Raw genomic sequence first — 71,251 nt, forward strand, 5'->3', positions numbered from 1 at the left:
ATAGCACCTGGTTTAGTATAGACCCAAATACAAGTTTTGGCTGTAATCTGCACAATTTATGTCAAACAAAGAGAGGCTATGAATACTGGAGTTCCACAAACCCAGAAGAATGGCTCAGCCTTGGGAATATTAAGGCAGGAGCCTGTTTCTTGTTAGAAATGATGAATTTTGAACTGATACACAAAAGGAGAGATAGGCAGATTTTAAGATTTGTAGTGGGAGATGTAAACCATTCCCAACCAGGCGCACTGGGTGTATGACCTGGTCTCATGTTGGAAGACAGAGCTGATTCCAGCTGAAGCCCTAATGACGTGATCACTGAATCACAGAATGATTTGGGTGGGAAGGGACATTAAAGACCATCAAGTTCCAGCCCCCTCCCATGGGCAGGGACTCCTTCCACTGGGTCAGGTTTCTCAAAGCCCCATCCAACCTGGCCTTGAACACTTCCAGGGATGGCATATCCATGACCATCACTTTTTCAAAGTCTCAATGATGAAAATGCGGTACTGGGGTCATGCACTTGCATAAGCAAGAGCAAAGAGCTGATCCACAAGGCAAATAGGCAGGGATCATGAATTGTATCTTAAGTTTGGTGCAGCAGCAGATGAAGAAAACGAAAAGAAGGTACCTCAGTAAGAGACAGAAGAGAAAAGAGGCTGGGGATGAAGAGAAGTGTGGTTATCTGTCTTGCACTGTCAAGCTTTAGCACACCCTTCTCCTGTTCCTCCTCCCAGCCATGCCACTGGACCTCCTTCTCCATAGTTGTGATCCTTATGCAAGATGACAGGGATTTATGACTCTGCTGCTTTAGTAGCTCTGCACATATAGCCCTTAACTTCCACCCCCTTCTGATGCTTTACTCTTTCAGAAGACCACCAGAGCTACTCCAGGTCACTCAAAAGCACACCTCAGCTACAACAGAATACGCCCAATGTGTCAAGGGAAGGCAGACAAGCAAGAAAACTATGTTTAAACTAAGTACAACTACTGGTCTTTCAGGTCTTTTCACCTTGTTTTTTCTACTCACACCTTTAACTCTTCAAACTCTTTGAAAACCAGCTGTCCTTTGCCACGTCATTGAGAATACAATACAGTGTTGATAGTTAATAAGGAGATTATTAGAGGCAATAAATTCAGTCGTTACATTAAAAAGCAGCTTGAGCAGCTGACATGCTCTGTTTTATTTTTGTAGTGCACCTTGATTGCATGTCTGGAGAAGAAAGACAAATGAACACAGAGCAAGATGTTATGGATATTTGAGAAAGCATTGCTCCTCATAGGCTGTACAATTATTGTAATTCAGTCTCCTTCCATTCTAGGGCTGTAAGTCAACCAAACAGAGAGGCTTTCTGAACTCCACCGGGTTTTCCTGCTCAAGGGTCAGTTGCTGCCCCAGAATGTAATATGTGCTCGTCCCCATGGAATTCGTGTGCTGATATTAAATGTTCTGATTCTTTAAGGGAAGCTCAGAGGAATCTAACCCACATACACGTGCTTATGGCGGCAGAAGAAGGAGAAGGGAAGCAACGTTTTTAAAGCATCCTAACTTCCCTCTGCTGACCCCATAGAAATTTCACTGACTTTTAATCCATATGCAGGCATGGTAAATGTCAAGTCAGTGATGGCTGCTCATCATACATGTCCTTTGGAATTGCTAATTCACAGACCTTTTATTTACATTTTACATGTACCTGGATGAAGTAATATTATTAGCATTTCTGCTAGGGAAAATGCTGTGATCAGCAGAGAAGATGGGCAGGAGATGGAAGGGAGCAGGTTTACACAAGTCGTCATGCACATTGCCACATATCTTCAAATTTATCATACACATCAGGTGCTTATGGCCTGAAGTGGAGTGCCTCACACCAGCTCCATGGGAGATGTGAGCCTAAACTCTACCAATTTGCCACTGAGAAATATGCCAAGGAACACTGAACACAGATTTTTTTTTTTTTTTGCTCCATAATGGGAGAAATAGACCAATAAAGCCAAACTCATCTTCTGCTAAAGACCGTTGTAACCAATACTGCAGATTCAATGGGCAACATTACTGCTAAAAAACCAATCCATTCAGCTCAAATGCATTTCTGCTCAGCATCTGTGCTTCCTTCTCAACTGAGAATAAAGTGCCATTAGTGTCAGCAGTGCTCTTTGTGCTTACCAGTTGTGTGTGGCACCTACAATGTCTGTTTAGGGTTTATTCATTCCAGTTTTCAAGACATAGGGAATAAGAACAGCAAAAACCTGACAGCTTCTGTCGCAAGGAGAGCTGTTTTTCTGTAATATAGAACAGTACCAGAGAGCTACGTAATAGACCTTGAAAGGTTCAGCTTACAAAGCATTTTAAGCCATTTTTGCAAGCACGGTTACGTAAACCACTGAGCAGGGATTTGGACTGGCAATGCTGAGAGTTGCTTAACTTCAGCAATGCTAGCAGAGAAGTAATGTAGTCAGGCAGAGGCAGGGGAAATGGATGAATGGGATGCTCCTTGGCTGTGCTGGCCAACCAGATGCATGACTGCAGCAGCTAATGTTCAAACCCAAGCAGGATAATTTCCATGTTTGCAGGATGAAGTCAGAAACTCTATGGTGCTTTACCCATGAATCTTTCAAGCAAGACATTAAACACTCTGCTTTTGTTTGGGTTGTGTGGACACTCATCCTTCCTTAGCACTCGCCCTAAGTAAAACATTTACTCATCTGTCTTGAGCTAAAATCTCTTCGCTGCTGTACTGTATTGTATTGTAAATATTCAGCACTTACACTCTTCTACCCTGCAGTGTGACTACGCCATGTAATGAGAAGTGCTTACAGAGTCTTTGAGATGGAAAGTAATATATCAATACACTGTCGTGAACTATAAATTGAAAATACAGTCTCATTTTGGATATAAAGATTATGAGTGCAAAGATGCTCATTCATCACACATTTTGGTACAGCCTAAGGCAGAGCCCTGTCCCAGATGTGGGCCCTCTACGAGCAACGTAGCTCAAACAATAAACAAAAATATAATAGAAAAGTTTTCACATTATTAGCTTCACTCCAAGAGATGCTGTATGAAATTATGTTGCTTCATAAACACTTGGAGGCCTAGATAGTTAGGCTAACCTCCAAAATCAGAATATTGCATTATAGGGAACCAAAATCCACTTTCAGCTCTCTATACAGCTCTACTAAATTTTGTCATAAAGCCTTCTATATATCAGGTGGGGTTTCAGTGGGATGCAAGAATCCGTCTCCTGCTATCAAAATGGCTATTGTACATTATGCTACTGACGTTTTCGTATCTGTTGTACATCATCATATCCATTGCACTTTAGTGATTAGATCTCTGTTGTCAGCCTTGCTCCTGAATTAATTTCTAGGATGATGTGATTATCAGTGCTGAACTACCAGAGCTTATTTCCCTATATCCATAGAGCTCAGTTACCTTCTGTGGAGTAATTCTGGATTTACCCATCCTGAGAGTGAGAGAAAAGCACTAGTCCTGCTCTTTTGAGGAAAGTGGTGAGGAGGGCAATTCTTTTCAGCCCAGTGAGCACAGAGACCTCGTGAAAGTGATTTCTGCACAGCCAGACAATTCCCTGGGCAGAGAAAGCATGAAGGAACGTGTGGGTGGATGGCTGGAATTGCCCCTTGCCTCTTTTCTCCTGATAAAACATTGTCCCCATGTAACTCATTAAACTTTTTAATCTGCTCTTGATGAAATATTTTTTTTTCTTTTTCCCTGAATTGTTAAGTGAAGCTCCACTGCTAGGATCAGGCACCTGTATCCTGCCCCAAGGCAGTGTGTCCTGCCACAGGGTGAGGAGCAGAAAGGTTTGGCATGGCTCGACCAAACCTTCTCTCCCCTTCCCACTTCAGTGCTGCTTCAGACGCATGAAATGGGGGAGGGGGAGGGGGGGGCAACATTGAATTCTGTTGTGGCAAAGGATTGTGTACAGCTTTTGCCATCCCTGAAATGAAGAGACCAAAGAGAGGATACCGGGGGCGGGGGAGGATGATATTAAATCCAACTGCCAGCTTAATCAAAGCAAACCTCAAAAACATGAGGCAATGGCTCAAGACAAAGAGCCCGCCACAAAAAAAAGCCAGCGGAAAAAAAAAAAAAAAAAGCAGCCAGTTTTTCTGCATGTGCAGGATTAGTTGGCAGCCTCTGTGTGGCTTAGGCAGGATGACAGAAAGGATTCAAACAGGAGAACATCGGCAACAGCTGTTCCGGCTGCTGCTTCAATATTGCCTGGCTGCTGTCAATTTGCCATTAATTCCCCTCAGACGGAGGCCGTGTGCCTCACTGCTTTGCTGAGGACGGCTCCTGTGGCATGGCACTGGCCATCGCTCGGCCCGTCAGATGTGTGATGGCTGCACCCATTTGGAGATTGGCAGCGGCAGACATTAATGGAGGCATTACTGGCATTATTAATGAGCGCTCATTTTTCTGCTTCCCCCAACCCATCCTGCTCAGCTTGCAGATCTGTTCGGCTGCTTGCAGTGAAATAACCCAATGCAAAATCGTATAGGAAAGAGAAAACAGCTACAGCATTTCCTGAGTGTGAATTATCTGGCATAATACCATGCTGTATTGCTGTGCATTATATCCTCTTTATACACGTCAAGGAAAGACAATATTCAGTTACTTGCGTATGAAAACAAACACACTTTATATTGCTGGTTCTTCTCTTTAAGGTACAGTACTTGGAAATTGCAGAGAAGGACAATGTTGTGTTGTGCTGGCATGGCTTTCAGGACAGCAATGGGTTCAGCGTTTGGGCCCCATCGCATCCATTCCTATACTGGCTCATGCACGGAGTCTGTTTAAATTTCCTGGGGCAAGTTCATCCCAGGAGTGCCACCAGTCAGCCGACACAGCAAACACAGTGACACCGGGGGGGGATGTGCCTTGCTTTCCTCGCAGCTCTGCTGTGACAGCGCGGCCGGCTGCTGGGACTCACCACACCTTCACTGAGCTGCAGGGCTTCCCGAGTCAGAAAACTCTTCTGCGTGAAGCAAGAACACACATAACATCTTTCAAGCAAAAGGATTCGGTTTATTCTGATTATTATCCATAGTGCTTTATGCTCACATCGTGAATCAGAGCTTATCCTGAAAAAGACCGCACTATATTTAGGAATAGGCTGTGCAGGCAGTTTTGCGAATGCTGGTAGAGTGAGCTTGTGTTGTTTTTTTAGCACAAGTCTTCCAGTAACAGCTCCCGTCTGTGGTGGTTGAGGAGCTTTTAGATCCTCATAGTAACAACAGCTACCAGGAATGGGGTTTGTTTTGCAGCTGCCTTGAATGAGCGTGCACGTTGCCAACAGCACTGATTCCTGCGAACAAAGTCTGCCTTTTTTTTTGTGTTTTGTTTTCACATATTAACGTCCTGCTGTAAGTGCCAACATGCTTCACCTATTGTAACAGAGCTGGGGCCCCTGCAGAGGGACTGGGAAGGAGAGGAGAAGGGAGGTTTGCCAAAGGGAGTGTAACCAGCCTTCTCCTGGAAGTTTGCTTGTCTGGGAACAAAGGACAGGGTGCTCCGAGACGTATAAACCTTCAGCCTCCAACGTCTTATGAAAATGCCTCATCCTGGCAACTTTCCCTTTCTCTCCCATGTTTATTTCCTAGTCTCACCGTTCAATGCATGAAATACTGGTACTGAGGCAGTCTCAAAAACAAAAATGCCCTCTGCTGTAGAGAGTAGTAAAGCTCTGCCCAATGCTCCTAAACTGTTTGTGAAGCTTAAAAGGCCAGTTTTGTGCAAGTGCAATCTCAGCTTAGGCAAATGCTGTAATCAGCACATTGTCAAAGGAGTGGGGAACAGGAACTGCTCCTTACACCTATGCTAAAATCATGCTTTTTTTTTTTTGGCCTGGAGGATCAGGTAATTTGTCCCTGGTTATATCAGGGGCCACAGAAGCTGAGGGTTTCTGTGTGTGCTTCTGGGGCATGCTTCAGCCATGGCCTGTGCAGGATGTTGGTAAGATGCTGCTCTGCCCCTGCTCCTGCTCTTCATCTGCTTTGGGTTTCAGGGAACCAACATGTAGGATAAGGGCCAGCGGGGGACCACGAAGAGTTTCTGGGGGATTCATCCATCCTGATCTGGATGAGCAGGATCCTGGCTGAGCAAGCAGCATGTTCATTGCCCCAGATAGATACCACCTGAATAGCCTCATAGGCTGAGAAAGCTGGAAAAGACATTCCAAGTGAGGTAAGGGACTGGGAGAAATACAAGCTAAAGGCAGCTGAGAGCTACTGTGAAGAAATGCCAGCCCTCCCAGGTCTGGGACCTCAGCTTGTTGCTGAGCTAGTCCCTTAAAACAGGCTTTGCACTCACGGTCACCAACAGGCATAATGAATAATGAAATCTTTTCATTTAAGATTAACATTTACTTTATGTTTCTAAATAAATTTAAAACAATATTTCAGCTCGAAATAAAAAATAGCAACACGGTGATTTTCACATTCAAAATCAACAGCACAGCAAAAACAATGCAAATTTGCTGAAGAATGTTCCTGTTCCAAATCTGCATTTTTCACGGAGAAAAGTGGAATAGACACCCTCTCTCACGTCCATAAAAGCCTGCTCTGACAGGGTTAGGGATTGTTTACTCTCCATTTTCTGATTTCTGCCTAAAAACCCTTCAGTCTGACTGGCAGAAATGCTGAACACTTAAAGCTGCAATTGTAGTCCATGGGAAACAAGCTTTCACCCTAATCTCTTTTTGCCTCACATCCTCATGTGTAAAATTGCTTCTCACTTTTAAGAGTTACTGTCACAGAGTGTTTCGAGATGCCTGTGAAGCAACTTCTTTTCCAGCTGTAACCCCCAGGAAGGCTCATGAAGAAAAGAATTGTGCGTGGTAAATAAGACAGGGGACTGCACACCGAGCAACACCAAGACAGCAATGTGTGGCACAGCTTCTTCCAACGTGGGCACCATCCATCCTCTGCAAGCACCAAGGCAGGGAGAGTGCACAGGGCTGTATGAGATCAGGGAGTGGTGGACTGCCACAAAATGTCACCTTTGAAAGGGATGAATAGAAGCTGTGTAGATTATATTAATTAGGGCATTTCCTAATATGAGTGGTTGACTTTGTAGCCTTAAAAATGTATTTTAATAGAAGGTGCTTGAATACAATAAACACAATTAGGAGTAAGTGAAAATCCTTCCCTTAACAGGCTATTATAGCACACTATCTCTTCTGAAGAAGTAATTTTTGAAAAATAAATGGGTGTGGGGCAAATTGGAGGTCATCTCAAGACATTCTACCTTATCTCCTCATAGGGCCTTTTCCCAATATGGAAGTACTTCCCATTTTTCTCTTTTTGACAAACTAAACCAAAAAGTTAGGACAAGCCACCTTACAAAGCCAATTATTACAAGGTTTTTAGGCTACAGTCATTTGGATACCTTTCAGATACACAGCCAAACTTGTGCATGCTTATCCAAGCCAAACCTCTTATGATGTTTGCTCCCTGCTATTAATCTGGTATCCTATTAGCAGGATTTCTGGTGATTTTTTGGGATGCTGGTGCTGTATTTTCGTTGGGTATGGGTTATGTGCTCTGTAGGACCCAGGGATTAAAAAGTTGACTGGGGAGCCAAGCATGTAATTCATTATCAACGTTTATCTCCTCTAATTCAACAGGGCTTATTTATGCTGTTGATAGTTGATCTCGATTTGTATAAAATGACTTACAGAATAGGAAAACCCCTCTCAAGAATGGGAGGATACTTCCGCCTCTGAAGCCAAGAACTTGTTCAATGAAAAACAAACAAAAAACTAACCAACCAACCAACCAACCACAAAAAAAAATAAATAATAATTACAAAGCCTACTTGGATTTGAGGGATTCCAAAGGTTGCATTGTTATCTGAAGTGTTATGATACACGGCAAACATAAACAAGGGTATTTCCATTGACTCCAGCTGAGTGAAAAAGAAAAGAAAGGAACAATGAGTCATTCTGCCTGGGTGCACTTTAGTGAATATAGTTAATATTAATGAATATAGTTAACTAGTACCCAGAGCTCCAGACAGGTTTGAGATGCATATACCCTTATGCATCAAGATGCATATATACTAACACCACAGCTGGGAAATGACTCAGTACTATTTTCCTCACTTTATGGATGAGGAGCTTAGACACAGAATAAGAGCAGGCAGGGCACAGGACAGAGTCCCCAGATGGGCTACCACTATCTGTGGTGTATTTCCCAGCTTTCTGGTTGCACCACAGTGCCAAGGCCAGAAAGTGGCTCCATGGGATAGGTGTTTCCCTTCTGCCTTCCCCACTCTCCCGCCTCCTGCTACTCTTGTTTTAGCATGTGCAGGAGTGAGGGACTGGTGACAATATATCCTAGGTTTGATATGTTTATTGCCTCTCCAACTCACACCTCATAATCCCTCAGGCAAACTGCTTGAATCTAAACTCTCGCACACTGAGATTTGTCTGGCACCCAAGTGAGGTAGGGTCAGCATGCCACATCAAAACAGCTGGTGCTGAAGAAAGGAGAGTGGGTGGTTAGGAGTAATATGTGAACAGTTTTGTATAAAAGGCATTTCCTTCTTTTGCTCTTCAATATGTGTGTGGGGAGAGAGGGCCACATGTTAAATGATGGCCATTTTCTAGAAGCTTATTCTGTAATGCTCCACAGTGAAAAACAGTAGTGCAATACCCAGGGCTAAATGCTGAGCATGGCCAGAAGAAGGTAGTGAGGACTGGGAGCCACCCCTTGCCCCATGGTGGCTGCCATCAGGTAAAGGTCTGCTCAACATTTGAAGGGGCAGGAGCTGGGGAAAGTCATTAAGAACCTCATTCACGTTGCTACCTTCCTGGAGGTTGCGGGTTATTTTGTTTTGTTTCATCAACTGTGAGACACCAAAAAAATTAACATTTCAAACGTGTGTGTTGGCATGCACGATTATGTCCATAATTCATGAGGGCTTTTAAAGCATTCAAGAGGCACCAACAGTGCTGAAGTCACGGGACAAATCCCTAATCACTCTGAGTTTATCCTCTTATTCTCGTATCCAATCTGCTCAGTGTTAAAGCACCCAAGACGTGGCAACAGAAGAGAGAACCCAAGGTCACAGTGCCATGCAGTCTGGTCTTTATCATTCTCTGATAGACCTTTAAGATGAAAACTCCAAGGGTAATAAAACCCAGCAAAACTTCAATGACTAATGCCAGCTTCCAGAATTCTGTTAAAAATTCAGTAGATTTGTCAGCTCTATGGACAAAGTTTTGCCCAGGTTCCTGTGTGAGTGGAGCCCCATGGACCCCCTCAGGCATAGCATTCGGGCTCTAGGTGTGCTGAAATGCACTGGCTTAGCAGTGCCAAAGGACTCTAATCTCAGTCATATGGCACAAACCTAACACATCAGTTCCTCTGAGTTATTTTTGGAAGGGAAATGCCCATATAAAAAACCTGTGCTAGATGAAAGCTAATTTAATCAAGTGCATTTATATAATTACTTTCATATGAACAACAATTGCTGAGATGATTTATAGAGATGGGGATAAATTAATACTGTAAGATGACATAACACCAGCTCTCAGAAATTTGCAGTCAAGGGGGGAAATATGCCAGATGTTCTGCCGTACTTAAAGCTAATGGGATGCCACATTAATCACTCTTTAAGGCACCCTTTCATGCTTACATATTGGAAACTGTTATCTTCCCTTTCAAGTTGCACTTCCCTGATTTCATCATGTTAAGTCTCAATTTGTGGTCATAGCATCGGCGTCGTGCCTTTATGCATGTCAACTGCCCGTGACCAGTCTGAGATTTTTATGTTCTATGGGACCAGGAGGTTTCCTTGGAGATTTATTGCTAACTCCTGCCAGAAGTACGGAACATGCTCTGACTCCTAAAATGGCACAGTCCAAAGCTCTGCCAGGTATAGAAATTAACTACTAAGAGTAGTGTGCTTAATTATAACCATTACACTCTCTAATCACCTGAAATGGTTATAGCTGGTGCCCGGGGAGGTGCTGAGGTAGTCCAACTAGGAGCTCCCAGTATCAGCATAATTGCTCTTTGTATCAAAATAGATAGACTTGCCATACCGACCCAGGAAAGAGAAACAAACTGGGTATGATAACAGTAATCTTAGTCTGATCTATTCCATGCCTTGCCCCATACTATATCATTAGTCCTGCCAAAACAAGGAACAGAGACTGAAACAGAGTCAGCAGACAAAGTATTTGGACCACCAGTTTGAAGACACCAAAGTATTATACATGCTAAGTAGCAGCCAACCCTATTATTCCTTATCTTTTGAGAAGCAGCATTCATGAGAGATGTTAATCAGGAGCTGTCAGTCCTCAAAAATGACTCCTGGTTCTGCAACTCTTGGGCCTAGACTAACTATTAGGTTAAGTCATCTGAAAGTCCACCAATAGATTTTCTAGGACATTTTCCTGATTTTTTTTTTCTCTGTCTTTCAAACATTGATCAAGCCAAAACTTTCAGGGAAAATGAAAACAGGAGCTAAGATCCAAATGCCAAAGGAGGCAAAGACAGATAGCCAGAGTAAAGGACTGCATGTGGGAGGCTCTTAGGATTGGAAAGGTAGGCAGTTGATATCTATCTGGTAGAGAATAATCCAAGAAAGTCCTGAGGACTGCTGAAGAATTTAACTCTGCAGACCAAGCTGGCAAAAAAACGTGGCTGTAAATCTAATGCTTGCTAAGCTGTATCTATTGAAGTGATGCCATAGTGTGCACAGTGATTGAATTTTAGCACATTAGTATTACAGTCTAGGTTATCTCCCACACTGACCAATTATTTTTATAAGTTTTAGAAGCTTGGCAAATTTTTCTGGAAGGGGAAGGAGCTGTCCTAAGGAGATTTAAAAACTCAAAAGCATTTCCTAGGTCTTTCCATTACCACTCGAAGAATCAGCTATGCATCCTGACAGCAATTAGATTAAACCTAGCAGAAAAAGCAATTGAAAAACTAAATTGAAATCTTCACATAGCTGTATCCAGTGCGCAGAGTGCATGAGCAGAGTAGCCTGTACCAGCTAACCCAGTCAAAAGAGAGAGATAACAGGATGCTCTTGCCAGCTATTTTATGTGAGGGATTTTGAGAGCCTGATTGTTGTAATGAATAAGGGCACAGTACCCCTCTGAACGCTTGCGCTAGTCACGACACTGGCCCACTTGTAGGGAAACGTCATCTGGCAAGGATATTAGCAAGCATCCTCTGCTGCTTCCGATGCTTGCCAGAAATAGTTGTTTGTCAATCGTGGAGAAAAAAGGAATGAAGTGTGTGATGGGGAAGGGAACAAAATGGTACTAGGAGCCCAGGAGTGCAGGAAGATGTTAAAGCAAAGGCAGAACATCTGGGCAAAGATCTGTCCCCTGCTGAAGTCAGTGGCAAAGTGCTTAACTGGCTCTTAGAAGACCAGAATTTCAGCCCTGAAGAAGGAGAGTTTTCAGGAGCAGTATGAAAAGCAAATCTTTGTGGAAGAAGTCACTGGACTGTCTGAAGATCTTTGATAGTTGCAGCTGAGGATCTTTTATCCCACATATGTTTGTAGAAATAGACTGAACATGAGCAAAGACTTGCATTGTTTGAAGCGCTCTATCTGGGTGTGGGGATCCATAGAAAGAGTAGCTACAGCCATCAAAACTCTACAGGATGGACATGTCTCTTAATGGCACATAAAAGTAAGCTGTGGTTAACTCTGCCAGACGTCTCCTTCTTTCCCTCAACACTGTTACCTAGGCAGATTCAAGAGCAATAATTGAGGAAGAAGAAACTTTGTCCCAAAGGGTGGAGCCACAGAGATGAAAATGCCTTCGGAAGGTCTTAACTGGAAGAACAAGCGAGGTTTTGCTTGCACTATATACTGATAAATTAGCAATAGGCAGATGAAAGTCAGACTTCTGAAAGTACCGTAGGAGCAAGATTAATATCAGAGGAGCAGATGTGTAAATGAGAGCAGAATTTGGTGTAAGAGCCTGAAAACACCTCAGTCAAACAGAATCTACTCTAGAGATTACAAGACATGTTGTACCTGAAGCACACATTGTCTCCAGCCTTCTGGTGAAATAGTACTGGAAGGACCAACACCAAACCCTCACGTGTGCCAGGGGCATGAAGCTTCCTTGGGTGTGCGCCCAACAGTTATATCCCTGTCCAACAACAAAAGTGCAATGTAGAAACCAAGTGGGGGATGCAGCCTCTCAGAAATACAAGAAGCTGTTAATCAGGACAGGGGACACCTGGTTTCCATGCAGTGCGCTCCCCATGCACGGCCAGCCCATGCCCCAACAAGTTGTTTTCTAGAGCCTTGGCAATGGGTTCTTTTTCTTCCTCATTTTCTTGGGGTCTGACTGGTCTTCCTGGGCCACTTCTGCAGTTCTGGCTAGGGCTTCCCAAATGCAAAGAAATGGGAAAGAGGAGCATCTTGAAGAGAGCAGACAGGTGATCTTGCAGGCAATGTGATCTTTAGGATGGTAGGGCAGTTGCTCATGGGAGCAAACAAAGGCTTTCTGTGGGAGACTAATATTGGAGATAATAAGATAGTAAGAGAATAAGATAATATTGAAGGAAGTCCTAGAAAACACAATGTAGGGAGTATTCTATTTTAAAGTTGTGAGTTAATTAATGGTTTAGAGAATTTTGAAAATCTTGCTCATTATTTGTCATGACAAACTTTCCTTTTGCTTTGGAAATAGACTTTCCTCTTGGTTACAGCAGTATAAATCAGGAACAAATCTGTTAAAAGCATAACATTATACCAGCACAGAAAGTAAATCAGACCTTCAGACATCGACAGCCTGCTGTGCTTCTCTCAGGTTAGTCAATGATTACTCAGGTCTTGGACTAAATTTTGTTATCAGTTTCAGAGATTTACCTCCCATGTACTTCATCTGTGCAGGAAAAGTAGAAGGAATTTGGCTGGTTTAATTCCGGAAAGGCTAACTCTTCATTGCCCTGACAGTACAAAGGGCATTAAAGCTAGTAATTAATTATACTTCCATGTAATTTAAGTGGCCATGGCTTAAGTGGTAATCCATCTCAGTGTCTGTACTTTCTGGATGGAAAATAGGTCAGGCTCAAGAAATTTCCATTATTTAGAGACTGACAAAAGAATATGTTTGAGAAAGCTAGGAATAACTGCGAAAGATGAAATTACACTAGTGGCTTATGTTAAGAGTCACCTATCTGTGATCACTATCAGAATAACACCATTTAATACAAAGAATCAGAATTAGGACCTACAAGCTTTGATTATCTCTATAGACTTCTTTTGAAAGAAGAGTTGAAGTAAGTTTACAAGAATGATAAACCAACTATGAAATACATTTTTTTTTCCACTCTATATTCATGCCATGTAGTGTATTTTATTTCTGCAGTTGTTAGGACTTAACTTATATTCCTGCAGTTAAAAGGGCAAAATCCTTTGAAGAGGTTATTTTGAACTCCACTGACCACTGATTGCACAAGACATTTGTAAAACCAGTGTGTATAAATCTACCTTTCAGCACCTGAGTCTTTTCAGATGCTGTAAAAACCCTACTGCTTCTATAAAATTTATCCCAGAGGAAGTGGTGTAAAGACTGATGTGATAAAATACATCTGTCTCAGTATGTGCATTCATTAGTCTGTGCAGAAGCAGAAGCACCCCTCATGGATCACTACTGAGGACGTGTTTACGGGCTATCTCAAACATCAGTTTGGACCACTTAGTGATTTTTACAAGCAAGAACACTGCCTATAGAGGAGTGAAGTCAAATGAAAGGTGGGTAGCTTCGCTGAACATCTAATTGACTGATCAGCATTGATGAGCGAAGAGCGCAGAGGAAACAGCAAGAAAGCTTGTCTAGGAAGAAAACAATTATGGGATGACACAGGCTGGGCTGGTGGCATACAAGAGCTGTGCTGCTAGAGAGAAATGGATGAAGCAGGGAGGTACATGGCCAGTTTGTCACCTTGCTGTACACTGCTGGGCTGCTTTGTAAAGGCTTGACTCTATATTTCAAACTACACTTGGGAAAATAAGAGAAGGGAAAAATCTGCCTTAAGAAAATGGGGAGCTATGAGCCTGGGACTCAGATAACCTCTTTTTTTTTTTTTTTTTTTTTTGCCTGAGAATACCTGAGTTTTTTGCTGAGCTGAAGCAGGGACCACACACGATTTTCTGGGGAATGGCCATCAGTTAAGTACTGGCTGTGCTAGTCTAATTTGATGAGAGACAAGAGAAATCAGGTATTTCTTATCCTGAACACAGACTGGGGTGTGCTCTCGGCCTAAGGGACCAGCAGTAAGAACCTTTGGAAATGAGATCAATTATACATTCTGTGGGTTAATTTCTGCTCCTTTGCATCACAGTCTCTTCCAATTAAAACCTGAATGAAGTTGGTCCCTCTTAAATAAAAATTAGGATCCCGTGACATCTGAGCCATAAGCAAGGTCACAGTAATAGTTACTTCTCTTTCAGCTTCTCTTCATCTCTAGAGAAATACTGAGGCTGCAGAAATCCACTGCAGCTGCTCGTGGCCATTGTTCCAAGGCTTTTTGGCACTTTCCTGGATGCAACATTGGCCTTTGGAGGCCCTCTGGGATAGTTTTCGTGCTGTGCTCTGCTAGCTGATTGCAGTTTTGAGCCAACTCTATAAACTTTATTCTAAAATAAAATAGGAATACAAAAATCTTGAGAGAAGGGAAGCAAAAGGGGCTGGACTGAGAAAACCCCAGTACACTTCTCTTTGCTTTGACTTTCATCTGTTACCTGGTAAGTCTCAAAATAAAACAGGGAGGTAGAGAATAATGATCTAGCTGGTTTGACTGGTAAAAAAGGTGTGCAGAACCAGTCCTGTTCCTGACCCCACAGAGGAGGGTTACCCAAGACGTCCCTTCCCAGCTTCCCTCTAAGTGAGGTGAGCAGACACAGTTTGTCCTTCCTTTCTATTCCCCCTCTTGCTCCAGCATCTGTGGGATTGTCATTCAACATGACACTGCATGAAATAGGTGTTCCCAAAGATGATCGTTCTTTAGGAAATTACCTGCGTGCAAGGCATATCTTCATGAAGCCTCATATTCACACTTGAAACCTTGTAGTGGTTCTCTGGTCCTGCAACCCCATTCTCTGATTGTGCAGCTCCATAAGGCTGCCCTGGCCAGGGAATAGCAATCAGGATTTTGAACCAGAGATGGTTATTGGGCTGACACATCTTCCCAGATGCCTTTCCACTTATTTTTAAGGTCTTAGCTCTACGGAGGACCACAAGGAGAACTCGCCTATGAGGAATGGCTGTCCCTAAACACCATTCTCCCACTCTACTCACAAGTGCCTGCAGTGCAGTGCTGCAGCTCATTTAAAGCAGCTTGGTTCTTGCTTTGCTAAGGTAACTTTTCCTTCTGTAGTTACCCTCCACACATTTGTCAAGGACGCATTTGTTGTGAAACTTTAAAAGGTAAGTGGCTTTTCATTTCAGCCTTTTTTTTTGTTGTTTTCATTCCTTTTTTTTTTTCCTTTTTACATAGTAATCTCCAATAAAGGCACCTTTTAAAATTCTCTGTACGTTCCAATGTCATTGCAAATGATTGCTTTTTAGGCTGCAGTTTCTTTCCAAATTGGTAATGCCAGAGCAAGACTCTGACAGAAAAAAAAAAAATAGTATCTGCAAATAACTTTTCTAAACCTGCTATTATCATTATAAAAGAAACCAACAGTTGGGAAATACAGCGAGTGGTGTCTAACACACTTCACTTGTAAAACAGGAAATGCCCAGTATTTTAGAATATCGTTCCACTTACACAGCAGTCCATTAGATGAGCAATGCAGTAACTATACTGGCGAAAGCTGCCTTGACTCTTAGAGCTAGATGGAAGATTTCATTCTGACAAAGTGTTTCAGAGGAAAAAACAAGTTTCCTGAAGACATCCTTTGTAAGGCTCTGAAGGTCGGAGCAAAGAGAAGCAAAGGAAATAACTGAAAGTTTGGGGTTCCAACTTTAGCTACAAGAAGTTTCTAGGGGAGAAGTGTTATTTATGGCAGTAGCTGGTGCAAATTGCATGCAAGATGTATTTCAAATGCCAGGCTTTAAAAATGTGACACAATTTTTTTTTTTTTTCTGTACAGTGAAGCCTGAAGACTGCGCAGTCTTTTTTTCTACTATCAGCTATACGTACCCAAATACACTTGGCTATTGAATTAACTGCCTGGAGGATACACCAATGCCAATCTAGAAAAAACATAGGCATGTCTTTCTCTCATTCTCTCCCTCTCTTTTCTTGTTTAAAATAATCTCTTCTCTTCCTCCCCAGTAAAAGCAATAGAAAGTTTTCCCTGTGGTCACTTGTGGGTGGGCATAATTTAAGTGATTATGCTGCTATACGAGTCTCCTGAGGTAGGGATTAAGCCAGACGAAATGCAGGGAAGGTCAAGAAAAGAAAAATGTAGCACCTGTACCTCAAGTCAAAGTGCATGCTGACCTTCCAGTTGCCTTGTGTAACATGTCAAACACCAGCTGCACTTTTCAAGAACAAACTCTCATCTTCAGTACCATTCAGTAAAGGCCAAGAGTGGGATTTTTTCCAATTACTTTTCACCTCATTGTGCAATACAGTATTTACTCTCCTATAACTTCACAGTCAGCTGTTTTAAAATTCTGTAATTCAAGGTAAGTCAATAAATTGTTGCTGGAGAGGAAAATCATCACAAATTGGTGCTCTGTTTCAACATGTGTACATGGACTGTGGTTTTCAAGAGGAAGGGTGTGAATAATTAAAGCAAACCCACAAATTAATCAAAATTCAGGCACTAGGTTTCAGCTTTCTGTGTTAAAGTGCTCCTTTACACAGGGCTGAAGCAAGATCTCTGCACTCGAACCATCTCAAATTCTTAGAGTCCACACAAATATTTGAGTTTGTCATGACGTTTCTGGTTCCTGCCAAATTAATAAATGTGTTATTAATAAACCATTAATAAACTAGTACTGCCCCTGCATTTCAGTGTAGCTAGAAAGCCAGATCCCCCACAGCCTCACCAGACTCCACAAGTAATTATACGTGCAGCCCTAGGCTGTTCTTTTCTTCTCCCCTCCTTTGCCAAGATGGGAAGATGTTAAAGGAACACTTTTATGGCTAAAATATGGTGTTTAATCATTGAAAATTCTGTTCCCAGTATAATAGTGACTGCTGAGTGACAAACTACTTAATTTCACCAGGACTTACTCTGCAGTGTTTTCCATATTGTACAGAGACTACTTTTGGGGTTAGCGGAAAGTACCCAGATTACTACTTTTTGACTCTGTAGTATTTTATACTTACTTTATACTCATAAATGGCATTTCAAGGTGCTGAATAATGGATATTCAGGACACTGTATGAACACAATGATGTTTTCTTGATCTTGTTCATGTTGAACTGCTTACATGCAAGATGTAACAGGATTTACAGGTCTTCTGTGATTCAATTTTCTCACATCCTCAAATAAAATTAAAAAAAAAATGATCCAGATTGGATCTTACTCCTTTTTCTAGACTTTCTCTTCTTCTTACAGCATAATCCTGTTGTCCTCTCCTCCGAATTAGTACGCAATTAGCTGGATCAATACTGTCAGCCTTCTTAATCTCTACATTTCAGAGTTACTTCCATAGAGAGGTAAATATAGCTGGCTTTAAACACCAGCTATGATTTAAAACCGAAGAGGAATGCAAAAGGATCACCTTGTCATCTGACAAATTGAATTGATTCTTATCTTGCTGGCAAAGGACGCATTGTTTCTGAGAGTGCACGTCTGTATTTCAAAGCAGGTAATTCTGCTTTTTAAGGAGAGAGAGGGAGGATATGCCATTTTCACTTACGGGGCTATTGCCTGTCACTTTACAGCTGGTCTCAGGTGATCTCTGTAAGACCCTCATGCCAAAACACTTTACTCTTTTCTTGACTGTAAGCAGGTTTCACTCCTGTGTTCAGCAGAGCTGGAGACAGATCTAGTCTTTGACATCATTAATGTGTCTGTAGAAAAAAACTTTAATACCCTACAAGGCATTACTGTATGTATATTTTATAAGACGATATCCATAAACATCAGCCCATAAAACTAACTCCATAAAAACATACTTTGAAGGAGAACTATTTTCTAAGACACTAAATCAGGTGAACATGATTTTATGTGGTATGTAAAATAGATCCCTTTCTTGGAAAAGGCCTGAGCCGCGTAGCTCAGATCCAGGTTGGAATCCGAACAGTCCAAAGTGCAAGGCATTTGGTTATGGCCCAAGCCCAAATCCCTCCAAATTTCCAAGGAGCTTGAGTCATTCACTTCTCCCTTTGCCTTGGTGGTTCGGACTTCCATGGACTGACCCCTCCATGGAGCACTTGGTTCTACCTCGTGTTTCGTGCCTGTGCTCACCAGCAGCCGAGCGGTACTTCTTGCTCCATCTGAAATTTGGAAGTAACACCTGCCCTTTTCACCAGTTGCTCTTCAGCTCTGGCAAGCAGGTTGCTCACAATTTTTTTCCCCACCACAGCTTGTTGTAATCAAGTCCCATTACCATCTGCAAACTGGCTGCATAGAGGGCCTGGGCCAGGCTGCTGTTAAACACGCTAGGATTTTCTTTTTTTTGTCCAACCTGTGGAGATCACTGGGACTCGGGAACTAAAGGGTTCAAGTCCCATTCTCTGTCTGTATAACTGATCACCGCTTTCCACAATAGGAACTCCTGTTTCTCGCACCACTGCCCAGAGGTGTTCATATTTCAGTTACTTGGCACGGTAACAAAATGAAGCAGTGTTAGCTGAAATAAAACAATGCCAATCCTTGGCTGAGCATCAGGGAAAGCAAAGCTGCCTTCTAATTCTCTGGGTGATTGACAAGATGGGGTAAAATCTCTCTTCAGCTCATGTGTTACTCTGTGGAGGCTTCACCACCCTGCAAGTACCTGATGGCTGATTTTCCAAGGGTAGACAGAGTTGTCTTGGTGAAGGAACAAGGCACCACCGCATGCTTGCTAGCAGCATTTGAAATGCCCTACCTATCTCACAGATTGGGCATGCACCTCTGGTAGCCTGTGCTTGGCAGCCACTGCCATCCCAAACTGCATGTGAGGGTGAACCCAGTGAATCACTGTAACTCTGGTGCAAGGTGGTGAATGTGGCATTACAGCTGAGCCCCACAGTAGTACATGAGCATCTAAAGGACACTTCCCCTTAGTGTAGAAAGGGATTTGTTTCCTCCCCTTTCACCCACAATTTTGAGTATCCTGCTTGACTCCCAGAGCTCAGTCGATAAAGAATCTCCCCCCATATGCTCTTATGAGCCTCTTCTTATTTTCCCAACCATTTGTTCATGATCCCCTTCACTCAGCAAGGCTTTTAAAGAGGTGGGAACTAGACTTTCCCCTCTGGCATCAACAAGGGCAGAGTCCAGCAATGAGCCACTCTTGCTCTGTCAGCAGTTCACAGAGTATCAGCAATGCAATTAACCTAATGCCAGAAATGATAATATGCCCAGCCCTTGCCTGTTCCACCCGTATTTTGCTCCCAATGAAGTGTCATAGCATTCATTGCTAAGTAGTTTACTGAACTTCATTTAATCCTTGCTCTTAGCTGAGGATTCACCATATGCAGTGGTTTTCCTCTCATCTTCTTGAATCTGCAGTAAAAGTTAATTATATCAACCAGGAGAAGAGGCTGGGATAAATGGCATAATACAGCTGACATGTACACCTTCCTGATACAACTCCTCCATTGTTATCTCAGGTCAAAACTATAATTTCCTTTTTAGAGGTCCATTAGCAAGTTCTCCTTTCCCAGTGTCCTTCTGGCAGCTTTTCTTCTGGGCTATTTCTTTCCACCTCTGAAGAGGGAAACCAAGAAGAGCAGCAGTCCAGGTGTGGGTGCCCAAGGAGTCCAATCTTCCTCCTGCTCCCTCCCTCCTGTCTCTCTTTCTTCTGCCCTGAGGAGCATTTCCAGGTGTTCTCAGTGCTCTGCAGGATTCCCCAGCCAGGGAACGGAAGGTGATGTGTGAGCACTGATTGACTGCATCTTCTTCCCCAGTCCCAGATGCTATAAAAGAAGCATGGGTTCAACACCTTTTTATGAAACAAACAAACAAACAAACAAACATGTTCTGTTTTGCTTTAATCCATGAAAAACTCTAGAGGACCTAGATCAAAGAGTCCATCCAAATCCAGGGGGGTACTTCAACATAAAGTGACTCATACAAGTCGACTAAGCTACTAAGAGGAATATGTGGAGATGCCATTTAAAAGAAAAGTGAACAAGAACGTTTTACAAGTGTTTCAGAAATGTCCTTTTCAGCAGTAACTGTGAGAATTTGAAGTGACAGTGCAGGAGGGAATGAACATCTACAAAACCTAGATGGAAAACTCATCAACCCCGTTTTTTACAAGCAAAAGTTCAGACACTTTTCACTTTTTATTTGGCAGCAATGAGAATATGAGATCACCGCATAGACAAAAATAATTATCAAGCCACTGGAGAAGTTGCAAGTGAATAAACGGACCCACAGCATTGATATGGGAAATCCATACTTAATTTCCACAAGCAGTGCTTTTGTACCGAATGTAGCCAGCAAGTTTCAGCATTCCCCTAGTGCACGTGATGTTAATGGTCACCACTGGAAAGGCTTTCCCTGTGCTTCAACAGGCTGCTTTCCTGCTGACGCAAGAACAGCTCTGTGGAAGGGCAGAAGGATTCTGAGCACACAGCCCCTGTGGGGAAGGATGGATTTGCATTTCATAATTTCAAACAGAGCTGTGAATATAACTGTATTTTCAGATGAATGGTTAGACAAAAAAAAATGTACTTACTTATTTTACCTCTTGGAAAAATTAAGATCAGATAAACTTTAGAACAAAGAAGCATTTCAAAGTGGAAAGTAGGAACATTTTGACACTAGCGAAAATAAGTATGCAGACTTCATTACAAAAATCTCTCCTCCACCACTCCTCCCACCCAAAACCAAAACTAAACAACCCCTCCTCTGCCCTCCCCCCCAAAAAAAAACTACCATCATCATTTAACATGTTTTAGTATCTAGTTTCAGTAAAACTGAATCTAGCCTTTTTTTTTTTTTTTCTGAAAAGGTATGATTTTGTGGTTCTTGGTTTGTTTTTGTAGATTTTTTTTCCCTAGACTCATTTTGAATAAGCTTTATAAAATATTTGATTCTCCTAATCCCTTCTGAGAATAGATATTTTTATCCTTGGTTTTAGAGTGAGAAAGAAAAGGAGACCACAAAACCAGGGTTTAAAGCCAGTATCTCCTTCCTTTGTTCATTCCTCTAAGTAATATTTTCCTATTTCTAGCATGTGGCTCTCCCCTATAACAACATATAATTCTTAATATATACAGCAGGACAAAAATGGGCATTTCTGCTGTATATCTGGAGTCTGGAAATGACCAGAGCAGCTGTCTGCACCCTTGCTTTGCTAAAACTCTCTGACAGTTCGCTCTTGCTATATACTGAACAAAGACAGTCATCCTTGCAAACAGAGATACTTTCCAACTGCATCTGTTTGCCTAGAAGAAAAAAACTATGAATTATTCTGTGTAATCATGCTTCTGTATTACGGCTCCTGTCAGCTTATATTATATGTGAATAACAAACCAATCTCAGTCCCACAAATTTTAAAGGAGAATGAAACCCATGAAGTATATATCACGGTAGCTGAAATAACCCATCTAGCAAGGGGAAAACTGAGCTTGTTCCAGGGAAAAGGATTGTATTCTGCCTGCACAGGAGAGAAAAATTACATCATTTATAATACTGAATAAAAACAGTGCTAGCCCCAGTGCAGAGAGGAAAAACCCAGCACTTTAGAGTATATCTCAAAAGATAAGGAAGTCACTCAAAAAGTCATGTGAATTATGAGTCCCTGCTAACATTTTCCTCTAGTCAACTTTTCTTCTATTTTTCACATGTATTTGATGTTTCTGTGGTTGAGTCTTATACTATACCCTATATATCAGGACTCCTTAAAACACCCTGTGGCAAAACTTGGCACAGAAGTTTGAGACAACGCCACCTCCAGCTGTCTGCCCACCACCTCTGCTTCATGCACCACCCCAGCAGCAGCCACGTCCTCACCGCCAGGTTTCCCTGCCCTGCTGGCTGTATAACTGCATAATTATGTTGCAAGCATGATGATGAGTGCTCTAAGCCATCACAAGCTCGCTCAGCAGCTGAGAGTGGGAAATGGATCTGGCTGAAAATTTTTTCTCCCCAGGTTTGTCTTCACGTGGATCTGCTCTCCAGATGGCCACATAAGCAGTTGTGCTGGCACAAGGGAATGGACGTGCAGAATGGGGATAAGGAGCCAAGCTCTGAGACAGGGAATCTATTTTTAATTACTTCTTCAAAGCCCACAGGGTGGGTTGGTACATATGCACACTTATACCCTCATGAAGACTTTTTCTTCTCTTACATATTTCCTCCTTAGTGGAGTAAATACAATTTGTGGACAGAGGAATGTGGGTTTAAAAGCTTTTCAAGCAGCATTGTCTTGATATTAGACCATCTTTCCTTGCTTCCCGATATTTCAAGAGTTTATCATTAAAATAAAGATCTTAAAAAGTAGCCAAGAGGATGCTCTTTTCCAAATAACCACTCTTGTTTTCAAAGGAAGGGAAAAGTTGAACATAGAATAGCTTAAATGTAACTCATAATTAAGATTCAAGTGCACCAAAAATAAATGTCTTCAAAAACAGATCACCATCATTTCTGGACTCCTCGATCTCTATCCTTGAGAGAGAGTTACTAGTTTTATAATTAAACCATCTCCATCAAGTGCTAAATATGACTTGGAGGCCCAGGAATGAAGAGGTCATTCTTCAGTGACGCTTAAGACTTTCGAACATTACATCTTCACTTAGTATAAAAAAGAGAAGTGATCCAAAACCACGATGATAATCAGCAGTCAACTTCCTATGAAAGTGCTGAAAACCTGAAATCCAAGACCTCATCAAAAGACCTTTTGCTTTCCCCTCTGTTTTGCTAGTTGTCTTTTGCCCCTTCGGCTTGAAGGTACCACCTGTGCCGGTGGCATTTCAGTAGCTGTGTGGAGCAGCGGTTTGGTATGGGAGGGAGATGTGTCAGCGAGTTATGAGAAGCCTACAAGGAGCACATGCAAGACTTCATTCAGTAATTTAGTCAGGGCTTCCCACAGCAGGCCTTCTAATCGGCCCTGAGCAAGACGCATTGATGTCTTCTGACAAGGACGTGGGCTTTTGTTTCTTGGAAAAAGAAAAGGGGAGGGGGAGAGGGCACAGTCATCAGGCCTAAGCTCTTTAACTGGAATTTCTCACTTCCCTGGTTCTTTGCCAGGCTTGTTTTTGCTATCAAACAATCAAGTCTCAGTGGACAACAGAAAGGTTTTTGTTTTTCCACTGAATTTAAGTCTTCTGCGAACTCCAAATAGCTCAGCAATAATCAAGGTTATACAGGATTTTCCACCCTCAAAATGCTGGTGAAGGCTTTCTTTCAAGCTGCAATGCTGCCATTGCAATAATCAAGCTGACTGAAGGCATGTGGATGCTGTGCTATAAAGGGAGAGCTGGCACCCACACTCCATTTATGTTAAATTGATGTTTGATTTACTATTAATAGTCCTTTGAAAAGAAATGAAAACAAATCCTGCATATTGGTCTTGGTGTTGTACGTTTCTCATAGAACGTGCTCAATATTTGTACAGCACACAGAAAAGACAGAGACAAGTCTGCATCTGTATCCTCTTGTCTGCTTCAGCCAGCACAGTACGAGAGTTTTTTAACTTGATTGAAAGCAGAAGTACCTTTTCTCCCCAACCCATTAGAGAGATACAGATGCAAGCTGGTAGAGAATGTGGTCTGTACCTGCTCAAACAGCCCTGCAAATCACATCCTCTTCGGTGGCACTAAGCCGCAGAGCGTGGCTGCGGCTCCTAAAAAAAACCAGTTTGTTTTGCAGTCGTTGCTAAACTCATCCTTCAGCCCCTTGTGTGCATCTGTTCCCGGAGGCTAGAGGACGGCTGCTGCTGCAACGCTATCCAAGCACGGCTGCCAAGGGGGCTCGCCCCCCGCAGTGGACAGGGTTGGAGTTAACAGCTAAGCCTCCTGAAGCGCATTGTGCCTAATCAGTCCCTTAGGACACCCCTGAGCTGTTCCTTAGGCCTTACCAGGCAGTTTCTAAAGAACACGAAGAAAGTAGTGTGAAAGGAGGCAGTGGTTATGTTAGATAAACACAGCGAGAGAAAGTCCACTGCAGGAGGAGAGTCTGCTACTTTTTGGCGTTCTGTACCCCACTTCACATTATACGGCACTGAAGGAGCAGATATGAGTCAGTCTAAAACTGTGCCTGGTTTAAGTCCATCTCCTGAGCTGCCCAGTTCTTTGGTACTTTGGGTGTCCTTTTTGGCATCCACCTGCCCAGCCCACCAGTCCATGCTGGGACCAGTTGGTGGGGTGACTGGGCCATGCAGAGCAACAGCTAGCATGCAGCACCCACTGCACAGCATCTGGGGAAGCATGCAAGGGGAACGGAGCATCTGAAGCACTGGGGAGATGCTGCCTCTCTCAAAATACTCAGAAGGACTCTGTAAGGCAGAGGACGAAGAGCAAGGCCTGCCAGTTGCTGTTCCATGCAGAGACCTGGCCATCAGCGGGGGAGGGAACGGAGGGTGCCTGGCCCTGTGCAGGGGCTGGGCACCCCTCAGCGAGGGCAAGAAGGGCCCGCACAGTACCCCTGCAACAGGCTGGAGGGATCTGCGGTCAGATCAGCCCACAGGGTGCTTGACTGCATCCCAAGCTTGCTTGGCTAGTGGGACAGGAGGGGCCAGTCAAGACATCCCTCTGCTGTGGCTGGGCAGGGCCACTCACACCACAACACCACTGGAGGAGGAGACCACTGATTTTCCCCAGCTAGCCAAGGCAGTATAACTTCCCTGTGAACTCTTTTATTTAGCAGGAGCACGCCACAGGAAGGTGCTGCATGTTGCAAAATCTGCAGATTTTGTTGCAAAAGCAGAACACAAGCCACCTCCCTAGAAAATTACAGCAGGATATAAACAGCACCGTAAGTCACGGTGTCTACAACCATAGCAGCAAACTGAAGTGGGCCAGGGCACAGGTCCAATCACTGGCATGTGAGTGTCTGTGTTGTTTCACTGCTGGTGTGCTTATTGGCACACTTTTGGCCTGTGCCAACTGACCCAGACAATATCAAGGCATGTTTCGGGGCATAGCACAGGCCAGGGACTTTTCACAACAGGCAGTACTGATGAGGTTACTCTGCCCTAGGAGCAAGACAGCCTACCTAAGAGACTGCAAGCTGTGCAACTTGCCCTGAGGACTAGAGGAGCCCTGGTCTGGTTTATTTGCTAGTAGGGATACACTGAGGCCAGAGCTGTCTGCAAAATGTCATAATTACTGTTGTGGATATTTTCACTAAAAAGCCATAGCTATGCTAGTTAGAAGAACAAATATAATGCATTAAAGATAGGTTTGGACATTTATTAAAATCACAGAATTGTAGGGGTTGGAAGGGACCTGAAGGGATCGTTGGGTCCAACCCCCCTGCCAAAGCAGGTTTCCTAGAGTAGGTTGCCCAGGTAGCCATCCAAACGGGAAAAAAATGGTGAAAGAATAAGTCAGATACATTTGAAGCTGCATAGTATTTCTGTTTTATTCTTCATGCTAAAAATACCTGCCAGAGGCTAAATCAGGTAGTTTATAAAAACCCCGATTCTCTGACTTTACATGTTATTTTCTTGCCTGTCAGGCTCTAGAAGGTTGGCTGCTCCCAATCTAGGGCAAGCAACTTTTAACATCGTAGCTATCAGCAGTGATCAAAGCTACTTCAGACGAAAGTTCAGTTTTGCCTGTGATCCTTTCCTCTGAAGGGGTAAGTCCTCAGCAAGACACAGCACCGAAGAAGCCAACCTTGTTTGTTGTTTACAATATCTGCTCTGAGAGAAGGCTCTGCTAGCAGTGGATACGCTGCCAGGGGCAAGATGAATTCCTGAAAATATCAAAGTTATCATTAATTTCACTTCATCAAAGATCGCTGACAGACGAATTGCGGGGAAGCTCGCCCCTTCCTGAGGATCCTTCCTGTCAGGAGACTCTATTCCTCCTTCCCCCACACTGCAGGCCCCTTTCCAGTGGCAGGCCATGAGGTTGCCACAGCTTCACATGACACCTCCGTGACAGCCTCCGCTCTGTGAGCCACCGCGACACATCTCAGAAACATTGAGACTATGTGTTTCTTTCCTCTTCAGGTTGTTCCCTTTGACGAATTCCCTGTGAACATCTACAGAGTTTTAATCCCTCTTAAAAGCCCCCTTTGGTTGTGATGCTTGAAAAAAAAAAACAAACACAACCCCAAACACCACTGCTGTGAAGGTTTGGTGAGTTGAGACAAACACTTGTCACATTGCTCTGACTCCACCAGACATGAAGGCCTTCCAAGAGCCTCCCTCAGGGCACTCTCCTGAGAGTCTGATGTTTGGTTTTCAGAGAAGTACTCATAAAAAATGTCCCCCCTCTCCATTAGCAGAGAGTCTGGCAAGATGGGTTTCACTGGGCGAGAGCTACTCTTGAGGAGTTCTTTCCTTCCCCACTCCACGCCACTTCCACTCAATACAACAGTATTTGAATTCCTCAGCAGGCTGCAAACAGAAATCAACAGGAAGGGCAGACGAGGTTGATCAGCTTTGCACACAGCAGGAGGTGCTACTGCAGTCATCAAGTATTAGCCCATGGGCTTCAGCCCTGGGACAGAGGCAGCAAAGGTGGTACACCACACTTGCAAGTACACAGAAAGATCCATCTCAGCATCACCGAAAACACTCTAACAAGCAAGGCTTGGTTACACGCAGCACAAAGCCTTCAAATCAACCACTCCGTGTTTACACTTGTGCTGCCCTATGCATTCCCTCTTCCAGGGGAAACATTCCAATATTGGATAAATGATTCCTATTAAGAAAAACGGAGATTGATACTAACAGATCACAATCACCTGCAAATCATTTGGAAAAGAGCTCCTTATCGGTTTATGTAAAACCACAAAATAAATTCAACATGCTAATTATTCTCTACAATGATAAACAACTCATGTATTTGTTTGGGGTGTTCTGTGATAACAGAAGCCAATTTTCTCATTTTTACTGACAACATTGCAACCCAGGGAGGCTTTTCATTGACTTGCTTGTTCTCATTTGTCCCAAACAGCCAAATGACAATTGAAAACAATGCAACACAGCAGTGACACAATGGAGTAATTCTGAAGGCAGATTTTACAACACTGATAAAGATTGGGTGGTTTTTCTTCCACATGATGTACAAACCTCTCCGTCAACTGTCTCTAAAGGCAAGCTCTTGGGGCTTGTGTTGGATGTCACAACTGTAAGTTTAGCAAACGTGTGTGGAAATCTGATGTGTTATTTATAAAGGCCTCCTATGTAAATATTGATGAGCCAACTGTTCAGCTAATTTACTCATCATAGATATACTGTATGTGTGAGCCAGAAACATAAAAAGCTTACCAATGATGAAAGTCTCTGGATATGGAAAGACACTCTTTGAGGTCTGCAAAGTCCATAGCTGTAGTACCCTAACAGAAGCAGTACTAAAGTGTCAAGACAGCTAATCTCTGCTCAATTCTTTCTTTCCTACAAGTGTATGTCAAACCTTCCCTTCACAAAGATCATTTGTATTTTTAAAATATAAAATATAGACATATTTGAGTACTCACATTGTTTATTTTCCCCTAGAAATCATCATCTGTTGTCATCCAGGGATGCTCTTTCAAGTCTGAATGCCATTGATCCTTAGGTTCATTTTATAAGTCCACCTGCAAGTGGATCACAGTTCACATGTTTGTACCTCTGTATCCTATCTATAGAAATCAAATAGAAACAAGTCAGACTCAGGATATGCTGTGCAAAGGCCCCTTATTTTAGTCCTAGTTCTTACATCACTGACAAATGAAGGAATGGAGAAAGAAAAGAAAAAAGGGGGGGGGGGAGGGTTGTGGCCTAAGAAGGAAACTGAAGAGCTAAAACATGCATGCTTCCCAAAATGTATAATTGCAACAGGACCCCCAAAAAGGTACTTCAAAACCTGCAAGTTTTACATCTTCTCCACATGTATCTGACAGACCATTAAAATTTGCCTGTATATCTCAGAGACAGAGAAGCCTGGAAGTAGAAAGAAGTTGAAACTCTGAATCAGATCACAGGTTTTTTTTCTTTGTCCATATAAATGAACAGCCCAAAAGGACCAAAACATCTTTAATTGAAGGCAGACTGGATCTGGCTACTCCAGGTTCCTGCTGACTGAAAAGGGAGGCTGTTCAGGCTGTGCTTCACCATGGTTGGCAGCTTGATACTATTTGCAATATTATCATTAGAGTGAAGATGATGGAGTTGTATTTGCAGTCCTGAGAGGGAAAGAGTTGAGATGGAGCATAAGATAACTGAGGGAGAGGTTTTAGTTTAAAACCTAGCTCTAACCAGGGGATGGGGAGTGGGGGAAGCAGAGCTGTTAAAATTTGCTTGTTCTCCAAATCCAGTATGTTCTGCAGAGACAGCTGGATTTTGATGATGTTTTGGCAATACTCAACTATGAGTTCAATGGAAATGTGCCTTTCGTTCAAGTCATCTCACCTGGCTCCTGGCCAGTCCATCTCTTCTACTGTCGTGAAGTCAGAGACCCCAGCATCTGATGTAGCCTCCAACACAAATTTTTTTCTTTTTTGAAGCAACATCCTTTCTTCCTTTGCCTTTTTTTTTTATTATTTTCAAGTGATGCTTCAAATGATATGCTTCCTGCCCGCCCCCCCCTTTTTTTTTAATGAAAATTCAAAAGCAAGACAATTCCTCCTCTCCCTGACTGTGCCACTTACTTTACCTGTTTTTCTCACCATTGTGTTGCAGTAAGGTCAAGTGCTTTGAGGATAAAATGGGCATCTGGCCCTAGTTTCAAAATGGCTTGATGTTAGGATGTAACAAGAACTACTTGAATGCCTCAGACACCTTTTCTTTCTCTTTTCTCTCCACCTTCCCTCCCCAGCTAGCCTAATCCCTGTGATCCCTGCAATAATGTTGTTATGCCTCTTTTACCTTCCACCTGCTAGCCTATTCCTTCCACCTAGGAAGGCTCTGCTGCAAGTTACAATGTTTTATGATTGTTACCTCATTTCATAAACCTTACATCAAAGCAAATATTAACTGCCTACGCACCTCATTGGGCTTGTAACTGATGCTTCACCGGTGGCCGTTCAGTGACACCACACAACACAGCACGACGAGGCAGACCTAGCATCTACCCTGCTTTTTTTCTACATTATCTTCGTCCTTCCTCTCAACTGGTCTGGGGGTTTCAGCTGTCATGTACCGGCTTATTTTCCTTCTTCCTTTCATATGTACATAACAGAATGCTTTTTTTCCTTCTCTGTAGCCTTATGAGCTCAGACCACTGTCTGCCTTAATGCCCACAGTGCCTTTGCATTTTCCCTATGAAGCAACTAACAGCTTCCTATTAGCTTCACCTGAGATAATGAAGACTTACTCAACAAACCAGCTGTTTGGAAACGTGCAGAGGACTTCTACCCTCTAACTGTGCAGCAGTACACTGAGCAATTCCTCACTGTTATTTTAATAAGCCTCTTTAACAAAACTTCACTAAAGCTATTGTGGTAACTTTTGTCCAGAGATTCAGGAAATGCATTTCATTTCCTTTGGTGGAGACTTTGGCTTATCACAGCAAAGTCAAATCCTTTGAGTTTTCCTTGCATTAGTCCTGCTAGTGAGAGCTGAGCATTAAAACCCCAAACAAATAACAGTTTAATACATTACAGAACAGGCAAGCAGGCATTGCCAAGACATAAAAGGCAGAACGTTTGCAACTTTATTATTGAGCAAGACTATCTTTTTCTTCTTTACAACTGAATTCTGAAGATTGCTCCATAAAAATAAAATAGCCAGGTAGACCAAAGGATATCTTTCCTCTGAAATAGAAGATTAAATGTAAAGGCTGAATGGCAGATCCTTAAAACCTGGAGATGAGATTGTCAAAAGACTTAGTCGCTGTTGTGCTCTTTATTTGTTCCAGGCTTGAGAGGGGAAAAGTAACTTATCAGGTAAAGGAACACAAACTTTCCTACTGACCATATGTTTAAATATCAGCTTTGTCTCACTAATAATAAAGACCTTTATTTATTTATTTATTTATTTATTTTCTAGCTGAAAATTTACTTCCCTGCTTGTTCTCACTTGCCAAAATTTTCTGCTGAGAAGTGTGATATACCTTCGTATATTATAGGAAAGGAAGAACATGTATCCAAATAAACGGAGATTTTATGGGTTCAGAAATATGGGTCTTAAAAAACAGCTAAAATGCACTATACTACAGCCGAAATAATAACTTTTAGCAATTGGTATATCCTGAGTATATTCTCACTTAAATGAAGCATTAAAAAAGCTAAGATTGTGTCTTCACTAGAAAAACAGTCTTGGAGGAAATAAATGGTCAGCCATATTTACATCATTTAAAATCCCTATAGGGCATGGGCACCTGTAGATTTTACTTAGGTAGGTAAATAAAGGAAGCATTGTGTCCCAAACAGGTGGGACATGCCAGATACCTAACTGACCTCGGCAAACCAAAGTAAGCTAATCTACAGTAAAATTAACACCTTCCTGCAGTGAAAACACATCCTAAATAGGACACAGTTGTGACAGGGTAACAAATTCTCAGCTTTGCCTGGGGAACCCTTCTGAATTCACCTTGGCTGACATGAGATTGCAAAGAAAGGTGTTTTCCAGTCCCCCTTGAGCTGTTCGGGAGCCAAGTCTCTTCCTGATGTGGTCCATTGCAAGGACCAGGGTAGTTCCTGGCCCCACACCAGAGCAGTGTTTCCACCTGCCTCGTCCAAGGGCAGGGGGCTCACAGCAGCAGCACGTAAATGTCAAATCAAACTGAAGGTATTTATTTTCTAAATAAACGGTGGATAATATCTCAGGAAAGGTGTTAAGTTGCATAGATTTCATTCCTGTCATGGCAAACCAATTCTATGTTGATCTGTAAATATCTGACTTTGGTCTGGAGAAATTAAGCAAGGACGCTGGTTTGGTAGATGGGACAATGCCATGCTTCAGATTATGGCCTCATTTCCTCTCAGGCTTCTCCCAGAGAGGGCACACGCTCAGCCTGTGCATTATTAAGCTACACTTGGCACTCTGGCAAGCAAGCCAGCCAGAGACCAGGAGAAACTGCTACTTTTATTTTGCCTTCTTGAATCGAGACTGCCGCACTGACATAAATAAGCACAAATATTTCCAGAAGGTTGCATTTTCAGGGCTTCCTTGCCTAATGCAAACAGCAGCAAGCTATTATTCAGTTGATGAGCAAACAAGAACACCCACATCCATTTGGTCGAAGCAGCTCCCTGCCACCATCATGCAGCACATGCTTAAAATGATGGCCGGGCTTGGTGACGTTCATGAATAATGGAAAAGGAGAGAGCGGCCAGCCTGCACCTCCCCTCCTGGAGATAAGTCAGGAGGACAAGGGGTATCTCCCTCCTGACGCTCTGCTAATTTGAGCAGCTTTGCTTGCTGGAAGAGTTACAGGGAGGGAGGGTTAGCAAATTCTTCTGAGCCTCCAGTGTGCCAGAAATTTCCCCAGAACACTTTATGTCACAGCATCTGCTTTATAGTGGGTTTAAAAAAGAAGCACCCTACGTAATCAGCACAATCAAATCCATGCACAGTGAAAGTTGATGCACAGAAACTATTCTGCAGATATAAACTAACACACATTCTTCAGTGTGCCGCCTTGCCAAAAAGCTTAAAGTTTTGTGAGAAGGGAGGAAAATTAATTCCAGAAAAAAGAAACTGTTATAGATGGTGATTAGCCAGTGCCAGTCCAGTCTATCCCAATTCCCATTTTTTGGCAGCGCCACTTTCCTTCCTCACAGAAGGACGGGATAACAGAAAACTCGTATTTGGGAAATAAAGAGCAGAGAGAGCCACCGGCTTGCATCTGACAGGAATTTCTGCAGCAGCAGGGAGAGCCTCATTAGAATTTTTCCCATGACACACCACAAAAGATGGCTGGAGAAAACAAAGTGAGATGCTGGAGCTCAGTATATTTCTTTGTCCTTGAGAAGCCCAGCCTTGCTGAATCTCACGGGCTAATGCATGCATAATTTGGGGCAGCTGATTAAGTTTATTGTGTTCCTGACTAAATCGAGAGGAGTGAGGAGGGGAGGGGGAGAAGAAACAAAGTTGGCTTTAATTAAAGCTCTGCAATTGTCTTTAATATTTACATAATGTGCTATCATAATTGCCTCTGATTGGAGACTTAAGATGACAGAAGAAAATGACACGCTGAGGAAAGTCCCCAGCTGAGGAAACAAAACAAAAAGACACCCCCTACCCCTCCCGTCTCCCCAGGCCAAACCAAAAGCTGTGGAAGAGGAATTGCACAGGGGCGCTCGGTAAACATTCAGGCTCTGAAACAGGCTCTTGTGGGCATGGCTCCTCCCATGCCCTTGCAGAGACCATGGTATCTGCTGGCTTCAGATGTTTTCAAATGTTTTAAGCATCTGTGTGAGGTCCCTTCTGATTTGAGATGGTAGACATTTTGCTGGTAACTACATGAAAAAGCAGGCACCGTTCTGATCCCAGTGTTGCTGCAACCACTTGGGAAAAAAACACTCCTTGCAGTCTCCTCCATGGAAAACTCGTCTGGTTTTGTTCATTGAATTGCCCAATAGAAAACAATAAACATCATTTATGTTCTTTTTGTGAAAAGAACTATGTAAAGATTGCTGGTGATAAAGAGAGTTTCATCAACTGGGAGCAATAATAAAGTTTCCATGACACTGATGTCTCTTCATTTTGTAACAGGCCACAGCGTCATGTGAACATAAGGCTTTGCCTCTGCATGTTTTTCTCAGACATTTAACATCTGTGTCTAACAGGGTCAAAACTAGATCTGTGTGTTCTCTGTAGATCGTGCAGGTCCAATCTGAATCCATGAAGTTTTTCACAGGTTCCCCTAACGAGAAAATGCTGATTTGTTTCCATTATTTCATGTTAGAAATGTCATCACTGAAAGCTTTGATATAGAAGTTTTCCTAACAGCCATGGAAAATCACCATTTTATAAGTACACAAAGTGCCATAATTTCCATTTAATGGTCACACAAGCCACTGCAGAAAGTCCGTCTTCTCGATCCAGAGAGGAAGGACTCTGAATTTGCCTCTCAAGCCACTGCACACTTTTGCCTTAGCCGTTGCTTGCAGCTGAGCTGCTGCCAACCTAGTAGTGTTTATTTCCCATCACCTGGAGCTGGGCAATCGGAGATACGTTTGGTGGTCCAGGTTCAGAATGAAAAGGGGACACTCGTGTACTCCTTTCAGCTCTCACATCAGTTTCCTCAAGAGCAGACACATGACCTAGGCAAAAATTATCAGGGTGCTGCATCTCCCCATCAGCTTCCCTCACAGTGACAAGTTCAAGGTCTCTCTACATTAGCAGGCTCCGGCCATTATGTGCTGAGCAGCCAATGACCAAGATGTGGAGGCAGAGGAGAGGGTCACCCCATCACTTTAGCACCTCTGCTTTCCTGGCAGAGAGCCTATGCAATGCCTTTTGCTTGGACTGCTTATTATAGTGATCTTTTCTATAAATGGCAAGCAAACAATAGCAGTGAGGCAGCCAGGCCCTGGGAAATAAACCTGCTATTACCAGCCACGGTTGGAGCTATCTTGGAGGACTAGGATTAAAGTACAGTAATCTAACATACCTTTTTTCACTAACATACTTTTTCATATGGATATCAGTGTATCCACTTAAGAGACTTTGGTTTTCTATTTTTGATTGCTTTGGTTTATCTTTCCAGGCAATGCAATACAGATAAACCAAAAATGAGTTTGTGTCCCTCCCTTCAGAGCACAGCTATGACTCATGAAGTTTGTGCATTCACTTGGAAATACAGTGCTGCATCATTCTCACTATATAACAGCAATAACATACAGAAACCCCACTGATGCTCCAGGCACCAAATAACCCATTTACTGGCAGGGAGGCATTATACGTGCACTGTGTTTTCTCTTGCACCTGACTCAGAATACAACAGGGACCAACAGCAGACTCAGGAACCACTTAAATGTTTATTACCCTGGTCAAACCCATTATTTATGTTCTTTTCTCTTCATTAAAGAAAATGACAATGCCAGAAGTGCATTAACATCATTAGATACACAACACTCTATGAAATGCCTGGGAAACCACTTACAACATCCCTCGAGATCCTGTACTTGGGTCATCTTGACAATATCCAAAATAATGCAGTTGCTGGTACCAGCAAGAACTTTCTACCAGTAACCATAGACCTTGTAGGAACAGATATTGATACAAAAAGTAATTTTTCCAAGATGCTAATATCCCTATAATTCAAGAACCAAATATTGCTTTTTCCTTCAGATTATTCCATGTCAAACAGTCAGGTGCACGCTTTTCCGTGTGTGGTCACCTTTTTGCCTATGATACAATCTGAGCATAAAGTTACCTCACCGGGGATGTGAGCAAGTTTTCATGAGAAAAGCCATCGGGTACAAAGAACAATATGGAATGAGTATTTCTACCCTAATCTACACTACTTTGGAGAAGAAAGCTGTAAAATTTCAAATATCAGCACAGGCTGGTGCTTTATTCCGGGCCTGACCACTAACTCAATTTTGCAAAGAAAAAGAGCCAAAGATAGGTCAGAAACTGCTCTGTAAGTTATAGCCAAACTGTCAGTGGAATGGGTTATTCTCTACCTTCTTTTGGTGGCAAGCAGTTTGTTTTGTCCTAGCTGTTTGCATTTGGATTGCATTTCCACACATATGAAAGTTATGTGGGGATAAGGCAGCTGAACAGGTGGTCCTCTTTAAAACTCTTTTCTATTTTGATGGTATTTCAAAGTAGAGATGAGCACGGAGCACTGGTTGAGGTAGAATCTCTTGCTGTAGCTCACCATCTGCCATTGCACAGTGCATTACAACATTTATTGGCTTTACTTAACTGTTAATGAAAAACTACCATCAACAGCTGCCATCACTCCCACTACAGATTGTAATAAATAATAGTCTGTTTGGCTCACAGCCCTCTTTCTCATGCTGTAGAGAAATAAGAGCTAGGGAGTCCACAAAGATTCAGTAGAACCAGGGGCAAGGAAAGATGGTTGGAACTCTGTGATCAATTTGATTTTTATTGAAATTGTGTTTTGCCCAGCCTTGACAACCATTAAAAAATATACATATGTTTATAAATGGGTAATTAAGAGGATCCCAATTCTGCTTTTCCCCAGGGTCTTTTGCATTGATTACAGTGGGAGAAGAGATAATCCACTGGCCTATTACAGCAAATCCACTGGTCTGTTAAAAATGTTAGCAGTTATAATTGGTTATGAACTCAATATCAGACTCTAGACTTTTGTCTTGTTTTGATGTTTTTTCATAAATTGGCTTTGTTTTTCCCCATTTTTAATCAAGTTAAGAAATCCTCTGCTTCATTATCTCTGGGGTTTATTGACTAGATTTTGAAAAGACCTCTACTTCTCTTTGAGTATCTCAAAAAAGTCGCTAGGATCCCAAGGGTTCTCCAGAATTTCTACTGGAAATTTGGCTGACCAATATCAATTTGGCTGGTCTCATTTTCAGACTGAGGAAATCCAACTTTTGAAAATATGTCTCCAAACATCTGCTTGTAGGTGTTGTTTCTAATCCTAAATCAGAATCCTTTGTTATTCACACTTAGAAAAGTAATATAAGTGAGTGGGTCATGGTCAGTGTATTAAAATAATAGTATTTAGTTACATATGAAGTCACCATAAGATTAGCAATAGAGACATATTCATGGCTCAACATCTCCTCCAAGTGAAAAGCTCCACCCATGTTCTCTACAGATCAGTGAAAAGATGAGAGTTTGGATAACTGGAACAACCAGCAGCAGTGAAGTGACACGCATGTAAGTATAAATCCCAATGAAGATGGAGACACAGGAAGCACAGAGCTGACTGGTACCCTGCAGTAGGGGCACATTGTATCTTATCCAGACTTCACTTAGACTTCCCTTAAATAAGAAAGTGTTGAGAGAAGTACACTATGAGTTCATCCAGTAAAAAGCCAGCCTAAGAATAAGTTTAGAGATATGGGAAATGAGCTATCTCGCGGCTATTCTAGAACAGGTGACTATTTTCAGACTCTCATCTTATTTTCTTTACCTATCAAGTATTATATTTTCATTTTCTACTATGATAAATCCACACCATGTAATTCCAAACAATTAGCTATATTTGGAGTTAGAAAAAAAAAAAAGAAATTTCACTTTCATTTCCATGGTTCTTGACACTACAAGAAGAGAGCAGTATCTAAACAGAGGAGGAGTGAGCAGATGAACAATTTTATCAGCGTATGTGAGACTGGCAAGATCAATGCTGGAACACCACAGACAAATCTGTTATCTAAGTTGTGATAAAGATACTTAAAATTGAAAGATAATCAGAAACAATGAAGAAGTATTTTCCATAGGCCAGAGAAAATGTGCTACAGTAGGAGAATTAAGCAGCTCATCCTGCTTAGAACAGGGAATTCAAGAAAAGGGCAAATATACAGAAGTGACTTGACAAAGTACATACATATAAATGATTTTCCAGGGATAAACAAGCGGCTAATAAACCTCTAGACTAAATTACATATTTTCAAAGATATAGACAAACCTTATTTCTTCTCCTTTACCTTACTGGGCTCATCCCCACCCCCTACAGTAAGAGAGATTAACTCATGCAGTAAAATACCAACAGCAATGGTGACTCCTCTGACATCCTTAAACCAGAATCAAATTTTTATTGGCCAAGCAGAAGTTACTGAAATCAGTACATAGATACCATGATGAATTTAGTGGCCACTAAGGGGGAGGAAGTCAAAACCAGGATATTTCATGTTTTTTTTTTAAATAATTGTTTTATTATTATTATTATTTATTTAAATACAATTAGGTGCTTTATTGATAAGCTGAAATGATAAACATATTTCTTTCCAAATTTCCTTCCTTTGGCACAGAAGGGGCTTCCAATAGGTAACAGGGAAACAAGCTGATTACATCACTGTCTCCAGCTCATTTGCCACCCTTCATCTGCTCTCCTGAGCTTGGGACATCCTTAGACACAGTGAACATGGGGATCCTATTCCCACCTTTTCCAGCCCTCTCTTCAGCCAACTCTAGTATGTCTGTCCTGGCTTAATACCTCTCACTTTTGTGAGAATAGGGAAGGAATATCTTCTCACCTTTGTAATATACTTGGAGAAATTCAAGTGAGGGTTGATATTCAGTTGCCACACACATCATACTAAAAAAAAAAAAAAAAAAAAGAAAAGAAAAAGAAAGAGAGAAGGAATCTGAGTGTTGAATATCAGAAACACCCAAGGCAGGAACAGATTTAATAGGAAAATTACTTCTCCCTTCATCCAGACCAGACCATCTGGTTAAAGGCATGAACTACTTCATGTAACACAGTCCTAGATCCACAGCTGGGTCACATCTGCCCACAGCACTAAGGAAACTTCTTATTTCTGTGAAGTTATTCTGAGTGAAAGCACCCACACATTTGCTTTCACAACACTACAGATGAGTAGCACCACTCTAGAAATGCAGCCACCATCCACACACTCCCCAGTGTGACAGTGGGCTCAGACTGTAGGTCTGTAAACAGTTGGACCCCTAGTTATCTAACATAAAATGGGCTCTTTCAAAGAATATGTTTGAGATATCACTCATTACTAGAAAGACTATTGACACCTGCCTTTCCTTGGTATTTCAGTCACAGATTTGGCATCAGAACTGCCAGAGCATGTTGCAGTGACTCAGATGACTTATGCATTAAGGTATTTTTGTGGCAGAGAGCTGGAGTACTTCCCACATTTCCCCTTTTGTCTTTCAATAGAGACAGATTATCCCTTCCTTTGTCGTTTCCCATTAAGTCCCTATAAACATATACTTCATCAAATCACAATGTCTGAGGATGTTAAGAGCTATATACTCTCCTCCCTATACTGGCCACTCTATGTAATCTCCTTTTCTGATGGTTCATTGTCTGAGGATGAACCAGGAATCAGCTTATAGGAATCAGGCTCTGTATGTTTGATGCCCCAAGACCAGCACTGTATGAGCTCTTCAGCTGCAAAAGAAGAAGCTGAGGCCAGAGAGCTTTGAGGTCTCAAAACTCAGAGGCCAGGGGCCCTTCAGGTTTGCAACACACAGAACAGGGGGCTTGTGAGATTTCTCCACTCCAGGAAAAACGCCCAGTTTCCTATATAGCATTCAGATCGATGTAATCTCAGAAGAAACAAAACATATCTCCATGAAAACAGATTCCTAGAGGGACATTAGAGATGTCATTTTTTACCCATGTGAGAATCAAGTTTCAAAGCTGTGCCTAGGAAACCAAAATTCCAATTCTAAAATAGTCAAAATTTCCAAATAGTGAAAATTCTCTCTTATATCTTTTCCCCCAGATCATCAGTGACCTTTGAGGATGGGACATGTATAAGTTGTCCTGAAACAGGCAAGCCATCTTTATTTTAAAGCCTGCACAACCCTTCATTTGGTATGAGCTGTAAGCACATAAATCAATGACCATTTCAATTGTCTGAGGACTTGTCCCTGTCAGTAAGGTAGTTCAGCTCCTACACCTCCTCCCAAGGATGAAGGCCTGCACCAACCTCCTGGCAGGTCCCCTCCCCACCAAGAGAGCTGCTGCCTCTCTAGTTGTGGAAGACATGGGCTTTGTAGGGTGCACAGGGAGGTCCGTGGTTTATATAGCTTACACAAATGCAATTGAACCAACTGGGATAAAACCTTAAATCAGTCTTGGGCTTGCTTCCAGGATCCAAAAGTTTTTGGATTTTTGGATTATGGTTTAAGACTTGCAAGGATTGTGTTGTGATGAACAGAAGAGAAAATGTGTTCTTGCACATTCTTCTGTGGTTTCTCTCCGCTACTTCTCCAACAGCTTTCTCTAAAATACCTCACAAGCTGTTGCTTTCCTCTCCTCACCTTTCAACAGGACATGGGCAAAGCTATCTTTCATTTTATGGAGCCACGTAAGGCCACACAAATCCCTGTGTTTTCCATGTTACATAATGAAACCTATGATAGTTGAAAAGTCTTTGGCATGAGTTACACAATTTCTGTCTATTCAGAGTGTCAATCATTTCTAAGGATTTGGTACTCTGCATGGACTTCACTGTTTGTGGTGATAGGACTATTTTTCCTTCCCTTGCTTCTGCATACCAAGGTCCCAATTTCACAGCCCTTCTGCACTCACTCAGGTGTGCGATCTTATCGACTTCTGCTGCAGTAAAGACAGACATATGAATGAGCATGCCAGGGCTTTACACTCGTCAGACATATTTTGGGCACAATGCTATCTCCTTTTGATATAAATCCAGAGTAAATCAGTTTAAAATAATAGATTTTTCCTTCTGTATGAAGACAATGGAGATGGAAATAGTAAGTGGAATAATAAATAGCAGAGTACTAACTAATGCTGTTTAGCTATAAAAACTTTACTTTGTAACACAGTGATTGATGTTTTTATTAGCAGCTTCAAATATAAATATTCTCCCTTTACTGTGATCAACAGCTTCAGAGACTTTTGATTATTACTATTTTGTATCCTCTCTGTTTTAATTATAATGTGCTTTGCACTTCTCTAGCAATTTTCATCTGAAATCTTAAATTACTTTGCAAGCATGAATTCATTAAACCTTACAACATCCCTCTGAGGAAGTTGTTTAATTAATACACCCAAGTTATGGATGGGAAAATTCAGGCACACAGATAGTAAGTAATTTTCCCAAAGTCACAGAGTAAATCATCAAAAAGAACAGGAAGAGAATTTAAGGACCACATGCTGACAGGTCACATGGAGATGAAGCTGGAGAGATGTTCTGTAAAACTAACACTGACCTTGCAGGTTCCCACTGACCAGAAACCAGCTCAGGGTCCCCCCCTTCCCCGCTGCCAGACCACAGACTAGTGCACCATCCCTGTCTGCTTCAACCAAATTGGGCTCGAAGGCATCCATAGCTTGGCATCACTGAGGAGTGCCTTTGACGAAAGAAGAATAGGGCTGAAAAATAATAGGAATGAATGGTCACTGCCAAAGCCTCTGTCACCCCAGTGGAAATACTGCCACTACATGATCATCTGGTATGATGACAGGTTTTGGGGGACCTTGCTTTTGCTCAGAGATCTTTGCATTTTAGGAATGGAACCCCACAAGCCAGGCAGCAAGGCAGGGGGCAGTGCCCATACAGCATCACAAGTGCTGCACGTGCATGGTGCATGCAGCTCTGATATTCCTTACCCACAGCTCAATGGGTCCTAAATGAGCTGGGTATCTTTCCAAACTGGATGAACACGGACAGCTAACTGCTTCAGGAATAATTGCAGCTACGTTAACAATGCTCCAAGCACTTTCAGGACTGGATTCATTCTCTTTATTTGAATCCTATTATGAATTAAAAAAATAATTTACCTCAGTCCAGCCCTCCCCCCTCCTTCCCCCCCCCCCCCCCCCCCCCGCCCCATTATTTTCCTCTTAAATGCTACAGAAATTGCTTTCTTGGGACATGAAAACTAATGTATGCAAATTGTTACACAGCATTACCACTGACATGGTTCCACTATATTGCTGAGATAGTTAATTACCAGGATAATGCAGTTTGTCTGCTCTCTATCCCCTTGTGCTTCTCCTAAAAGGAAACAAAGAAAACAACATCAGAGAGACAAAGGAGGAGAGAATTCAGTCCCCTATTAATATCTGCCATAAAGGAAATAAGGATTAAAGGCCATTCGCAGAACACATGGCATACAGCTTTGTATGGCACAGATGCTGAAGAGGGTCTTGGAAACGGGTCTGCACCTGGCCATGTTATTCACCAAGAGATAAACCTTGAGATCCTTTCTTAATTTACATCGAATTATTTTTATGCCAAAGGGTATTTCACAGGAATGGGATCTAAGAGAAAAAAAACAAGGCCAGGGGCAAAAGCGTCGCTTGGATTCACACAACACCTCCGGTCTCAATTCTGCCACTTCTGTCCAGACATCACAAGAGCAGGTGACTTACACTGCTGTTGCCTTCTACCCCAGAAAGTATTGTGGGATTTACCTTAGCATTGAAATTGTAATTCCCTGGTGTCTCCCAACAGAGCAATACGTTCTCAGCAGCCGTGAGAAGCCAGATCCTCACAAGAGGTAAGCGATATTGTCATCACCATGCTTTTCATGCTCTTTGCAATCAGTGATGACTTTTCTGAAAGCCAGCAACAGAGGGTGGTCCTGAAAAAAAATTACATGATTTGGCCTTAGGAAGCACACAGAGACTTAGCAAAATAAAAATCAAGAAGCCTTATGGATTCTAATGATCTCATCATTTTTAGAGCTGTTCTGTGGGATTTAATGGCAGTTTTAAAAGGATGGTTAAAATCGCCGTATCGAATACAAAATTGTTTATTACATTTAAAGAGTTACTTATTTTTAAATAGTTTCTATTGATCCCATTTAATCTCTTTATGATCACATTTGTGCTGTTCCTCCCCGGTTGTATACGATGCTTCCACAAAGGAAGGCTGTCCCTGTAGATGACATCCATTAAAAGGGTCAGCTGCTTTGAAAGAGAGAGAGAGAGATAATGAGAAAATCCGGCACTCACCAAGCGGGTAGGCAATAACACCCCACCTCCAGCTATCTCCAGCCAATAACGCTATGTGGCGATGAGGTAATGCTTGCATTTGTTACCCTATCGCTGTGCTTGGGTGGTTTGTAATTCTCCTTAAACCAGACAAAACCGGGAAGCTTCTCTCTTTATTGTGCTGGTACAAATGAGCATCTGAATTCATATCTTCACAGCTACAGGGAAAGGGGGTGGTGGGAAGCGTGCCAGTGCTCCAGCTCCTCTTCCCTTCCCTCTTTTGTAACATATAAGCAAGTTTGAAGCGTTTTACTTGCATAAGTTAAAGGAAATCTAAATTGGTGTTTTGGGTTGTGATGCTGGCAAATCCCAGCATGGGCTGGTTCTGAAGACTTCCAAATATATTTAGAAAACTGCCCTTTTTGTGTCACTCACATACCAGCTTACTCTCGTTTCATCATCCCAGTGCACCAAAGGGAAGAAAAAAAATATATTTTAAATACTGAGTTGCAAAATCTATCAGTAGGGGAAAAGACCAGAGAAATGGCTTTGTTTTCTTCTGCTGCTGCATTCCACGTGCACTTCAGTCACGCCTGTGCACTTTCTGTGACAGGAGGACCAGCTTCTCCTGGTGAGGCCAGTGCTTCCAGGCAGCAGTTGGTAGGTAAGGGCTCCCCTAACAAGGCAACATGGTCAGCTATAGACCTCAAAAGCACCTTGCCTGTTACGGGCAGCACCTGGGGATGGAGTGAATAATTCCCTTCTTCACTCCCAGGCCCAGGCTACTGCTGTAGAGTTTGTAAGGCAGGAGAAACACCTTGCTACTGAGTGCATGTGGTGGGAAGTCACAGTGAGGAAGAGAGCAGCTGTGCATGGCAAACCCGGTCCAGGTATCACAGAAACCTTCCCGCCTGCACCCAGACCATAAGCCAGCCTAGTTCCATTTCCCAGTCACTCTCCTGACTGGGAGAGCAATTTAAAATGGATTAGCTGCCCTCTGTGCTTGTGCATCACCGGCTGGATAATTGTCCTCGGCTGGCCGAACATTTTTAAGTGCTTATTTTTCTGCTAGAAAAAGTATGCCTCCTTTCAATCAAGCACAATTACCCCAACCATCTCTTTTAATTGTCTTTCCAGAAGATATATTCATTCCTTAGGGGCTTTCTTGCCAATACCAGTGGATGTTTTATTAGGGAATTATATTGAGCTGCTGGTGCTGGTGGCCATCTTTCATCTGCAGCGAGCCAGCGTTAAAACTGCATGGATATGGATACTGGGATGGCTTGTGGGCACGGGGGGATGGGGCAGGAACGGAAACCTAGGCACACACATGTGAGTAGCAGTTGTGCCTCTTGAATTAGAGCCAAAACGCCACAAATGCCCAGCTGGGAGAGTCCATATGGAGCCTCTGGGGCTGGGAGCCATGGGGATGTTACTTATTTTTGAGATGTCTTCCAATTTTAATCGCTGAAGTGGCCCCTTTTCTTTATCTCAACAGGACTTACAGTGGGAGACCAGAGATGCACAGCTTGGCTGTTATTCTAATATAAATCCACCTTGACAAGGGCACTGGGAATTCAAAGTCCACTGCCACTTTACACAGCTCTCAGCTCCAGCCCATTTGGTTAGAAACAAAAGGAGAAATGGGAGCATGTTCTCTATTTGCAGTGCATCTGCTTCAGTGGACCAAGAAACATAGATGTAAGTCCAGTGAGAAGAATGAACACTTCACCCTAAATGTTGGGTCCAATGAACCTTCTTCCTAAATGCAGGAATTACACTGGCTTTGTACAACATTGGGAGAAGATTTAAATGCAAGAGACAAAAGCCTTTATAAAGAAAAAAAGAAGGGAAAAAATATATTCATTTAACCTTGAAAAATTATTTAGAACTTAAAAAAAATATTTATATGTACATTACAGTAGTCATTTTAATTTGTCTTCTCTCTACTTTAATTACCAGCATGTTAAAATATATCATTGTTTGCACAGGTTTCTTCTTTGCCTCTTCCCTTTCTCCACAGCCAATAGAAAAGGCATTTTGAACAGATTTCCTTACTCATCTCCACGGCAGTTGTTTTGCAACATGAATGAAGCACCACTCTTGGCAATGACAACTTGCCCTAGTTCCTCATCACTAAGCAATGCACAACAGATGAGCAAAGATGTGATGAGGATGCTCTTCAAGATGTTCATGGATATCTAAGTAGCATCATTCCAAATTGGTGAAAACTTGTTCATCTACTTACTCTTGTGGCCGTTATATTAAAGGACTCTGCCTTTGTGTGGATACTGGCTATGCAGGTGCTGCCATTTGCTAGTTCAGGGTTGCTCTAGCATATCTGAGCTACGGGAGGCTGTAGGAAGCTGCCTGAAAGAGAGCAAGTACTGGAGAATACAAGAAGAGTTGGCCAAGACTGTCTCAATGCAGAAGAAAATTGGGAAACTTTGATATATAAAATAGCTTCCTCATGTCTGATGGAAAACAACTTGATGCTGGGCAGTGCAGCTTCTAGAAATGGGACTTTGGGGACGTTGAAGAGCTGTGTGCAGGCAGGGATAGCATGGGAAAGAACCACCAATATTTTTTAGCAGGGGAATGTTATGAGGCTACTGACAGGGAGACTACAGATATCACAGTGAGAAGGAGAAATAACAAGTCCTAATCCTAGCCATCAGTTGCTTGGTACGTGAGTGTAAGGGCCTCCCTCACCCCATTACCCTACGACAAGTGTCTCTCCCACTAGACACAGCACCACGTGTCTGCCATGTGAGGTGGAAACAGCCATACCTCATCTCAGCTGTGTCACACCTGCATTCAACAACAAAATAAGACCTCTCCAAAAGGTGTCCTAGTGTGTCACAACCTGGAACTGAGCTACAAGAAAATCTAAGCATTTTAGCTCTGTGTTTACAGCATTGCATCCTGCTGTCCTTATATAACTTCTTTTGCCACTGATGAAAATATTTTTTATCTTTTTCCCTACCCCTTCAGCCTCCAAGTGCTGATTTAAATGCAGCTTTTCAGAGCCTGTTCATTAAGTGCAAAACTTTGTGTGTGCCTTTTCTTCAGCAAAACAATCCACCTTCTGAGAGCCTTTGCTCTGCAGAGGTGACTCTTGTATCTTGAAAGATGAGGAGACAATACTACCAGAAAAGCTAATAAGCAACAAGGGGAAACTTGGTGACCACAGAAATTGGACCTCTGTAATGAGATACAAACTGTAAATGAGACAGCACTGACACCACATTCTTCTACACATAGAGACAACATCATTCACCTTGCCTAATAATCAGTGTGCCACAAAAACAGGAAAAACTGGGGTTTAGCTACACTGCATAATCTCTAGTGCAAGCTGAACTAAAAGGTAAGCTTCATCTGGAGGAGGGTGAACATGCTCAGCAAGAACTGCAGAAGGAGCCCACAATTATTACTACAGGAAGTGGGAAGGGGGGGACAACACACAACTACATCACATTTATTCAAAGGGACACAGATAAAGGGTCTTTTGAAATTCTTAAAATAATCATCTCTGTTCACTGCTTTTAGGAGTCACTTCATGGAAGACTGAAACTGGAGCACGGTTCTCTAAGAACTTCTCCACTCCCCATCCCACAGCCCTCACTTGGCTTGCTGGGCTCTGCCAGCACAGATCACTTCATGATCAGGGGGATACATATGTGCTTTGCACGAGCAGATTTTTTTTTTTTTAAAACAGGATATGTTTCAGTGGCACAACTTCATGGCCACATAAACATCTCAGGGAGAAAAGATTAGTCACTTATGGAGAAAACATCCAGGACCAGAAACATTCATCCTCCAAATCAGCAGGGGAGTTTTAGAAGATGCGTACATCTACAAATTTCAGTGCACTAGTCAGCTATTAAATATAGGAAGAAAGTATTGCTGGCAGCAATTATTCATTAACAACCTAAACTTGGTTCAGTGGGTTTTTTTGCACCTTTCTTTGAGGTGAGTTGTTTTGGTCACTCTTGGATACACGGTATTGGACAACAGAAGCTGCTGAGCTGGCTATGTACAACAATTACATTCATCTTCCTACTTTTATAGTACTGAGCTGCACATCTATAGCACCTTTCACATCAAATCCCTGAAATGAAGCAAGTCTAAGGACAGGACCTTCAAAAGCTATTATGTGTCTCACTCCAGTGCATTTCAACAGAAGTTAGGTGCCTGCTTTCGCCTGACTCTGGGGAGGCTTTGTGCCATTTGGTCCTCCTGAAAATCAGCAGGAATCCAGGATCTGCAGCAGCATACCAGAAGAATACTGAATTTCCATTCGTGTTAATGAAAAGGCTTTTATTAGTTTCAGTAGTATGGAGAGGCTGATTCATCTTTGCTAGGCTCTGCGAGGCAGGCAAACCCTAAACGTAATGACTTAAAGCACTGCTTGGATACAGCATGTAAAACGAGGCACAGTGCTGGGTGTGGAGGGCTGGCAAACAGCACATCAGATTTAATCCACGGGGACAGGTAACAAACACAATGCAATACTTAAGCCACAAGTTGGCCAGACAGGTAGCAGTCTTTCCTGCAAGGGAAAAAATGCCCATCTGAGATTCAGATTAGTTAGCAGTAAAAGGCATGAGCAACATGGTCCTGTTTATCACAACTGTTTCATTCATTCCTGATCCACAGGAAGGAAATAATAACAACAACCGATAATGTTTAGCATTTTTGTGTCACTGCTTATTTCAAATCACAAAGCAGTCATTTAAGCATTTTGGTACAAAGGATAGTTTATACACGGGTCACTGAACCACTGAAATGAAGCCTCTGGAAGAATAACATAATTTGCAGTAGCAGTGGGAAAAGATGGTTTAGGTGGAAGATGATGAAACAAATAGCTGTTCCTGTTCACAATGTCAGGAAATGCTCTGTGACCGCATGGGGCTGGAAGACCCTCAATGCCAAAGGCAGCATCCAAAGGACACCTGTGCTGTGCAGCACCTGGCACACTTCAGCTTCCACAGGAAGAAGGGAGGCTGAGCTACAAAAAGAAGGGCATTTTATTCCAAAAATAGTTCCTGGCTGCTGATAAGCCCCCTGAACACTAGAAGAAAACGAAGGGGGGACAGGCTTAGAAGGCACACAGGTATGGATTTGATGTTGCTGAGCCAATATTGGTAGCCCTTAAGGGACCCTGATGCATAGCCAAGGCCTGCTGTGCTGCCTATGTGCACAACAAAAAAAACAGAAATCACTTCTTTCTTAAGAAGTACCACCTTACTCTTATTGGAAATGGTTTTTATCTTCAGAAGAAGAAAAAAGCTTTCAGCTCCCCATTCCTCAGCATTAGTGTTGCCTGCAAGACCCTTGGCTCCAGCAGCAAAGTTACCAAGTCACTGCCTGACACCTCTGGGTCAGGGCTTCTACGCATGGAGATGGGTGCATGGGTGGGGAGGGCACCTATTTTCTCATTTGTCTTCAGGCTACATAGCATTTATACAGCCTTTTTGTTCCCCTGGCATGTAGTTTAGGAAAAAAAAAAAGCAGCAGGACTACATGGAGACCATGCAATGTGAGTAAAGAGGTTTGATTTTTCAGGATATTTTTGAAGGACAAAGCAGAGAACAGGAAGAATGGCTTCACAGTAGAGAATGAAGTCCTAACATCATTTAAATGAAACAGGTTTCTCCCCATTTACGCTGTCAGAATATTAATGGCTTTTAGAACAGGTTAATCCAAGAAGTAACCAAATGAAACAAGAGGACTGTCATTGATGATACGCCTTTTATCCTCCTGTTTCTGCTTCTCTTACTACAAGCCATTTCCTCCCAGACAGAGGAGGCAGTGACAGCTGGTGCTGGCCCATGACTCATGCCTGCAATGGGCTGGGTAAGGCCTCAGTTAAGTGGCCAAGTTAAAATTCTTCTGTCACAGGAGAGGGAAGGAGCTGGAAGACATCCCCGACCAAGGCATTCCTCCTCCCTTTCCCTACCTGAAGTACCACAGGAGATGAACCCAGGGGAAATAGAAAACCTGAGGATCCCTTGGCAGAAACCTTGCCATGGGATTGTTCACTGTAGGGGATGGGACCTCCTTGTGCACAACATGGAGAGCAGGCACTGGAAAAGGACCAGCACAAGTTTCAGGCAGAAGGGGACGTGCAAGGCCCACACAGCTCCTTCCAAGTCTCTGAGGAGCTTTTTCCAGGCCCATTTGTGGCATCAGCAAACCCCACAGAAACACATTGGTGCCTAGGGCAGCACAGAGCAGAGGCAGCTGTCACAGGCCAGGCACTTGGCAAAAATGCATCAGGAATTCATCATAAATAGCGCCCTACCCTAGGAGATCTTTTGGAAAAGGCTCTCTGCTTTGAGAGTTTGACTGAGGAATAACAACAATGTGTGTGTGTGTATATATATATATAAAACATTTTATATTATCTATAAATTTACATATATTTACATATATATTTTTTATTTATATATATATATTTTACACCAGATTGGGTCAAACCCTGGGGGCAAAATATTTTGCATATGTTCAATAAGTATTTTATGTATGCCTCCTGCAGGTGACTGCCTTCTCACCCAGCTGGTGATGTTGTCCCATTAGAAAGCCATTTGTTCTCCAGCACTGAAGACCAGTGTAATGCTGTTTAATGACTATTTGCCACCAGACAACAGGGATGTCCAAATCCTTTTTTTCTGCCAGAGTCCCTCAGCCTCAGTTATTTTAATTATATGAAGTTATTTTTAAATATTTTTGGCACTTAAAAATAAAAAAAAAACTGTACAACTAAAGAAGTATTTGCACACATAGATGTGTCAGCTAGATTGCTTTGCTTCATTTTCTCCCAGTTTCAAAATTTAAGCCTCTGGAAAATATTGGCAACTCTTACATGAAATTTGAGTTAAAAAAACAACACACCCAACAGTGATTTTGATAATAGGATGATTATTGTGTGACTCACCCCGTAAGTATAACAACTGAGAGCTTATAAAGTATGCACTTGGGCTCTGGGCTGCCCACCTACACTCAATTTCCTTTGACTGTGGAATGTCCTTTGGCAGCTTTGCAGCTAACCGATACCCAGGAGTCTAAGGAAAACACTACAACTTGTACAGTATTATTGGTCTAAATGCTGTGGGCTCATATTTCAGCCAGCCAGCACAAGGTTACTTGTAAAACATAACCACACCTTGTGAGAGACAATAATTCATAGGGCCACGGTTGGAAGCTCTGTGCTCAGATAGTACATAGATAAAAACCTTAAAACCGCTAGGTAGATATTACACCAAAACACAACTGCAATTTTTTCCCCTTTCTGCCACAACCTTTTGGCTCACAAGCCAAGCCATGTGCTACTTAAAGAGGAGCCTGAATGGCTATACACCCTGTACACAGCGATGTATGAGCGTTGATGGAAATATTGCTCCTTAACACAGCTACCCACCTGCATTACTTGAGTGCCGTGCCTAATGCACATTCATCGCTCTCATATCATGCTTCCCAGTGGAGCTGTGACCACCTCTGTAGAAATCCCTCAGTGGACATTCAACACGCTTCTGTTGCATGTTAAGCTTCCTGTGAGAGTGAGTGGAGGCTGTAACAGTATTTTCCTTCACTTCTGAAGTATGTGCCATCCCGGATGACATACCAGTGTTCAGTCTGCTTACAGCCCTCCGGAGGTCAGAGGTGGCCCTCACAGTTCTTCAAAACAAACAGCCTCAGTGAGCACTGAAGAAGACTGAGAAATGCATGCAGCTATCTCATAACCATTTAAGCAATTCAGTCCCTATTCTACACGTGGTTTTCCTCAGAAGCAGAGCCTTTTCAGGGAAAAGGAGACTCTCCTCTCTGGAGGCAAAGGTTTCTCTTGTCCTCCCAGTCCAGTGCTGCCCTTAGCATGCCTCAGAGCACAGCATTAACCTTAGAATGCTTCTGTTTGTTCTTTCACTTCTTACATAGTGAGACAAAAGTGTGTTCTGCTCAACTCGCTATAAGCTCAGTACTCCATCAACAACAGTTCCATATTCATCACTCTGAAGCACTAAGAAGTGACCACTTTCAGGCCCCCCAGTACAAGAGACATGGACATACTGGGAAGAGTCTAACAGCAGGACTACCAAGATGGTCACAGGACTGGAGCATCTCTCCTACGAGGAGAGGCTGAGAGCGCCAGGACTGCTCAGCCTGTGGAAGAGGAGCTCAGAGGAAATCTTATCAGTGCGTCTGAATACCTGAAAGGAGGGTGCAAGTAGGATGGAGCCAGGCTGTTTTCAGTGGTGCCCAGTGCCAGGACAAGAGGCAGTAGGCACAAACTGGAACACAAGACATTGCCTCTGAACATCTAGGAACACTTCTTTACTGTGCGGGTGACTAAGCACTGGCACAGGTTGCCCAGAGAGGCTGTGGGGTCTCCTCCTAGGAGATCTTCAAAAGCTGCCTGGACATGGCCCTGGGCAGCCTGTTCTGGGTGGCCCTGCTTAAGGAGTAGGGTTGGGCCAGGGGACCTCCATAGGTCCCTTCCAACCTCAACTATTCTGTGAAGTCAAAGCAGGTTTCACCAGTTGTGAGCTTTGTCAGAACTGAGTCCATCCAAAGAGAAATAGTCTTTTTACTTCAGTGGCTGCTGGACTGGCCTGAACCCAGGAGAATCCAGTAAAATCCCCAGAAAGAGTATCTGAGAAAGGACACACAGAAATATCAGCATGAAAAATTCTGAACTAGGAATGTTGCAAAGCCAGAACAAGCAATTTGCAGAAACTGTAGCAGCATACTTCAACACCAGACAGCCTGGAGCAGAAGGTCAGAAACACCCAGCTGGCACACCCAGCACCTTAGTTGACTTTAAGGAAAGACAAAGTCTCACTTATAAGTTTGAGGGTATTAAAGTGCTGTCCGATTCCACATTTAGATAGCCATCGATCTCACTTTTTTTAGCCATTAACAAAAACTCACTTGTTATTTTTATTTTTTTCCTCATGAAAAAGAATTAATATGATTCTAATACTCTTCCCCCCAACCCTTCCCCAGTACTTATAATCATAAAGGCCTGTTTGTACTTATACATCTATGTACTTATAATCATAAAGGTCTTATAATGTTTCTTTTTGCTGGAGAGTTGTGATCTCTAAGCTAGCAACTTCAACCTGCTCCCCATACCGTACAAAACCACCCAATTGTCTGCTCTACAGAGAGCAGAGCCACATACTAAAGCTGTTGCATGCTGAAAAGGGACCTGTACCACGATGGGGCAAGGCTGGGGCATGCCTCTGCTCACACATCAGAGCAGCCCTTGCTCAGCAGGATGGGCTGCTCCTGCCTGGGATCCAGTTTCCAGAGGACTGTGTCACTGCCACTTCCTCTGCACAGATCCCTGTGCTGAAATAAACTCAAACCCAACACATGCACATAAATGCTGGGCTGCTGGGTTTACCCATTCACTTCACCGTGCTTTATCATTTGTACCACAGCTGTGCAGCTACAACACGTTATGTGATTTCCAAGCCTTTACGGGAAACCGATGCTCCTGAGCAGCCAGTCCTAGGCCACAGCACCGCATTTCTTGAAAGCAACAGGTAAGGTCCAGATATATGTCAGCAGCACAGACAGTTGGATGGTCCTGATCCAAAATCCTGTGAAAGCAGTGGCAAGACTCCCCACAGACTTCAAAAAGGCCCTGCCTGAACAGGAAAGGAGCAAAGAGAAGTGTCATAGGGGATGGTAAACATCTTAGTTTATTTCCATTATGGAACTGAGTTCCACCTTCTTCACACAAACCTTTCCACAGACCCATCTTTTTTCCTTATCTCTTCCCTCCCTGCTTAGAGAACAGGCTGATATCACCAGGTTAATTTATGGCACTGTAGCTTAGTCTTGAGAACAGTTGCTCCCTGCGAGCAAACCAGAGAGTCCTCACCTCTCCTGGGATCCTCCATGACAGCCACACCATGGGGAGGAGCAGGCTACCAAGTCTCATAGTGAGACCTGTGCACTCCTGGCACTGCACACACACTTGCTCCACCAGCATGAGAAGTCACTGAGAGGCTACAGGGAAGCCTCCTCGTTCATGGCAAGACAGCCCACCTAGCCCTCAGCATCTGCACAGACTTTGTGTTACTTTGGTTTTGCATGAAAATCAAGCTTTCCTGTTTAGCTTTTTAACAATGCTTTGTATTTGGGGATTACAAAACCATGTACCAGGACACTCACACACTTTCTTTATAAAAGGAAAAAATTCCAGAATTCTCACTTCTCAGCTTAATTTCTTAGGTCCCAGACCAGGTTGTCATTTCCCTTCTCCATAAGCTATATGACAAAGGGCTTGACAAATCCAGTAATGGCCTTAACATCTGTACCTATGACATTGGGATGGAGCTACAATGCTCAGCAGGAACTGAACAAATAACCTACTTCTGTCCCAGCCTTTGAGCAGTGAGCTCAGAGACAGTCAATAGTCTGTGCACTATCTCTTGTGTTTCATTCAGTGCTAAACACAAGGCTAGTACCTTAAAATGTAGAAAGTAACAATAATAGATTATCATAGCATTGTTCTGCTTCACTGGAGCCAACCACACTTGTTTCAGAACAAGCAACACAAGCACGGCAATTATTTTTTTGAAGGCCTTAAATGTTGTGGGTAAAAAAAAAAAAATGAATCACAAATCACCTACAAATAGAACAACTGTAATAATCTAGGAGCTGCTTCCCCACTTCACACTGAAAAAAATATTTTTTATTTCTTTCAAAAAGAGAAGATCACCAAACGGTTGTCATGGATGTGTGTGCAAATGCTCATGTGCATGCACATGCATACACTGCATGCAGGCTGATTCAGCAGTGGGGCATATGGTGCTGTGCAAGCCATTACAAATTCTGCAGTGTGAAGGACATCCCATTGACTGGCAGCAATGTGAGAAGCCAGGAATTCAATTCTCAGAAGCCTTTTGCCTTCTGGAAAGCTTTAAATAAAATGGGAGCTATCATCTTTTGCCTAAAGATTGTGGTACTGTGATAAACAAAAAATCCAATTAATCAGTAGCATTATGTCTGATTTGTTCAAACTTGTGGCTGAGCAGCTATAAATTATATCACCATATTCAATTACTGGAAACAACATTTCCTGCGTAAGCCAACCTCTGCAGCCTGTAGGGAGATCTCCCAATTTCAGATGTACGTTTGTTAAACACAGTTTTAACTTTTCACTTGAAAGGAAAGAATAGAAACGGTGCAGAGCAGGAAGTTCAAAAAGTCTTTGAATCTGGAGTGTTAAAGTGTTTGAGCATCATAATCTCTAAACTCGTAAAAACAAATACACAGTGTAAATGGGCATCTTAAAGACGCCTCTACTGATGTGCCAAACTAATACGGACATTTTCAGTTAAAAGCAATTCCATAACAGTACTGATTAAGTCAAAGCCAAAATATTTCACCAAGATACACTGATTTTGATGAAGTTTTTTTTAACAGGTCTCAAAGCTCTAAGGTAGACTCTGGTCATTTCTTGAGACAACCTGAAGTGAATACCAGATTTTTTTTTTTTTCCATTGAAAGGTTTTGAAGTTATTTCAAAGTACACTGCAAACAAAATATAACATTTTATAAGTTGTTCCAAAAAAATTAGTTCTTGTAATTCAACAGTGAACTACTGTTCACTAGTACCCAAGTTCACCTTCAATGTATTTTACCACCAGAAATTCTCTCAGGTTTGCATATACACAGAGACAGGCTCATATTTAAGTGTGGGAAATGTTAGGCCTAGTGAAAGGAGCCAAATGGTTATCCCTTCAGACTACTTTATAGAGAATGCTATTATATATCTGGCCAACAGTTGAAGAATATCACTGCACCACTGGTGCAAGAAGTGACTACGCTGTAAGTTAACACCTCAATACAATCAATGCTCCAAAAGATACCAGCAGATTCAGAAAAATCAGATACCCAAAAGTCAACCCCAAACACCTCCATAATTATACCTGGGAATTTGGCATTCCTACATGCTGGATGTGAGCATCCCTACCTTGAACCTTGCTGCATTGCATGAGCCTTTACTCCAGCTCCACATCTCAAACTAGCAGAATCCTCTCTTTCACATCCCAGCACTTCATAGGTTTCACAGCACTAAGGCAAGTGAGACAACGAAGGCAACAGACACATGGTCCAAAAAGATGACAAAGACTTTGTGAACAGGAGAGTCCTAGGCAACTTTCTTCTCTCATACTGCTTGCCCTATCTGTAACCCCAGTGATTTATATTAACTTACTCTGGCATGACAACAATAATTGGCTCTAGTAGGTCCTCTTGGATTAACTTAGTTTAAAATACTGATTGCTCTTGTCTAGTTTCAATTTATCTTCTTCAAAATTCCTAACATTACATCAACAGCATTGTCAAGAAGCAAAAGTAGTGTAGAGAAAACACTGGCTGCTATTGTATTTCCAAAAGCCACCTTCAACAAGAGTAATGGGAAGAGGTGGTTGAAAAAATGGCAGCCGGGTATCACAGTATACTTGTGCTTTCATTTTTGCTGACTCTAGAATAGATTTTATGGCAGTGAGTTTCAGTGGTCAGACCCCTCATACTTTCATATGAAGAAGAGCTATCAGAATACAGTGCCTGGGCAGAGAGTTGGAGTTGGCTACTCCATGCCCAGAGAAGCACCCAGACATCTGGCTCTTCAAAGTCAGAAGCATTGAGCTGATTTTAAATGCCTGTACCACCATCACTACTGGTGCACTAACCTTAAGATTTCTCCTAAACTGAGTATGAATAAGCCTTAGCTCAGGACTCCTACCCAAGAATCACAGAAAAATCTCCAGGGAGAACTACTGCAGCCTACACCAGCCTTAGGCAGCCCCTTTGCAATCTCACACCCCTGCCACTCTAGGCTTTCTCTCTGTGTTCTCCCATGATATTTGCCTAGGCCACAGAAGCCCTATGCCAAGAAACTTATCCAGAGTACACAATAAAAAACTTTTAGGGGAGAAGGTTTTGTAGTCTATACCATGCTGTGGCAGCTGTCTGCAGCCTCACACCTGATGCAGCTGTAGACTTAGTTCCTCACTAACCCTAGGCCCTGGCCTTGGCCTCAGCTGATCCTTATGCTATGACACAAGTGTAAACAAGCTCTGTGGAGAAATCTCTTTTCATCCTTCACCATCCTTTGGGCTACTGCACAGCAGCCCCATGCCAGATGGGGTTTAAGGCTTTACCTGTCTCCTGTCCTAACCCTTACCACAAGTATTGACCATAACTAAGCCAAAGCCCTATTCCCCCAGTCATGCCTCCCCTGAACAAGATCCCCTTGGAGAACTGTTTTTGCAACTTACACCATCTTTTGGCAGACCCTTTGCAGCTCTATGCCAGATGGAGCTCTAGGCTTTGTCTCTCACCCAGCCCTAATCCTAACACTAGCCTTAGGTTCATCCCCTCCCCAAGACTCCCTCATGGGGAACTCACCTGAAAAAGAGAACTCTTTTTGCAGCCTTCTCATCCCTCCAGCCAGTCTCTTTTCAGGGACTCTCTGGTCAGAGCTCCATGCTCTACCTTTTACTAACCTTAACCCTCACTATCTGCTGATCCCCTATTTATCAGCAGCTGTTCCTGTGGGCAGGGTCATCAGAATTATCCCTGTTTCCCCCAGGTGAGGTTTAACAAGCAATTCTGATATCCTTTCCAGCTCTTACGTTTATAAATGCTAAACTACTTCAAACAGATATAGCTTTTTCTCTAAATACAGTTTCAAATAATTTAAGTTGAAGTGACAGATCTTCAGCTAGCATAAATGGACCATGGTGCTGTCTCTAAAAAGGCATTAAAGTTTGTGCTGTTTTAAACAAAGCTGGGGACCTCTTCTGTGCATGCTGCCTATAATGGTTACTGTCACTAAAGGAAATGGTTGTAAAAAATGTTGAAGAAAGGATTAATTATCAATAACTGGTATCTCAGTCTTCTAATAAATGGTATTCTCAGACCTCTGTGAAGTGTAAATAAACATATCTTTACTGGGGTCTTTCTAGACCAGTAGTTCGGAAGCATCAGTCTCATCTCTTCATTGAGATCCTTCGACCTTCCTTCAAATAGCCTACCATCTGTTGTTGGTAAAGCACAAACGACCTCTTTGGGTGTCTTTGGGGACCACTTGTGTTCACACACATAGCAAAACCCCATTTGAACACTGTTTGGGTAACTCTACCCATTTTGATCATATTAATCTATTAAATCATATTAAATCATATCATATAAATCAAATCTTATAAATCATATTAATCTTAAATCCTATAAATCATTAAAAATCATATTAAACTAGCTTGCCCCTTACACATAAATGGAGGGCTGGAAGGCCAACCACCTACAATTACATTAGTGCCTCTCATCATGGGAATGTCTTAAAGAGATGTGGAGAGAAGAAGGGGTTGTGCTTTCCCCTCAGCTGTAAGAGGGTGAAGACAGTCCTTGAGGAAGTGAAGGACAGGTCACTAACTGGAGTGAAATGTTTCATCCAACACAGATTTGGGAAGTAAGGCTCTAGCTATATCAAGAAAAACACACAATAAATAGTCAGTTTCCCATCCAATATTCTGAGATTTATCAGTAGACCTTCAGACGAGTAAGCACATAAATAGAGGGACTTTTTATGGCTAATGAGTACCTCACCCTCAGCTACTGTCCTGTCCTTCCCAGAGAGTCCCTCACCAAGCAGACTTCCAGAGGACCAGCCTCCCAAAATACAGCACCTGAGCGCTGGCACTCTCCTGTCCTGTCTGTCCTATACACTCCCTGGAAGTAGACAGAAAAACTGACAGCACTGTTTACTGTCAGGAAAGATGATGCAGTACATCAGGAATGAAGCAATAACCAGGAAGCAGGACAGTTATGCAGATTTCAGCTTCCTAGCTGCACTCTTCAGCTGTGCTGAGAACTCTTCCAGAGGTAGATGCTTAGAGCAGACTCCTTCCCACACATGCTTCTTCAAAACAGCAGCTATGGAGCCCACCTTGTGCTAAAGTTACAAAAGATTTGCTGGAAGAACTTGCTGTGTGTAGTGGGACTGCAACATGATCTTCTTCCAGTCATGACTGAATGTCAGGATGACCGTTTCTAGGGCTCTAGCTGACTGTAGTGTGGCATCGGTGATCGTTACACAAATACTCTCTATTACAGATGAGTGCTTGATGGGCTCTTATATAAGGTACTCTGATATGTGGCAAGAGACAGTTGGAATTAGCCTCTCTTGTCAATGACTGCCTGTGACAAGCCTGATTTTCTCTCTGATACTCAAAGGACTTCTGTTATCAACCCCATACAGCCTTACAATTTAGGGGTGAGAAGAGAGTGGTTATAGTTGCCCTGTAAACTTTAGCCCTTAATAACCTCAATAGCAGATTTCTTTATGAAGGGAATATTTGCTACACCTTTTAAATAACGAAAGAAAAAGAAAAAATCCCACAGAAACGAGAAGCAAAACCACTAGACCTACTTAAGGAAACAGCCTGGGACACAAGACAAGATGGGAAAGTTGACCTCTGAAAGAAAAATGAAAGGCTTTAAAAATATGGATTGGCATAATTAACAATTAATTGTAATTAATTATTATGAATCCAATGATGATAATTAATTATTATTACTAAAGTCCTTGAGGTAAGAGCCACAATTTGGAGCTGGAGCTGTATGGCTTTGATGGGACAATGCAGAGTTGGCAGCATCTTTTACATCCTCTGTTATAAACTAACCTTCCCACCCTTCAGAATATGTCTTGCTGTGAGCAGGGAAAATGAATAGGCCTTCCGGTTATTTATCCTTTTTGCTTCTGATAATTGTATTTAGAGCTGCCTGTGGTATGCCTGATGGCTGCTGACAGGTATGACAGAGTGTCTCTGATTACAGGAACGTTATCAGTTGAAGCACTGCCATAAAATGCTGCACAGTAAGTGCCCACGTCTGGCTGCCCTTCTAAGACTCTCTGTCTCTTATTTCTCTCTCTCTCTTTTAGTCGTTTACCTTTCAGGCCGATTTCAGCATCACCATTCCTCCCTTTTCCTCCCTGAAAAGGATATTTTGGAAGTATAGCTGATCACTGTCAGCTGTAATTGCTCAAAAATGTGAACGTGTTGCAGAGAAGAGGAAATACGGTATCCATGACTCATCCATACTTTAGGCAAATTCTCTAGTTCAAGGGAAAAATGAAAAGACAGGTCCTAAAAAAAGGCAGGAGGCCGGAATAACAAAGTTAAACAGGAAGAGATATTGAATACAGTCAGCCGGCCTTAGAAGCAGCAAACTTCTGATCCACAAGAAAGCAACAATAGGCTTAGAAATTAATTATTCCAGATGCACTGTATATCCTGCACACAAGTGGAACACCAGACCACTGCTCACAGAAATGCACGGACTATCTCAGTTTGCATGTGGAGAGGCCGGCTTTTGCCACAGGCCCCGCGCACAGCTCCTGACCCCGAGCAGCTCCACGACTTACGTGTGAGTCCGGGTATCAGCACCTGGCTCTCCACCAGGAACCTGCTTGCCTGGAAACAATTGTGTCACGCTCTGGCATTTCCTTTCCCTTTTGCTGATGTCCCTCATGTTGAGTCACTGAGGTCACAAAGGATGGCTTTAAAGGGCCACACGCTGCATGAAAAAGCAGAGGGACAAATCTTTGTCATCCTTCCGTTATGGCTCATGACAAAGACTTTCAGCCTGATGAAACAATGCCGCTGTGTCCCCACCAGCCATGCGGTGACAGCTCGTGCACATCACTCCCTATTCCCGGCATCACGAGGGCAGCAGTTCATGCAGCATGCTCACCCTGGGCTTCTGGGCAGCACTGTGTTGCCTTGTGCAGCACTTACCGCTGTTTTTCGTGAAAGTGACCAATTATTAAAGTTTGGGTTCAGGTATACGGATCTACCTGTTGTTGCATACACAAATTCTCAAATGATACAAAGGAACTTATGCCAGACTCCACTGGCATAAACAAGAACGACGGCAGTCTAATCTCAAAGCAAAGCGGTACTTATTTCATGCTTCATGTTGCAATGCATACATCTGCAATCTGTGTTTTAACATCTCTGTAATGACCTAATGAAACTGCAGTTGCTGGTGGGCTGGAAGTGTTTCCATGGTAGAATGGCTTTGCAACAAAACCGCATAATAGGTGGTTGCCCAGGGCAGCAAAATATTAGGAGCTGCAAAATGTCAGTGCAGCGTGTGAACGGCAGCAGGTCCAGAAAGGCTGGATGTTTTCCAGTAATGGTGCCGACCTCAGCATTGGATGCTCCACTCATACTCACCTATCCTCAGTGCAAAAGGTGCAGTGTCAGTAGTGAGCCATCACAGCAAAGATATGGTCAGTAAATACACAGAAGGACACAGATCATTGAGCTTTTACATGCTTAATGTGGAATTATTGCTTTAATGGATATGTAAGCAATAATATTTTTCCAGACAACTAAAAAAGGCCTGTCCCCAGGGCATCCTGTCACTGTCCCTTCCACTGAATGCCTAAGTAGAAGACAAGTGTATTACTTAAATAAAACTGATTTATTGCAGAGAAAAATTCAAGCCACAAAGTTCACATGCGCATTTAGATGCAAGTTTTCACTGAGTCATGATCTAATATTCATTGTGCTCCTTCAAAGTAGGTGCCAGTCTAAGCATCCAGCTCAAATCTTCCCTAATTAGTGTCCAGGCATGTTTTTTCAATATAAATCCATCTCCAGGTTTTGCATTACTATTTAATTTTATTTTATATTTTATTTTTCTCTGGAAAACTGCAAGCATGATGTCCCAGTACTGTGAATTGTATAGCCAAGTTTCCTAGGTTTGGGGAATTCAGAGAAGAGCTGACAGTGGGACGGAAGAGGCTTCCTCTAGACACAACCCCACTCCTCCCACTCCTGATCACGGTGTCTTTCATACCACTGCTGATAACACACCAAGTAGTGGACTCCCTACTGAGTCACTACTCTGATCTGGCATGGGGGATTAGCAGTCTTTAGAAAATCCCCAAATTTGAGGAACATTAATAAGTGTGGTTCCAGACAAGCACAGGGCTTGTCTGCAGCTCAGCATAGACCTTCCCATGCTATTCCAAAAATGCATGGTGTCCTTTGTTCTTCTTTGTTCTTCACAGCTCTGTTAGCTGTGCTGAAACTACTGAAACTACAGAAAAAACTCCAGTTTTGGTTCACTTGGAAAGACTCCCGTTGCCCTCAAAGGGCACTGGGTGGCAGTCTTTGTACTGAGTGTAAATGAGTACAGCCTTACTCCTCATCTTCTTTTCATGAAAGGCAAATTAGGCAATTTATGTAGCTGGAACAAAAGGCCTGAGGATTTCTGCCCTCCCTTCCCCGCCAGCACTGTGGAACTGTCAGCAAAACCCCTACCTCCGCAAAACCCCGGCAACAGTGCAAACTGGGGAAAACCAGTGCGCAGTGTAATCCTGCAGCAGTACTACCACATGCTGTAGTATATATGTATGGATATACATATTCATATATCACAGTTTTTACACTCATATATACATACACTGCACATTACATATATACATATGCACAGTAATAGTACTGTATTACTGTAATGCTCATGACTGGTGAAGTTTTTATGTATTCCCCTACTGGCAGAAGGGTAACTGAGTGGAATTTTGTCCATAACCTGTGACACAGCAGGGAAATCAGCTTCAAGTGGCTCTTTTTTTTTTCTTTTTTTCTTTTTTTCTTTTTTTTCCCCCAAATTTAAAGATGACTGCTTGCCACTTAGAGCAGTCTCCAAAAAGGCACTGCTTGCTGCTACTTGAAGAGCTAACTGAGGTAGCAGTTTATGCCTACTTTAGCCAATATCTGAATGCAAAGATTTACCCTTTGGGGTGGTGTTTGGGAGCTGATTAATATCTGTGTTTCCAGTCCAGACTCTTGGTTGCAAAATCCTTCCAGGAAGCAAAAGGGCAGCAGCTTTTATCCCCTTTCTCCATGAAGTGGTATAGGTAGATGAAAAGCCTGACTGGAGAAATAGCTGTTTGGGTGAATTATGTGTAAGCTGTCTGTGCAGCAGAACATTTCACAGAGACAATGTAGCAGTAATTGGTCTGCATTTTGCTTTTCAGCACTAACATCCTGAGAATGCTGATGGTACACAAACTAATTGCCAATTCTGCTAGATTCACTTGAAATCTATTAAAAAAATAAAATAAATAACAATCAGCAACAAAAATGCAGGCAGCCTGCTCACTTGCCAGGCAAGGTTTGGCTCCAGGGGAGAACATCACCTGCTCCATGGGCAAACCAAAACTCATATGGCACCAGTGGAGGAGGACCAACAATAACAATTTGCTGTTTGCTCTGAAGCCCTCGGAGACACTTGTATGACTGACAGCCTGGTTTATTCTTGGGCTTTCATCTCGTTCCTTTCTTAAAACCTTCAACCTGTGACAGGCCTGGGTATACCAGTAGGCCCCATGCCGCTGGGCCTGCACTGCTGCTTCCAAACTGCCACAGGGAACCTGGCCACGGCGACTATCTCCAGAGGAAACAGCAACAGTTATTGCAGAGGGACATACAGGTCAAGGTGAGAAAAAAAAAATACAGGCCTCAGGAGCCATTGCTACTTGGGGGCCAGATGTATTGGCAGCTTCAGGCAGGTGTGGGGCAGGGTGTCATGCGCAGGCCAGGAAGAGTTCAGGTATAAGTACAGAGGCTTCCTGCCATTGCTGGACATGCTGCCAGCATACAGCAACAGCCAGAGATGTGGGCCAGACCAAAAATCCTCTGCATTTCACTCTTCTTCCATAGAGTCTTCAGCCCTTTCATTTGTCCCATTTTTCAACCATGTATTCAGTACTATGGGAAAGCTTGAAGGAGGACCAGGGGGATTCAAAGGACTTGATGGTAAAAAGTTGTGCCACCCATACATGATATTTCTACCACACATATTTTTCCTTACATGGTACATGTCAGATCATGGTTCCACATACAAAAAGCTGGGCTTTATGCTGGTAACGTACTTGACAGTGAGGTCCTGTGGTTACAACAGTTGGATGAACACATGGCTGTGTGTTGAGGTAGTAGTCAGAAAAGTAAAACGGATATTAGTATTAATTAGGAAAAAAATAGAGTGAAACAGAAAAAAATAACATCATTATGTTGATACAGTTTTGGGAGCAAACCCCATAGTACTTGAAGAAGAGATCAGCTGAAGGCTGCCAAAGAGCTGCACCACATCAAATTCAGGAAACTAACCTGAAAAGAAAACTAGAAAAACAAGAAAAAAATAGAAAACTAGATATTGGAAACTAGTTATATGAAAACTAGATATTGGAAGACTACATGAGAGAAGCAGCACATGCTCTTGCACCAACCTGATTCCTCCCCATGCCTTTGCTTACGGCATAGTCAGAAACCAAATATTGAGGCAGAGAGGCCCTCAGCCTGAACCAGTGTGTACTGTCCTTATGTCCTTACTTCTCTGCATCAGTCCTGCAGTGAACATTCATTTAATAACCCAGCTGGAGCAAGCACTTGTCAGAGATACACTGGGAGACACACATTTCTCAGCATAAAATGGGGATAAAACACCATTCTTCTAATTCACACAAGCAGAAGTGACAGAGCAGGTTGTGCAGGATTCTGCTCTCACTGCTGGCAATCTGCTGACACTCACAAATTACTCTGCTAAGAGGCCAGAAATGAAGCTGAAGGTGCAAGGCATTGGCAGATTACACCCAGAGGGTTTCTGAATTACTTGTTCTGCTTCATTCCTACACTTTCCTGCTTGGCAAATTCATTCCAGTTTTGAAAGGTCAAGAAGTCTTGCAATGTTATGTTTGACTAATTGACCACATAACTTTGTGTTCAGCCTCCTCAATTGTTCGGACATGGCCAAGAGTGCCAGCCTGATTTTTGGTAACTGGAACATGATGTTTGGATCTGGGGGTTTCTTTTGTAGCTTCTTCTAGAGCTGCAAGAAGCTGGGGAGTGTCAGCCTGGCCTGGCTTGCTCTCAAGTACAAATGCTCATTTGCAGGCCGCACTGGTGGTAGTTGTGCCTGGTTTCCTAAAACAAGTATTTAAAGTCATAGGTAGTTCCTAAAAAGTTCTTTGCTTCCTGCTGCTACTTCCAGGAGTCAGGTGTTTAGCTTCAAGGACAGTCCCTTCTCTTCTGCCTGTCTGGGAAAAGCCAAATCTGGGTAACTCCAGGAGTGATGACTATGCAGAAGAAGCTTCTCTCCCTTCTGCCCTCCCAGATCTCTGCTCCCACAACAAACTGGTATTCCTCTCACATTGCACTTCCTTGTTGCTGCTTGTTCCTCCAGACCTATTGCTAGGAAGGATGGGTTATAAAAATACCCATGCCACCAGCATACTTTCTGGAGAGGTTGTTTTGCTGTATGTTTTTTATCTGGAAAAATAAATACTTGTCTGAGGAAGGCTTCTCTCTCTCACATGTTATTTGGTATTTTTGTGAAGTCCCAGTTTCTAGAATCATGTACAAGGATCTCAGCTCTCATTTAAAAAATGACAGTTAGCTGTTATTCTTGTAACTATAAAAAATGAAGCTTTTATCTCTAAAACCAGGTGGCAAATGACAACTTAGAGTTCTTGTTCTTGAAATTCTTACTATCTTGATATCTTGAACACAAAATGAGGATGTTATCTGTTACAGCAACTATTCTAGTTATAATTTAGAATATTTAGAACTGGTAGTACTGTCTTTGTGATTTCATGAGCACAGGGAATAGAGGACAGTGAAAAAATCATTTCAAACAGCCTGGGGCTGAAAGCAGTACAGCCTCTCCTCCAGCTCATCAGCTGCTAGAACAGTGTCCTCCTGCATGAACATGCACTCCTCTGCGAATAGAATAAAGTGAACCTAAATATTTTAGTTTGCACCTGGAACAACAACCAGAATGCATATTTTGTAACCCATTTCCAGCACAGGAGGAAATAAACCTCCTAGAAAGTTAACAAAAACCAACCCTTTTACTGAAAGATAAACATAGGACATGGGACTAAACAGGACATCCTGGGTTACTGATTTCAGACTGAGAGGTGTCATTTGTCACTTTCATAAATTGATAATTTTTTTTTTTTTTAATTTAATTGGGTTTCCCGCAGGTCACTTTTTTCTGATAGGGACCCCAGAATCTCATTCTTCTGACAGTTTGTCAGCTTTCTTTCATGCAGCTCTATTTAACTCTGGCTACTTCACAGCTATTTGATCTTGCACTATCTTTGTCCTTTAACCTACATAAATCTCTTTTTGTAGCATGTTTATTTGTAGATAGCAAGCATATTGCTTCTGATCCTTTGTTTAGCTCTCCATGTCTCTTCCTATCTACCAGACCCTCTTTCCTCCCCCACCCCCAATCTTGCCTCTTTCTTCAGCAGTGTTGACTGGGATTGCATGTGATGTCTCCAAAGGAGGGGTTTGTGTTTTGTTTTTTCTTTGTGATGACTTCAGTATTCTTCTAATTCAGCTCGTTAAGGTTTTTAGGAAGGAAACGGTAATTCCAGTTCACAACACTCAAATATAGGATAGCTCAGCACTTAAATCTGAAGTAGTCAAACTAAAGAGAAGAAGCTCTCATTGAGGATTCCAAATAATCCATACGTAAAGGGCTGCCAGGAACCTTTAAAACCTAAGGGTCATGCAACAGCCAATGAAGTTTATGGATGATTGAGCACAGTCCATGTAAACCAGGATAGTGCTTCATTTTACACAGCATCTTCCAGAGCTAGAGAGTCTTGAAGTTCTTCAAATAGCATCACTTCCCAGATGGCTGCAGTTAGTAGATTACACCTATACTTAGCAATAAGAGGCTAGGGAATGCTTCCTGTAGCACCTGTCTCCTCAGAGATAGGACTTTACCCAAGTATCTCAAGATGTACCAAATACAACTCTGTAGGACTGTCTGCCAGAAACAGATTAAATTCTTTCTTCTTTCATAAGAGATTCATGCACATTTCTCTCACCTCCTGCAAGCAGGGTGCCCAACCTGCTAACCTATGGGCTGTATGTGTTATACGATCCACCTCTGCCTCTCCCACTTTACAAAAAGACTGGAAGATTCGTTAGGCAGGAAACAAGGCACAAGTTGTAATCCAGCGATGCAGGTATCCACTCACTGGGTTAAGAGGAAACAGGCAGACTGGGCACTGGATCTTGTACTTTATCTGATGTACTGGTAAATACGAAGTAGAAAAACATGCAACAGGGACCAACTCTATGTCTCCTCTCCTAGAAGTGATGCATTGAGCGTTATAAAGCCTTATTTTCTTCTGAGGATCTGCTTAAATTCCACAGCAGTAAAAAAAAAATGGGGGGTTCATAATATGTTGTTTCTCTTATCCCATGTTTCCCTGGCCAATATAAGAGGAGAGATCTGTTTACTCTAAGAATCATTTTGGTTAGGCTAACAACATGGTACTCCTACACACTCGTCAGCAAGGCAGAAGCTTCTGAGAAGATAGGTCTGCCTTTACAGGCAATTCATACAGTCCTATTAATGTACTTTGGCTTTCAATGGGTGCCAAGTCACGCAGAATAAAAAAGAAAACACACACAAAAACACAGATTAATTACATACAGGCAGTAATGCTCAGCTATTGTGAATGGGCCTAGAGTCATTGACTTTAGTGAAAGTACATAGGTTTACATCAGTACATATTTGACCTTTGAGACTGTAACAGTCCTAGATTTTTCTCCTCATATGAACTTCCTGGAATCTCTATGATTTCATGCTAACAATAGTGCCTCTGCTCAGACGGTAAGAGCTCATCTGCCAGCAACAAAGCTTTCTGTCAATTTGCTTTTAAGAGGAACAGAGAGAAAGTGCCATGCACAGCTCTGTGTGTTTGGTGATTGATGTTCAACCCACTTAATTCAAACTCACTAGATATACTGGACTCCATATCAAAAACACACCAAATATGTTGTGCAGGTTTGTGCGCGTGGACTTTCTAGGTAATTAGTAAAAATTCACAATGAGGGCATCTGAGTAAGCATAAGAGAAATATCACATTGTATATTTCCCAGAAGGCTTTAATATATTTATATGTGGGATGAAGAGATCATTTGTATTTTATTTGCTTATAAAGTAATTCTAGGTGTCTGCTTGACTAGGAAATTTGAGTAAAGTAGATCTTGAGTATGGATGGGTGCAATTATCTGTGAGCATTCACTCACTATTTTGTGGGAAAACAAGGATAAGCAGAAGTAGTCATACAATAAATTATGTCCTTTAGCGCTGGGCATTAAACGCTCCTTTGAGTGTTGAAGTTCTCTATTCCTCTGCAGCAATTCCCTGCAGCTCTCCTGGAAGGTGGCTATGTGGTGCCCACGCATGGTAACATCTGAAAGACTGCACGGTGCAGAAAACAAGGGGACAAGAGGATAACTGTCGTATGCCAAGGAGGAAGAGAGATGTACTTCAACATGCTTCCTGTCAAAGTGTGGATTACAGGGAGCCTGAGTATTCTTTCAATGCAGACAAGATTGCTTTTCTGAGGTTCACCTCAGTGCACAATGCTAAGCAGACCTGGTCAGAGGTTTCTGAAATTTGGTCCTCCTGATGAGAAGAGTTAAATTATGCTTAAATAAACAACAATTAAATCCCGTTTTTCTGCATGAAGTGTTTTTTTTTTTTTAAACCAACATCAGTAACTTCTCTACTCTTAATTCAACACTGATATGTCATGACACGTAGTACTGTTAGTACTTCTTTGCATGCTCCAATATGCAGGTCTATTAAGTGATTTTCTAATAACCATTATTTCCGATAGTTTGTTCTACTAAGCCAGCTCTTTCCACCCATGCATTTAATTACTTGTCCTAAGACTTGCGAATTTCCATCCCTCTTTCCAATATAAAAGGTAGTGTTTTTTTTTTTGTTGTTTTTTTTTTGGTTGTTGTTTTTAATTAAAATCCACTTTCTGCCTTGGGAGCAACAGAATCAAAAAATGTTATCTGATTGCCTCATTTCTAAACACAGTTCAATTTTAGCAGCCACACATGAACAAAGTAGTATTTCATGTTACCAAATCATCAGATTACAGCATTGTTTTTTAAACTCAATAGCTTACCTAAGATCAAAATTAGATCACTTGATTGGACAAGTTCAGTTTATAAAGAATTTTGCTGTGTTGCTAAAAGTAGTAAGTACATACGAACAGAATGCCATGACACAGTACCTATGCATTAACAACACCCCCCTTCCCCCATCCTTTTGAAGCTGCTTTGACCCATATGGATCTTCACACTGACTTTGCAGCATTTAATGTGACGTCTGGCTTCCATTTTCATGAGGCCTCTGCTAACACGCTTCTAAGGGCAAGCCTTTGAGCCTTTGGAAGACAGCTTTGTTTGTCATTTTATATGCCTCATGATACTAAATAGGTTTTCACAGAATGTTCTTAGGGAAAAGCAGAAAGTCAGAGGCAGAACTCCCTTTGATAATTCACCATGTCCAGGCTTACTTAAACGGAGTCAGATGCTGGAGGAACAGGTTTCCAGGAACAAGCTGGCAGGTCACCTATAACTGCTATGTTCAGCTTCTCTCTTTATCAACTCATGGTTCACAGACTGGAGGGGGAAGATGATACGATAAGCAGGATAAAAGAAAGATTGGCCATGACATAGGTGAGAATCTCAGCCTCTGAATAAATATGGAAGAATCACTGAGGAAAATTAGTATGCTGAGCAAGTCCAGCGAAGTAACTGAGGCAGGAGGTCAAATAAGTTCAATACCTGAGAACTGATCAAACGGAAATTGTTCAACCAGACTGGAAGAGTGCATCAAACCTGAGCAGCAAGTTAAGAAGTGCTTCTGAATTCTTAAAGGAAGTTCATAAAATCCCATAGCATTTGGAGCATGAGAATGCTCCACTCAAGAAAAAAAGACCGAGGCAACTCTACAGGAAAAGCATACAAAACCCACGACAAACTGACAACAGGCTTTTGCCATAGCAAATATCCTAACCCTAGATCTAAATCTGAATTCCCAGTCCTCCAAATAATGAGCTTCTTAAGCCCAGTGATATGCACCAGCCCATTACCTGAAAAAAGACTCAAAAGTATAAGCTTAAAATGAAGACTAAGGCAAGACTTGTGACTATAAGCCTAATTTTGCCCTACAGTCATTTCTAACAAGTGCTTATATTACCACCTACTTGTCATAAATTTCTAAATGGATTCTGTAGACCATCCACTTCTTTCTCTATGAAGCCTGTCTACTACTTACTGTTAAAGGCTATGTAAGGTACCCAAGAAGTATGAGAAACAGCAAGCCTTCTCTATATGCACCTAGCAGCTGAACATGTTTCTCATGTATGTGTGTTTCTGGGAAAAGCCTCAGCAACAGGGCTTCCTGCCTTAGGAGTAGGATTGATTCATCAACAAAACCATCCACAGGAAACTCCCACTACCCAGCATTATTTCACAGGAGCTAAATATTGCAGTGGTCCATGGTATGGGAACATTAACTTCAGCCCAGGTTACATTGTTCCAGGCATCCTATCATATTTTTTAGCTCATTTCAAAAATATTCCAAGCTGTTGCACACAATGAGCAGAAAACATCCTGACTTGACTTTACCTTAAGTAAAGTTCCAGCTGACTTGATAGAGAATTACACCACCTTAAGTGATGAAATAGCATTTTGGACAGCTGTAAGTAGCGTGGTCCCTCTGGATCTCCACCTAAAAGTGCCACTGTTTCTCCATTAGCAAGGCATTTAGAGACCCCAGCTGATTAATTGAGTTGAGTAGCTGAGGTGCCTGATATGTGACATTGGAAAGAAGATTTCCCCTATTACTCTGAAGTCTGTGCAGGTGGGACTTTTTTTCCTCCTAAGAGGAAAAATATTTGCATAAAACTGAAAATTGACAAGTAGAAAACATGAATAATTACTTTTGCATTATAGAAAGGAAAACATTTTCCTACTGGGAGGGTAGTGTTGCAAGCATTCTTTTACTCTTTGCAAGTCAAGACCCTGATAAGGGCTTTTAATTAATTATGCTTTAAACAGCACAGGAACAGGTTACCAGAAAGGTTGTGTGGTCTCGTTCTTTGAAAGTTTTTCAGGACTTGATCTAAACAAATTCATAGCTGATCTGACTTAGTGCTGGTGACAGCACTTGTTGGGGTGGAAGGCTGGAGCAGGTGACACCCAGTGATCTCTTCCAACAAAATTTTATGCGATTCTGGGGCTTTTATCCAAAAGGATCAACTTTTCTTTCAGTCCTGCAACAAACATACAATATAATGTAACTTGATTTTTGCTTTCCTCACGTATACATACATTTTCAGCAGTCTCTCAATTATAAAAGTCAATTTCACAGTCAGTAAATGGTTCATTTATTGATTCTCATCTACTAAATCCAAGCAGTTCCACAAACAACAATATACTGGTGATGTACTGAGGGCTAAGAGAAATTACTCACATTTACAGGGAGAAAAAATACAAAGCTACAAATTGACAGCCTCTCTTCAGTACAAGAGCTATAATTTCAAATGTCAAAAACCTTTGACATGCTTCATAGATTACATCTTTAGGAGAGATGTACTTCTGTTTAAATGCTGAAATGAAAGGACTTCTACCCATTTCAAATTGTAATTTCAGCAAACTACTTAGGCTGCAATATTTTATCTGTTTTTCTGAGGTTTAAGATACTCCACATGCTGCCAAGGAGCTCTGTCTTAGCAAAAGTTGAACTCCATTGGAATTCTGCACCTACACCCTAAGCTTAAATAGAAAGGCAGAAAATTTAAAAGTATAATTAATTAAAATCCCATATCAGGACCTTGACACGTAAAGTGTAAAAGGATGTTTGCAACCCAAAACACAGGCTTAAGCTCCACTCATTGCAGAACCAAGCCCTGAATGCTTTCAGCCCCTAAAGTCAATGCTCTCTTGTGGTTCTCCATGAGAAATGCAAAGGACAAGAAATAGATGAGCCTTCCTGCCTGGGTTTTTGTCTCTACAGAGGGACTCTGCATGGCTGACAGCTAAGTTACAGCCTGCACCATTACATACCAAACAGTCTCATTACAGCCCTGATTCCCTCAAAAGCTACCACGAACAACTAGATTCATACTGAATTCCCACTTGGGAAATAGCCTGTGCATATTGTGGCATGGTTTAAAACAGTCTCAAGGCTCAACACAGGCTCAGCTTAAGGGAGCTGTAAGTATCTCTTCTACAGATCTTTGCCCTCTGCCCTCATCCAGCCACTATTCTTAACACTTGCACAATCCTGAGGTTTTTGTGTAAACAAATATATTCTCAGCTTCTAGTCCCACTGATAGAGGATACTTTGTAGTTTACATATCTTTAAGTTTTGAAATTTCTCAATGGCTGCCTAAACTCATGTATATCTAAGCCACCGTGGGGAAACGCAAATACTGCTACGTGACAAATCTGGTGCTGCCAGTTCCCTGCTCTCCAAACGCACACAGCTCTGCTAGCCACACCAAGCACATTCACACAGATTCACCAGCGAGATCCCAGCTCCACAGCTTTCCCTGTGGCAGCCTGCTCAGTGCAACCCCTTGGCATCAAGTGCAGGAGCTTCCTGGCCCTTCCAGCACCGTCCTGCACGATCAGCATAAATTGCCTGCAAGAAGAGAGCTTTGGCCCTTCATGCCTCCTTTGGGAATCTCCAGGTAAAAGGCTGAGCCCTTTACAAGGCCTTAGGAGCCTTCTTGTAAGTCGCTTATCTAAACTGACCTCACCGTGTAGGTCCTAGATGCCGGTTCTTAGTGCTGCAACACCCTTGATACCAGCAGAAGGACAGACAGAGACAGTCCCGCTGGGATGTCTAACCCTCCTAGGTGAGCACCAGGAAGCCTGGTGCTGCTTTGGCTGCTGCTTTCTGCAGGCCCACATATACAAAAAGGGCTCAGCTTGTGTTATTAACAGTGTTCAGTCAGTTTGTACAGTGCTGGGGAAGATAAAAGCCAAGGGTCTCCAGTCCAGTGTATAAGAAACAGGTGGGGTTTCCAAGAGGCCTGCAGCCCCACCTTGCATCTCGCAGTAAGTACCTCAGGGGACAGCAGTCCTGAGTCACGGCCAGATTTGGCCAGTGAAAAAGACAGGCCAGAAGGAAGTGGGTGTATTTACACACAAAGCCAGAATCATTTGTGCTGAAAATCAAAATTAATTACCGTTCATTACAGGTTTTTGTAGCATGGGTTTTATATGGTCATTGAAAACCTCGTCACGCGTGTTCTGCTCCTTTAACAGACAGAGAGCTGTGCATGTCTGCCTTCTGCCTCTGATCATTAAAGGAAGATGTGGAGAGTTGGATTGTTTAAGGGTCTGGTAATCAGGAAAACGGGTCACCAGTCTGTCTTCTGGTCCCTAACTGCCCCAGTAAACTCCCTGGCACTCCTCCATGCGATGTGGCTTTACTCCTTAATTTTCTTCTCCTGCCTTGCAGAGCAGAAATCTCACAATGAAAAGACGCCAAGGTTTTCTGTAGTATACTCTGGATTTATTTCTATTGGTCTAAGAAAAACACTCTCAGTCACTTAAAAAGCTACCTCTGGAAGAGGATGTTTAAGAAA

At 42.4% G+C, this 71,251-nt stretch overlaps 1 long non-coding RNA gene across 3 annotated transcripts; it reads right to left on the reverse strand.

Moving 5' to 3' along the window:
- Nucleotides 1-18,292: 18,292 nt before the first annotated feature.
- Nucleotides 18,293-55,248, reverse strand: LOC308193071. 3 transcript variants are annotated; one of them, XR_013949356.1, is made up of 6 exons: nucleotides 55,156-55,248; nucleotides 41,203-41,372; nucleotides 40,740-40,783; nucleotides 37,313-37,374; nucleotides 27,725-27,868; nucleotides 18,293-20,037 (listed from the first exon to the last, which is right to left on the reverse strand). It is a non-coding gene; the product is annotated as an uncharacterized lncRNA (long non-coding RNA). The 3 variants fall into 3 exon arrangements; XR_013949357.1 differs by lacking the exon at nucleotides 18,293-20,037 and adding an exon at nucleotides 25,359-25,990; XR_013949358.1 differs by lacking the exons at nucleotides 18,293-20,037; nucleotides 27,725-27,868; nucleotides 37,313-37,374 and adding an exon at nucleotides 39,352-40,158.
- Between the last annotated feature and the right edge of the window lie 16,003 nt (nucleotides 55,249-71,251).

This window comes from Anser brachyrhynchus (genome assembly GCF_964034855.1).
Source record: "Anser brachyrhynchus genome assembly, chromosome: 3".
Taxonomy (NCBI): domain Eukaryota; kingdom Metazoa; phylum Chordata; class Aves; order Anseriformes; family Anatidae; genus Anser; species Anser brachyrhynchus.